The 65916-nt window shown below is 38.0% G+C and overlaps 1 protein-coding gene and 3 long non-coding RNA genes across 9 annotated transcripts; 1 reads left to right on the forward strand and 3 right to left on the reverse strand.

Moving 5' to 3' along the window:
- The first annotated feature begins 17126 nt into the window (after positions 1-17126).
- On the forward strand, positions 17127-18224 carry LOC136265653 (uncharacterized). The gene is made up of 2 exons (XR_010705663.1): positions 17127-17250; positions 18051-18224. It is a non-coding gene; the product is annotated as an uncharacterized lncRNA (long non-coding RNA).
- A 9709-nt stretch (positions 18225-27933) lies between these two features.
- Positions 27934-37683, reverse strand: LOC136265658 (uncharacterized). Of its 5 annotated transcripts, XR_010705671.1 has the most exons (10): positions 37633-37683; positions 34775-34825; positions 34233-34310; positions 32670-34170; positions 31446-31516; positions 31299-31389; positions 29339-29504; positions 29208-29281; positions 28114-28209; positions 27934-28048 (listed from the first exon to the last, which is right to left on the reverse strand). It is a non-coding gene; the product is annotated as an uncharacterized lncRNA (long non-coding RNA). The 5 variants fall into 5 exon arrangements; XR_010705673.1 differs by lacking the exons at positions 32670-34170; positions 34233-34310; positions 34775-34825; positions 37633-37683 and adding an exon at positions 31586-32460 and having other exon boundaries at positions 31446-31535; XR_010705672.1 differs by lacking the exons at positions 32670-34170; positions 34233-34310; positions 34775-34825; positions 37633-37683 and adding an exon at positions 31586-32461 and having other exon boundaries at positions 31299-31535.
- An 867-nt stretch (positions 37684-38550) lies between these two features.
- On the reverse strand, positions 38551-41368 carry LOC136265627 (uncharacterized). 2 transcript variants are annotated; one of them, XM_066060533.1, is made up of 2 exons: positions 41295-41368; positions 38551-40345 (listed from the first exon to the last, which is right to left on the reverse strand). In XM_066060533.1, exon 2 carries the CDS (start codon positions 40295-40297, stop codon positions 38681-38683), a length of 1617 nt encoding a protein of 538 aa, XP_065916605.1. In that variant the 5' UTR covers positions 40298-40345; positions 41295-41368; the 3' UTR covers positions 38551-38680. The 2 variants fall into 2 exon arrangements, with proteins under 2 accessions (XP_065916605.1, XP_065916612.1); XM_066060540.1 differs by having other exon boundaries at positions 38551-40333; positions 41295-41348.
- A 5576-nt stretch (positions 41369-46944) lies between these two features.
- Positions 46945-47262, reverse strand: LOC136265679 (uncharacterized). The gene is made up of 3 exons (XR_010705680.1): positions 47157-47262; positions 47046-47106; positions 46945-46982 (listed from the first exon to the last, which is right to left on the reverse strand). It is a non-coding gene; the product is annotated as an uncharacterized lncRNA (long non-coding RNA).
- Between the last annotated feature and the right edge of the window lie 18654 nt (positions 47263-65916).

Below are 65916 nucleotides of genomic sequence, written 5' to 3' on the forward strand. Positions count from 1 at the left end.
TGGGAAGTGGTGACTTAATTTCCATACGTGTGCTCATAGGATTATAACGTCGCCTATGCTAATTGCTGATTTATTTTGCGGTATTTTAGAAGGCAGGTTATATAGAGCCGGCACCAGAGTGACTTAATTTCCATACATGTGCTCATAGGATTATAACGTCGCCTATGCTAATTGTTGATTTATTTTGCAGTATTTTAGAAGGCACCCTATCTTAAATTTAAGACACCTCTAACTACAGTAGTGTTTATTTACAGTCAGTGAACTCGGTGCAAATTCGGCCATAAACGTCAACGCTAGGTGAACATGATTAGTGTAGTAACCTAAATGAACTTGCTAGCTATCACGCGTGCTATTCTTGTAAGTGTTTGTTGTTCAGTTGTTATTTAATGATGGGTCTGAAGTAGCTAACACAGCCCACAATACAACTTTGTTTGTGCATTTCAAGGGAATATAATAAGAGGTTTGGGACACATTCTCACCTGCTGGGAAATGGCCTTTACTCAATCTGTTCACTGATGATTTTAATGGTGCCTGAAAGCCATACTGTGACCCTACTGAGTTTGCAACACCGACAAGTACCTGCCTACTTGTACCAAACTACATTCTTTGGTTTTGCCACTTCATGTCCCAAGCTATGATGTAGTACACACAATAATTGTTGAAGCTGTTGTGATACCCAAAGGTGGCTTGTATGAAACTACAGTAGCTATTAGCTTTATGCATTGATTTTTTTGGTCTTGCTCAGTGACAAAAATGTGTGATATCTTAAAACAAAAACAGCCTTGTGGCTGTAAAAAAAGAGTACTGCCAAGTAAAGTAGGATCAATCATACAAGCTTATTCAACATGACTGGTAAGAACAAGGACTGATATCAAGTTGCGACTTAAAAGCGGCCAAATGACAATTTAATAACAGTTGCATGTGTATTTGCTCTAGTTTTATTACATAGCTATAGTTAGATACAAAGAGAATGGGTAATACTGCATTCACTTGGCCGCAACTTGATATCAGTCCTTGTTCTTACCAGTTGTTTGACAGATTGATCATGGTAATATTTCAATCTATAGCTACTTGGCCACAACTTGATATCAGTCCTTGTTCTTACCAGTCATGTTGAGTAAGCTTGTTTGATTGATCCTACTTTGCTTGGCAGCACCCTTTTTTTACAGCCCCAAGGCTGTTTTAGTTTAGTACTAAGCCAGCTCAGAACACTTTTATGGCTTCCACAATACATTTTCTATTGATTTTACTTTTCAGGTTCTTTGGGTAATTTTAATGGCACCATATCTAATATGAAATAGTATAAATTAAGCAAATGTTGTACCAAGTTTGATGCTTTTATCAAAAAATGAACGGGTTTTTTCTCTTAGCCGTTCTACTATTAAACAGTTTAAATAGGGTTAATGACCATACAGTATTTATAAGCAGTACAAAACAGCCTTTGGGCACCTGGTACAGTGGCAAGACACCAGCTCTCAAGTAACAGGTCAGTGGTTTGATTCTCACTGTAAGCATTTTTCTGTTTTTAGACTACTTTTAGGAACACACTTTTAAATGCTTGGACTGCTCTATTAGGGTATTTGAGTGTTCTATTAAAGTATATCAATCTTTTTAATGGCTTTCAGCCCACTTCAAGAAGGATAATTTTGGCAAGATATATCCAAGGGCGGACTAACTTGTAAGCCCCCACCCCCCATCCCTTCGCCTACTGTCATAAGCATTACATTTTTACAGTATTACGGTATGCCAGTGCATGAATTTTTTTTTCATCTCTATGCAGCTGTTTTCATTTGGACCTACTCAAAATGATTTACAGTTACCACCAACTGATGATGGAAACTCACCTCCAGTAGTGCTCTCCAGTAATTTCACCTTCTACTATCAGGCCAGCAGCACTGCTTATGTATGCATACAGTATTATACCTGTAGTTATAAACTGTATTCATTTACAATACTGCAAGTTTACGTATGACAAACTGCTTTTGATTCCAAAATTCTATGAAGTATATTTATCACAAGGTATATAAGTAGGTTATTGCTTCTTCAATCCTCAAACAGTTCATTGCCAGTTAGTCTAGTATTTGACATGGCTGTAGGACTGTTAAATTACAGCATTGTATAATAACTGTTTTTAAATGGTGTTCATAAAAGATCACATTATATATGTACATTTGTTTGTGTGAACAACACATGTTGTTGTGTTTGTCTTCTGCTGTAACTAACCGAAAAGAAATGCACATGGTTTGCAATATGTAATAGTAGTTACAAGGAATTTGCTAATAATAATTATATACAACCAAAGCTCAAGGGCCACAGGCCTAAGGGTTATATTATATTAGCAAACTTGAAGTCATGTTATAAGTGACACTGTATCCATCCCAAAACAGCTAAGCTGTGAAAAAAGAGTGTGCCCCCTACCCCTCAAAGAAAAGACCAAGATGAAAAAATTTGTGAAATTAATAGGTGGCGATGTTAATGCCAATCATTTTTAATGATGATGTCACAGCTTGGCTGTTTTGGTACAGATACCACCTTATTTTGTTCTTGCCAAACCTCCCCACAAAGCTGGCCATGGGCTTTTTTCGTTACTACAGGAGTGAGTAAGAGTGCAGATTTTATTGGTGTTTATAATTGAAAACATATAGAACCATCACATAATCGTCCTGCAAGTAGATTACTGTCTACATAACTGACTTGTTTATACAGTAGCTGAACCCTCTACAGGGTGACAGGGTGGCTATTTTGTAGTCAAACTCTCAATAGAGTGACTTGTATATAACATTGCTGAATTTTCAAAATAGTGACTTGTTTGTACAGTAGCTAAGCTCTGTAGGGTGAAATGTTATTTAGCTGAACTCTCTACAGGGTGATTTATTTGTAGCTGAACTCTGATGCATATGGTGACTTCATAGTAGTTGATCTCTTTACAAGGTGACTCATAACATATGTATAGGGTGACTTTTTGTGGCTGAAATCTCTACAGGATGACTTGTAACATTGCTAAATTCTCTACATAGTGGCATGATCGCAGCGGTTGGCTTGTAACGTAGCTGAACTCTCTACAGGGTGGCTTGTTTGTATTTGAACTCAATACAGGATGACTTGAAAATTAAATGCACACTCCTCAAGATGACAAGTTCATACAGTGTAGGTGACTTATTATGTACTCATCTGAATGCTCTAATAGGGTGACTGCACTATTTAAGTATCTTGATCACACCTACTGTACTGCATGATACATGATATAAATATAATACGTTCATAATAATTATATTGAAGTGTTTATGTTGAGCAATATTACATTGAAAAGAAGTATTTTGATTAAATCATTTGCACTGTAGGTTAATGCAAACGGAGTTGTTATCCTCGATAGTATGTCATTAACTCTAACTGAGAAGCTCATTGCACCATACTGGGCTGATGTTGACACCAGAGGAACTGGAAATATTTACTATCGTCAGACCACTGATCCTAGTATCCTTTCTGTAGTAACCAGTGAAATAAGAGCAGCTTTTCCAGTATCAAACAGCATTACTAACTTGTTCATTGCAACATGGGATGCTGTTGGATACTTTAATCAGGAGACAGCAAAGGTCAGATTGATTTTAAAATACTGTGTCATGACAAATATTATTGTATAGTCAAAATCAAACATAATGATGAGATTAAACTTTGTGCAAAGTGATCATGATTATAAGCTTAGTTACTCCTTGATGTCTAGTGGACTGCTGAATATACGTAAATAGGTTGATGTATACATGTATAGTTGTGGCCACAGTAATTGCTATTGCAATCATCATTGGTTGCTTTGAAATCATATCTAAACATATTGAGAATGTTTGTAACGAATATGTGAAAGATCATGCCAAACAATACGGGTATAGCAAGCCAGGCCCAACTGTCACCACAACATGAGCAATCATGCTCATGCTTAGCACAAGTCAGCAATGACCAGCAGATAGTAAATAGTGATAAATTTTGGGTAAGTATAAACAGTGGACCCAGGGACCAGGGATCCAAAGACCCGTGGGGACCCTACATTTTTGACATACTGTACTTCACAATGTTATTTTTGTACTAGATACTTTTGTAAGTCACAGTGGCTAGTGTCAAATACATCTAGCGTAGATCACTCTTTCTCTGTCCAGTCATCATGACATGTAATTCCTTGCACAACGCTTAGAAATTTTAAGTAGACTAATCATTTTTGATGCCTTCCGCTTGTTTCTAACTAGTGTTGCACTGATATGAGATTTTGCCGATATTCCGATAACCAATATTAGATAGTATTTTCAAAACCAATGAACATAGCCAATCTGATATAGTACAACATGTTTATTTTGTAGTAATTTTTAATAGTGAAGGACTACTTTAGCTTGTTTATAGTGGCAGTATTGGTACAACAGCTGACTGTACACTGAAGCAGTAATAACAACATTGCAATACAGGAAAATGCAACTCATTACATTTGTAGACATCATTTGGTGTACATGAGCATGTATTCTTGAATAAATTCATATATCTATATCTGCTGTTTTTTTCATCTTGGTGCCGATCCGATACCAATATACAAAAAACACAGCCGATATATGGTTTTTCCGATAACCAATCCAATTATCGGTACAACACTATTTCTAACATATCGTTGCCTTTGTGTGCTACATGGCACAGAGTCTGTTTATTGAGCTCCTAGTGTACCCATTTTCATGTGCACTGAACTTTATTTACTGGTGACACAATAGGCTAGTGTGCTCTTTATGCAGCAAGAGTGGCCTACTGCAGGCGATTGTCAGGGGCGCTTGTTAATTCTAATTGACAAGCGCCCCTGACAATTGACACTTTCTGTCCGTTGCAGTGTGAACAATTGCAACGGACAGAAAGTGGATTGGCCATGTGAGATTAGCCACTGTGACAAGCAGAGGTGACTAGTAAAAGTACAGAATGTGTATAAACATTGCAAAATATGTAAAATTCCATGAAAAGTTGGGTCTCCGTGGGTCCTTGGGTTCCCGGGTCCTTTGATCTTGGGTGCACCGTCTATACCTACCCACAATTTTTACTCTTATATAGGATATTCTAGAACATTCCTTATAAACAATGTATGGTATAAATAGCTGAGCTGTTGTAGTGTTGAGTTAGCTAGTGTACAAGTAAGGAATAAGAAGTGCAGTACTACGAAATGTAATCTGGCAAGAGTAGATAACTAAAGAAGAAAGATGTGAACCAGGTCAAACGCTGTCGAGATCGTGACATTTGGTACTGAAACCCAGGAAGGAGTTACTTTGGAAAGACTCGCTCAAAGTTCTTTTGAACCCCAAATGCAGAATCTGTGATACCATGGAATATTGATAACGGTACCTGAAAAGCCAAGTTGTCTGTATTGTCAGACCGTTGTTCTTGTATAAGTTACATTAGTCCAGATAAAACAACTCTGATGGCAGCACTGAGTACACCGAAAAGCAACAGAGCTAGAGCAAAAAATTCTTTGTCCAGAGAAGAACAAGAAGCTAATGAGCTACTGCAGCAAGAATGGGACAGCAGCAGTGAGTAGCAAATTCTGAAGTTTTTCTTAATGGTTGGAAAAGCAATACTAAATTAATTTGGAAACAAAACTGTCTAGACTTGAGACTGCTGATGACAAATTAATGGATGAATTTGATGATTCTGAAGCTGCCAGTGAGTTCCAAATTGCCTTAGATGAGGATAGTGAGTTAATGGATAATGTTATTAACAAAGTGTCACAACTGAAGACACTCAAGGAGGAAATTAAAAGAAAGTGAAAACAATTTGAAACTAGTAAGACTCAAAGTCTAGAAAGAAGACTTACTAGAGGTACAAGAACAAAATTAATGTCATCATTGCAGTCTAGCCACTCACATCAATCTGGGGAACTGCGTGACATTTGGTCACCATTATCAGTAGTAACAGATAAGCCACCACAACTAGAAATACAGCCATTTGAAAGAGATGTCCTTAAGTGGAAAGAATTTTGGGACATGTTTGAAGCCTCAGTCCACAGAGTAGAAAAGTATGCAAATTTTGATAAATTTACATGTTTGAAATCAAAGCTTACTGGAGATACTTTACAAGCTATTGCAGGATAGCAATTGTCAAATGGCAATTACCCAGTCGTTGTACATTTTGAAAAAGAGATTTGGAAACAAGCAGCTAGTTATTGATGCCTATTACCACAACCTATCCCATTTACCTCCTGCCTCTAACCAAGTGAGTAGTTTGCGACAATGTTATAATACTATAGAGAGAAACCCGAGAAGCTTAGAAGCAATCAGAGAAGGTACAAGTCATCAATACTTCATAGCTTTGATTAGTGAAAAGTTCCCACAGAAGGTGCTATATCAATTATACATGTTACAAGAAGATGGAGAAGAATGGACAGTAAATAAGTTGCGTCAACTACTTGGAAAGCATATTGTGGCAATGGAGATGGCTAGTGCAGAGTTTTCACAAACAAGTTCACAAGAAGAGTACAACCCTCAACCCAATCAAAATGGAAACCCCAAAAGAATCTTTTCTTCTAGTACTTTAAGCCAACAGCCAGTGGACTAATAGCAGGAAATGACTGGTATAAGAGTGCTCCAAAACCTACTCAATCAAAGTGTGTACTCTGTAATCAATCACATTGGCCAGATGAGTGTTCCAATCACCCTACACTACAAGAAAGACAAGAAAAGCTAAAAGGGCTATGTTACATTTGCTTGAAGAAAGGTCACATGTCTAGAAATTGTAAAAGAAATAAAGTCTGTGCTCATTGTGGTGAAAGGAACCAACACCACAGAAACCTATGTCCTACTCGATTCACTAATAGCAATTCTTCATCTGGATTTTCTAGTATCGATAATGAGGCAAAAACCCAAAATTAATGTTTTAATACAGACAGCTACAAAAGAAGTATAGGACATGCATGGTAAGTAGGGCCTACATCAGTTCACTTAATCCTTGATTCAGTTAGCCAGAGAACATACATCACTGATAAGTTGGCAAAGGAATTGAAGTTAGAAGCCAGCCCTCCTAAGTTGTCACATTTGGTGTCAATAAAGCAACATCAATTCAGTTCAGGACAAGTAAATTACAGCTATGTTTGAAAGATGGCTCTGTCATGTCAATGGATGTAATGGTTGTTTCTAACATTACCGGGAAGGTGACTAGTGTTCCATTGTCCTCAGATGAGACAAAATTCCTGAAGGATGAATCACTCACTGACAAACTAGTCGTGAAGTCATCCCAATTAATATGCTGCAGCTGATTGGAAATTATCATTATTTTGATCTTCTACAACCTGGAAAGATGGACCTAGGTAATGGTTTGTTTTTATTCCAATCAAAACTTGGTTGGATTTTTGATGGGAAAGTTACAGCAAATACAGAGGGAGTAGCAAGTGAATCAAATTTGTTTGTTTGTACTGCTGCAGGAGTGCCTGTTGCAAAGATGACAATAGGAGATGGAAGGAAGAGAAAGGAGCAACAGACCAAGCCTTCCCAAAAAAGGCTAAGAATCTTCAAGTAGTTTACTGCAGACAAAAGTTTACTAAGGTCAGATGATTCACAGTCAGTTCAAAGAAAGTGTGTGGATAGTGCCATGCAGTTCTTCAATAGTTTTGGATTCAGCTTCTGCAGAAAATAGTTTATCTCAGAGTTTAGAAACTGCTATTAATGACAAACACAATCACAAGATACCATTGATGGGGTGTGCCTGGAGAACAGTTTAATACAGAATCCTGACAGTCAAGAGGAAATCAAAAAGACTCAAAGAGACGTCAAAGAAAATCAAGGAGAAATCAATGAAAATGAAGTAGTCAATTTGGTTACCATTCCTGGTAGAAACAATGTAAGACAGACAGTCAAGAGAGTAAGAGAAATAATATAATTATATTTTAATGATAACTGTGAGGGTGAACATGTTGGCTTTGAGAGCTTTGGCCAGTTGTGGGTGCGTGCCTGGTTTACCAAATATGCGAATGTACAAAAGATCATGCCAAACAATATGATCAGGCCCAACTGTCACCACAACATGAACAATCATGCTTAGCACAAGTCAGCAGTGACTCAGCAGATAGTACGTAAATAGTGACAAATTTTATATTCTAGAACATTCTTTGTAAAGATTGTATGGTATAAAAGCTGTTGTAGTGTTGAGTTAGTGTACAAGTAAGAAATAATTATAAGAAGTGCAGTACTACAAAATGGCAAAAGTAGATAACTAAAGAAGAAAGACGTGAACCAGGTCAAACGCTGTAGAGTTTGCAACACTGTTTGATCTGTGGTCCCACAATTGACTTCTTTTGCATGGTAGGCAGTAAAAGAATTGAAGTGAACTATGTGAGGTGTTGCAGTGGTGTTAACTACTGACACTTGTGCAGTGTTGCACAAGACCACAATCAGTGCAATATACTGTATATTGCATTAATTGTGGTCAGTGCATTATAATGCACTCAGCATGGTATGCAAAACCACAGAGTGTACTATATATACATTATGCACTCTTTATACAGTCTATAGCAGTGCCATATAAAAATTAAAAAATTGAAAATTAGACCCTCTGAGATTGAATCTGAGAGTGATTTTAGTAGTTCATCAGAATACTATTAGCTTGACTGTTGTGTATTAGGGTGACTGCTGCAGTTGATTCACTGGAATTTCAGGTAGCTAAGCATTTGTATAGTTTAGCTGTTTGGTATAACACCTGTATAATAAACACACTTTTTCAAATATAGTTTTTAAATTAGAAGGGCACTTCAGGTGATGATTTCTCTTGTCAAGCACTTTTCATCTAATTATCCTTACTAGCTAGCTTGTACTTTTCTTACTTTTATTTGGGAAAATGTGAAATGTACTTATAATACACAAGTTTAAGGAAAAATTAAAATTTTAAGTTCGATCAGGGATCATAGAAAAAAAGTAGGGAAACAAGGGAGGTCGCCTACACCTGCAGATATACTAGTGAACATTTAATCCCTAATTCAGTCTATATATACCCCAAGACCAAGACTGAATTAGGGATTAAATGTTCACTAGTATATCTGCAGGTGTAGGCAACCTCCCTTGTTTCCCTACTTTTTTTCCATGATCCCTAATCGAACTTGAATTTTAAATTTTTCCGTAAACTTGTTTGTTTACTTTTTTGTAACATTATTATGACTGGTGAACCCACACATACCGCATCAAAAGAAAGGATGGCACCAAATAAATGTTTTTCGTCTGAATGCGCGCCCCAGCTATCAAATACTGCTTTGAAAGTGCAGTGGCCATTACGCTTCGCTTTCAGCTACTGTATGTTCAGCCTGTTACACAGCGCTACAGACGAAAAACAGTAGAAGAAGTGCCTCTGCAACAATTCCGGACACCACGAAATACAATGATTCGTGTGCCCTCAACTATCAATTACTGTCTCGAAAGTGCAGCGGCCATTGCACTTCGCTTTCAGCTATGTTCAACCCGTTACACAGCGTTACAAGCGAAGAACAGTGTTAGAATTGTCTATGCAATCAGTCCAGTTACCACGGTAAATACGGACAATTCCCGTTTACAGACGTACAGTAGGAAAGCCACGCATCGCACTAGTGCGAATCGATACCTTGGGTTGTCAGCGAAAAGAAATGGGACACAAAGGAGGACAAAGGTAAGTCCATGATGCATGCATAGTACGTACTGCAGTATGCCAAAAGGCACGTCTCGGGATGAAGCGACGTTGAACAGAAAAAAAAATCAAGCCCATAGCCTTAGTCGTTATCGAGTTTCGCTTGCCTGAAGGCAGTTAGTCAGTATAAAATTCTATTGAATAATTTTTTTAAATTTCGTAACAATTTATTGGAAGCCTTTAGGATCATACTGAAAGCACTTTTGGGCTTGGTTATATGTTATACCTAACCAATACTGCCAAGGTGCTAGGATGGAGTTGTGAAGCTGGTTTTTGGGTGAATTTTTTGACTAGGAAACCCCAAATCTCCATGATCCCTAATATACAGTACTACCATACTGTATGATAATTGCGACCGAATTTTAGAAAATTACTCTTATGGGTGCATTCGACACATTAAATATTTAATTCTGAAACATAGCATTATAAGTTAAATTCCTACCCATTTAGGGTAGAATAAACCATAGAAACCTTGAATTACAAGAAAAAATTAGAAATGTTAGAAAAGTGTTTTCTGCTATTAACAGCACCATGCTAGTGTCAAAAATTCTAATTGTTTCAGGCACGACCATAATGATGATTTTCCAAAATTCGGTCACAATTGTACTTCATGTGTGCAAATGATGTGCTGAGCTGACTATAGTATGTTCATATTACATAGTTACGTACTATAGAATACCACACGTATTTATTTCATTGCAGACCAACACTTTCCAGTGTGTGCTAGCCTACAATCCATCTGAGTCATTTGTGATATTCCTATATGATGTAATTCAATGGACTACTGGTGATTTTGATGGTGGGGTTGATGGACTTGGTGGAACTGAAGCTCTAGCAGGAATTAGTGCTGGTGATGGTCGTAATTTTGTAATTATTCCTGGATCACGAACACCTGATATTATCAATGTCAATCAAAACAGCAATGTAGACAATCCTGGGGCTTGGATTTTCAGAGTTGATGGAGGTACTGTATGAATGTTAACTGCTGTATATTCCTGTAGCTACGTATATGTTGGGCTTAACCTTACTGCATGTACTGTACGTATATGCTATGATGAACAATAGCAGCATCAAACTGTAACGTTTACAGTATTATTTTCTATGATAAATTATTTTAATTTGTAGCTCCCAATCCTCCAGTGATTTTATCAGTCACTACAATTGATAGCCAATCAGTTCATGTAATCTGGAGAGCACCAATACAACCTAATGGAGTATTGATCAGTTACACTATCACATATCATACTGATGATAACTCTAGTAATGACTTCATTATTCCATTTAATGGAGATACAGTAAGTGAACTTCATATAATATTTGTAGTATACAATTATACTATTTTCATTATATAGACACAATCTTACAATCTTACTGGACTGGCTCCATATCAGTTAGTCACGGTGACCATTACTGCTACTAATGATGGAGGGAGTACAAGTTATTCTAGTAGTGCATTGTTTACAAGGACAAATGAAGCAGGTTAATTCGCTCTACTGTAGTCTCATGGTATATACAGTACGTAGCTTGAATATGTTGCTAACTACCAAATTTCAGCAAGCTGGTTGTCTGTTATGGATTCTTGGTGAATCAGATATATGCACAGTACATAATACTACACACGGTGTTAATGTGTGTAATTGTGTACACTGAAAATTATGCCAGATAGTTCACACATCCTTTCAATATTCATTTTGGTGAATGCCTTTTTAAAAACTTGATCTTGTTCCAAACTTGTATACATACAGTATGCATTAAGCCCAAGGAATATGCAACTAATTGAGTTGAATTATCTATTATAATATTTGTACATACTTTCTAACTTCACTACATCTTATTACATATAACAGCTCCAGGAGTGATACAGTTTAATGTAAACAATTTACCAACTATCACTGAAGTGCAAGTGACATGGACACCACCTGAACAACCCAATGGTCTCATCACATCCTACCAAGTACTATATTCTGTATATGAATCAACCACTACTGTACAAAGTGGAGTACTAAGTAGCAATGTCAGGAACTCTACCATATATAATTTAAGTGAGGACACTTTTATAAAGTGTATCTGTGTTTAGTTCATATACACTACACAGCACCAGGCACTCCTTATCAAGTGAGAGTAGTGGCATATAACAGTGCTGGTAGGGGAGTATTGGGTAATAACAGAATATTCTTCAGTGAAGAACTCACTCCAGCTAAGCCACCAGAGAATATTCAAGTTACACAGTTAAACACTACTTCAGTCAACATCACCTGGACTCCACTGACACTTTTTGAAGCTCAAGGATTTCCAAAGTATATAGTGTCATTGACTGTGTCATCAACTACAAGACAACAAAGAAGACAATCAAATCATTTCACATTGACAACAAATAACAGTTTTGTAGTGTTGATAAATCTGAAAAGTGGTAGCTTTTCAATAATAGTTGGGGCAACTACTGGCAATGGATCCGATGCTATCAGTTCTAATTCTATTTCAGGTAATTTGCAATGTATGTTGTTCAGTTATAGGTGTAGCAACTTATTGCAAAAGTATATGATAGGCTGCACTCCTGAACAAATCAGTACTGTATTGAACGCTAGCAAACAAGCCTTAAGACTACTACTGTTTTTAAATTAACTAGATGTCTTCTACTTGCTTTTTTGTGCATTTACTGTGGTTGGAAGCACTGTTCCAATTGCTACTGTGCAAAAAGCTCTTACTGTATGTGTGCTGTACACTTTTTGCATGTCATACATGCAAAAAGTTGCATTTCTATAGTTTCAATTCTTGATGATGAAGATGGTGATGATGCTCTTGGAACACCTACTGCAGCATTGATTGGAGGAAGTGTAGCAGCAACTGTGTTTGTTACAGTGGTGATAACCACAGTAGTGTTATGCTGCTATCGCCAAAGGTATGTGAAATGACAAACAGTATACGTGACTGGATCTGTGAAAACCAGTCTTATCACTAAAGACAGGAAGTTTGATTTTCACGCAAACACAAAGCTTGATGGATGCACTATCAAATTTCACTGTCACAGTTTACAAGAGTAAAGTGGTCTACTTTTTTCAAGCACAGTGGCGAGCTGTACGAGTGGTCTGGGGTATTGATGGCACTGTGGCCAACCAGGAAATGACTGTGTGTGGCTGTACAGCTCCGTGGTATTGGACAATGACCTGCATGTGCTGTAAATTTCCTTTCATTTTAGCCAGTTTTGAGCCCTGAATGGCCCATAACTTGCCTAATTCATCCCAACATGTTCCTTTTCAATTATTAAACACCGTCTTTCCCACCCTTCCAGGCCCCCTGCCTCCCACTCCTTTTGGAGCTCACCTGATACAGTCAACCTCAGTTTAAAAACTATCTAAAATGGCAGTAAACGTAGCTGTTGACTACTTCTGTGGATGATCTGGAAGGTAAGAAATTGTTATAAAACGTGTGAAAATTTGGTATGCATAGCTACCAGCATTGTCCAGCTACAACACTCTAAATATTTAAATCCGGCGTAAGTCTCGTGACGGCGGTCTTGTTGCGGTCTGCAAAACCGCAACCAGTGTGTTATAACTTATAATGCACTCCCTGTGGTCTGCAGCAGTGCTATATACAAATTATGGCACTGGCAGCGTCTTTGAACTGCCCACGCAGAGTGGTACATATCTTGTTACACACTGCCTTAATGAGACATATGCACTAGCACCAGTGCGTACATTTCGTTAAGGCAGTGTATATATCTTGTTAACTCGAGACATTACACACCTAATAGGATTGCACACTATAGCCAGAAATCATTAGATTTCTTTGATGTTATATTGTTATCTCTCTTCTCTTATATAGGAAATCAAGCAAGCTGTGATTGTGGGATTCAATTTTAATACATCAACAGTAGTGTTTTTTTTTTTTTACTTTTGTAAATGTAGTAATTAAAGTAAATAATTAACACTAGTCTCTTAAAATTTCTATATTAGCAAAAGTAAAATCAAACTACTGTTTGATATATTAAAATTGAATCCCACAATCACAGATTGTTTGGCAAAATTCAATCCCACAATCACAGCTTACTCGGTTCCCTATATAAGAGAAGGGTATAGCAACTAAAGATTTTGCCAATTAGGTGAGTCTGCATGCTAAAGTAGAACATATTAGCTATACCATGGGCACAAGTTATATACGCATGAGCACGGGGGCCACACACACATATATATATATTATACTTTATTTACTTGGCTAAATGCTGTGACATTTATTACCTCATTTCTAAAGATCAATGCAGCATACTTAATTGCTATACTCAATGCTCAAAAATGCGTTGTCTTCAAAATTGATTGTGGCACTACCCAAATGTAGCTACTTTTGAAGGTGAGGCATTTAACCTAGGAAATACACTATATTATGCGTGGAAGCCTGATCTTGTCAAGTATTGGAGTATACAGTATTACAATGTAGCATGTAGAAACTATACAGTTTGCATTCATGCTCTCCAAACAAACATTGGTGTAATGTATGGTGCCATACTGTGTTTATATGTCTTTTAAAGGTCTAAAAGAGGTTCACCATCTCCTAAGGAACCAGTCACTATTGTTAACATATCTGTTGATCTGGAAGGACAGAATGGTCAGGTCCTAAGCTCAGAATTGAAAGATGGAGATTTTGCCATGCAGACTATTTCTGAGCCTGTTACATTTAGCAATCAGTACACTTCCACACTTGCAGAAGTGGAAAATACATCACCATGAGCAGCAGTAGTAGTACTAACATTAACTTATTTGCACATTCAGTCTAAAACTAATGCATGAATTTTGTGTTAAATTGCGTTTTACTTCATGTACATGTATGTACGGTACGTTCTGCACATACAATAATATTGTGGTATATGACTTAGGCATTAAGGATCTGTTGATTCATACCTTCACAATTTTGAACTGTTCTTTCTAGTAATTCTTTTTATTTTCACCCATTATTCCCAACATTATTCCTGGAAGTAAGGCAGCCTGTCTTAAAGCAGCAGGTATAGTGGAGAAGCAAAAAATTAATAGAGCAGTCACATAACAACACTTTTTAGTGGTTGTAATAATATGGTAATTGATTGCTAATTAGTGTATCTCATTATTAATTCCTTACCGTTTTTGGGGTTCTTTCCAGAACTTTTCCATGTATGGCATTAGTACATTCTAATCAACTATTCTAATCACTATCCCGGCTCCTTTTCTTTACTACCCGTTATCTATAGGTTCCTATTAACCTATTAAACATGCAGTGTTTAATTTATGCTGAAGATAACAAACTATCTAAATAGTTAGAAAAGGCTATGTTAAAGTGTAACTAAGTTAATTATTGTGATTTATTGAAGCCAGTTAGATATATATGTAGCTTGATGCATGAAGCAGTATACATACATTTGAAGGTCTATATATGTGACCTGGTCTAACAAAATGGGACTTATAGCCCACCATAATTTCAAAGTTTGAAATTTTATAACTTTTTATGTGGACACAATAACTATTTAAATATTTTATCGCTTATGTAGAAATTTATGGAGATATTACTGAAACTTACAGAATTGTTATAGCTTACACAGAAATGGAGATACACATTATTAGGAAAACACATGTATTTTCTGGCTATAAGCCCCATTTTGTCAGCCTCGGTCACATATATAACTTAATGTCTCCTGAGAGACACTTGTAATTCACAATTGAATCTGAGGCCATGTAAACTGCAGCTGGATGGTTGTTAAAGTTATTTAGCTGAAGCATGTATTAATCTTATATGGTTCAGGGAATAAATTTTGATGGTATTGTGTGTTTTCAATTATAAAGCAAGTGATTAAACTTGGGATTTTAAATATCTAACCATTTGATATTGAAGTTGAATGTATTCTTGGTAACCAGTGCATGTGGTATTATTATGACGTTTTTAAAATCAGTGTCACAACTTTACGAAAGATATTTCTCTCTTGCATCAATCCTCATGCAGAGAATAATTTTGGAACACTTGAATTGTGGTGTTAAGATTGGATATGGCAGAGGGTGGCTATGCAGTGACTGCTCACAAATAATACTGCTCTTATACTCAACAATGATTTTATGAGAGTTAAACAAAACACAACTGGTATATACTTGTAATTAGATAAATGACTAAGCTGCAGTGTACATGCAATAGAATACCTCCAGTTTGTAGCTTGCAGTATAAGGCAGCATTCACTTCAATAGTGCATGTTTTCTACCATGTTTGCAGTGCCGGATCCAGACTTATGGAAGGGAGGGGGTCAAAATGAATTTGCACTACATTGTCTGGTTTGGCATAGTGAGACCAAAAAGAAAAGGGCACAGCCTGTTGACAATAGCTGCCCACCTCACCAACTATGCATTTATCACTGATAAAATGCATAAAAATCCTTACATAGTTCGCTACACACTGCTCTAATACTGTGACTGCTTTATTAGAGTGCATGACTGCTCTATTAGTAGGCATTCCAGTCAGTGGCGGAGGAAGTAGTTAATATGAGGGGGGGCTGGGCTGACCCAGACTTATTTCTATAGTTTGGTAAGGTGAGACCAAAAAATAAATAAATAAATAAATTAAAAAAATAAAAAAATAAAAAAAAGATCGCAACCAACTGACAAGAGCTTTCCACCTCACCAACTACCATTTCTAGCTGATAAACTACATAAAAATCCTTTCATAGCTCGCTACACACTGACTACTTTATTAGAGTGACTGCTCTATTAGAGTATCTCGATCTTTATCACCGTTTTCAGCCCCACTCCAAGAAAGATAATTTCGGTGTGATATCATTCTGAGGGGGGGCTAAGCCCCCCCCCCCCCCCCCCCCCCTTTCCGCCGCCTATGATTCCAGTATCCGAGATTTTTTAATAAAAAAATTCTCCGTATATTCCCTAATAGAACTCTGGCTGTCTGGCACAAAATGACAACTCGTGTTTAACTTGGTATTGCTCCGTCGTCCGAGCTCCAATGAGGATGAAAATCGCTGTGGGGTTTGTCCACACGCCGATCATCATGAAACATATCAGAACAATTCAATATATTTTAATGTCATTTAGCTATAGTATAAAATGTACTGTTTGTTCAATTAGAATTATTTTTAAAAAACTGATTCTACAGAAACCTGTTAATTTTAGCAACTTTTATATGCTCACCTGTATAGCACGTATATCATATAGGGGGTGAGTGGGTGGGAGGGTGCGGAGGGAGGGGTGGTAAGTCGCCCACGCACAAGAAGTGGCCGACAGTGAAAAAACAGTCTATAAGTATCATGCAACTGTTTAAATATATACGTTCTTTGATATTGTATATACATTAGTTTGCCAGTGATAGTTATAAACAGCGAACAGAATGTAATGAATCACCCGCCCACGCACAAATTTGCACCTTCGTTAAAATGGCCTTGCTCAAAGACGATTAAATGTTTAGGACGTAGTTTTCTGTATAAATACTTTGGTTTGTTTATCATGCTGTAATAATGAGCTGCTGTGTTATGCTATAATAATATTAATGCTTATATTATTATTTTAATGATGTTTCTATTACTTTAGTGCACGGTGGGAGGTGGAAGCGTCCATGATGACGATTGGGCACTGTGCAAATAAGGTGAGTGTATGCTTTGTACTAAGAAACCCACGTAGCTGTGCAGGGCTCATCTTCTGTATAGTCTTTTTGTTTTTGTTTTTTCGAGGGGTAGTCAACGCCCATGCAAAACACCGAAATGGTGTACCGGAGGGGTTGCCAACGCCCACGCAAAGCACCCAAATGGTGTGTACGAGAGTCCCAATCTTTATGTATTCTAAAAGCATTTAGTGAGATTGCTAACTAGTAACTACCTGTACAGTTGTTGATCTACATCTTGTTTTAGGTATTCGTGATCGATCATTGTCTACTTTGTTAAACTCACTTTCTCCATTATTTTTACGTGATTTTGGATTTAGGATTTGGTTTCTAAAATATTTGTGTATTTCTGATTGGATTTCTCACATAGTGTACAAGAGTCCCAAGGCATTGGCTACCCCTCGCTTTTTACCAAAAGTCACTAGTTGACAAAGGTAGTCTGACCATCTAATAATGATATTAGAATATAAATTAAATTCTTGATCACAGATACACATTTCCCTTGTTGCTATATGTGGTGGACCACAAAATTAACTAATGTAAACAACCCTTACAATACCTTGTAGTATTTTATTTTTATGTGAATGTGTAGTGTAGTGTAGTGTAGTGTAGTGTAGTGTAGTGTAGTGTAGTGTAGTGTAGTGTGTGGGTGGGTGTGTGTGTGTGTGTGTGCGCGTGCGTGTGTGTGTGTGTGTGCGCGTGCGTGTGTGTGTGTGTGTGCGTGTGTGTGCGTGATAAAGATTTTTAAAAATTCACCAATTAAAATGTGACCGTTTTTTCCACAGGTTTACATTCTGGAGATCTGCAAACAGCTAAGGTTTACATTCTGGAGATCTGCAAACAGCTAACTTGAAAGTTTTATATTGACAATTTTTTTAAAAAATTAATATTTATTTGATTACATGTACAATGGCTATTGACCATTGAAAAGTTGATGAATTAAACATTCACGAAAGGAATGCTTTTCCATTGCAACTCGCCCACGCAATATAGCGCGCGCTTCACTAGTAATTAGTGCTCAGCCGGGGTATGTGACTATTGGATTGAGATGGTGATTTTTATAAAATTATTTGTATCATGTATAACGTTCGTCACGAACGGTATAACTAGCTGAAGTATTCAAGCAAGGAGTGATCTAGCCTTGTATGACGGGGATTAGTTAAAAAGTTCGCGCCTGGATTGTTGGGGTGAGCCAATATTTTCATTGCCAATGGTTTTATGTGTAATGTTAACCCCCCTACTTTGTACCATGAAAAAGGCCGTATTAAGCTGTTGCGTTTTACGTGAAAGTAGATGTCATCTTGGCCATTCCTGCTAGAACGGGGGAAAGGTTTAAAAGTTATCTGACGCTCCATGACAGAGCCTTGAAAACCTGCTTGCAGTGTAGAAGCGTGTATCTTGTAAACGAAAATTTTTTTTAAAAAGTCGCTTAATTGTTTGATATGAATCTTAGTTTTATCGTGCGCGTTACATAGAGTAAAGTATCAATTATCGGACAATATGATGTTCGGACAGCTGCCACCCACTTCCTGGAAATCCTGCAGCTTAGGTTATTGTACCAAAAGGTAGGCTACAATAAGCAATAATTATCCTCCAACAATCAGCTTTGTGTGATTAAAAGCTTAAGAGTTACAGCCAATAGTATGCTTAGTCCGATAAAATCTATGCTCGGATAAAACTATCAGTTGTCGGACTTTGATTTTTACTATCAGTAAACAATGTCCAATTTATTTCAAATTTGTATGCAATATACCTGTACTCATTAGCTATTAATGGCCAAAAAATGGTTTCGTTATCTTTAGCATAGAGGGAGTACGAGCCCCCCAATTTTTAGCGGTATTGTCGGACTCCCTCCGCTTTAATTTAATCATGCCCACCAACAGAGTTTGTATGATTTTGTAACAAATGCACCATTGCTAAACCACAGAAAAAGGTAAATAAATATCTCTCAAGAGTAGAGGTGTGCTTTAAAGTTGATATTCAGGATATTTCCATTGGAACGCAGTATTTTTGACTCCTAAATGAAGGAGATGCGCGCAAGGTGGAAAAATGAAGTTATGCAAAACCACCTTCTGACCACCTACATATGCTAGTCTTGGTGTCCTATCACAAATACTGTCACGAAAATTGAAAGGCTTTTCTTTCTCTATCTTATATGGGTGAAACAAAAAGGACGAAAATGTTGCTTTGTGCATCCATAAAAGGTAGAAATGGAATATCTTTTCATTTCTAGGTGGTATTCGCGACTGAGGCACCAAGACTAACAAATGTGGTTGGTCAGAAAGTTGTGCCTCGTAATTTCATTTTTCCACCTAGCGTGCATCTCCTTAATTTAGGAGCCAAAAATACTGCTTTCCAATAGAAATATCCTGAATATCAACTTTAAAACACACCTCTACTCTTGAAAGATATTTATTTACCTTCTTCTGTGGTTTAGCACTGGTGCATTTGTTGCAAAAAGCATGAACTCTGTTGGTGGGCATGGCTAAATTAAAGCGGAGGGCGTCCGACAATACCGATAAAAATTGGGGGGCTCGTACTCCCTCTATGCTAAAGATAACGAAACCATTTTTTGGTCATTAATAGCTAATGAGTACAGGTATATTGCATACAAATTTGAAATAAATTGGACATTGTTTACTGGTAGTAAAAATCAAAGTCCGACAACTGATAGTTTTATCCGAGCATAGATTTTATCGGACTAAGCATACTATTGGCTGTAACTCTTAAACTTTTAATCATGCAAAGCTGATTATTGGAGGATAATTATTGCTTATTGTAGCCTACCTTTTGGTACAATAACCAAAGCTGCTGGATTCCCAGGAAGTGAATGGCAGCTGTCCGAACATCATATTGTCCGATAATTGATACTTTACTCTATAAGTAAGTTTTGTGTTGTTTTGTAATCTTTTCAAGCCATGCAATGTATGAAGAATACTTTAAAACTTTAAAAAATGTACTGTTGGGTAGAAGGTAGTCATTGGTGCTTACTTTAAAGTACGTAGTTACTTTGCTCAGGTTAGCGATTTTCAGCTCCAGAGCAATTTTCTGATGACTGTGTCATCAGCTCAAAAGTTTAAACCACTTCAAAGTCGGCATAACAATGCCATATTCGAAACCACAACTCCACCTTAGGTATTGTTGCATCATTGTGGCACCTCCACTTTAGTTGTTTACCTTTATATGTTGTTAACTTGATGTTTTTACTTACTTGAGATAGCCACTTGCCTATGGGTATACGCCATTGTATTGAGAAGTGTGCAGTAGGTGAAACATATTTGCTCACCACAAAGCATACAAAGATTGCTGAGATCCGATAAGACCTGAAGTTACTCTCATTACATGTACAAACTTGCAGCTAGAAGCAACTGCAGTTTCAAGATAGTCCAGATTGCTAGGTGGCTTCCTGATTCAATTGTGCCATTTTTCCCTTTAAAATGTATGGGAAGTCCTGGAGAAAAAATGCACCTTTTTTCAGTTTTTAAGCACTGTGCATGCCAAAGTAGCTAATTCCAACCCAACAAACTATATATTTCTGAGATCGGCAATCAATACTCTATCTATTGAGCATATAAAAAGCCCATTTTTCCAAAATTTAAATATCGGGCTGGAATGCCTACTATTAGAGTATCTCAATCTTCGGAATACTAAAACTTTTTAGAGAGGAGTCAAGAGCTCCCCTTCACCCCTCCCCCCCTCTATCCGCCACTGCTTGTCTGTTTGCATGTCTTTCTGGAGTCTGAGACTGAGAGAGGGAAAAGAATGGGACTAGGCCAAGGTTCCCTTTTGTATTAGTAATACACTAATGTCAACATACTTAGGTATTCAGAATTTATACTGGCATATGTTTAGAGTGAGAAACCTAACAGAGCAGTCAGAAACTCTAATAGAACAGTCATGCTGCTATGGACCACCCCAACAAAGCAGAAGATAGCGACTAAGTGCACACAAATTCACATCTTATTATGATTGTTGGAAATATCTATTATATGTACATTATGCAACTGTACAGGTGTATTTCGATTGCTACATTTTTAATTAAAACCTAAAATTCATTTTGTTAGCTGTATTGGAGCATTGTATTGTATACAATTACTATTCAATAGCACAATATACCATTGTTATGAACATGATACTTGTGCCTACTTCAAATATGACTATGGACCATGCAATTACGTACTGTACATGTACTAAGACATACAGTGTGTTTGATTACACACAGTAGTCTCTGTTTAGCTGCAAATGCATAAAATTTGGTAACATAGTTACATGTGACAGTTTTGTAGTTTCAAATTCCTATTCATTTAACACTTTAACTATGCAGCTCTTGCCACAATGTTGCAATTTTTTTGTCGATTCCCTCTATGATTTTGCTACACTTGCATGGACACTAATTATACACCCTGTAAACACATAGTCTTAATAGTTTTTAAGTTATTGAGGCCTTTATGTGTAGAGCAGCTAGCTGAAGGGTTTCTTTTCTTGGTTGGCTTTATTTTAGTTTTCCAATTTCTGTAATTTTTACTGTTGTAATTTTACAACTAATAGAATGAGTATTGACCTTAAACACATTCTATTGTATCACTTTAACTATCTACATAACCAATAGAATTTCGTGGTGAAGTTTTGTCCTGAGAACTCTTGAGATATGAGTCAATGTTGTTTGGGAGATTTATACCTGAACAATACAGGTAGGTAGGCAAAAGCATTGAGTGTAATGCTGGCATACTGTAGCTAATACATGTAATTTTTGTGCATTGGGTATCAGACAAGCTGAAACTCTGAACATTTTGTATGGTGCAGATTGGAATACTCTAAAAAAAACAGACAAACACAGTGAAACTTTAGATTTACAAATACTTGAAGCAGGGTCGGATCTAGGGGAGGGGCTATGGGGGCTGAAGCCCCCCTCACTTTTAGACTTTACTAGATCAATATGCTGAAGATTATAAAGAAATTTTGTCTTAGCATTGTTATAATGATCACTAATAGTATAATACTGATTAAATCCACCATCTAATCATGACATTATCACTGGATTTGTGCTAACGGTTATACAACAAGGACCTGGATCACTGGGATCAACATTAGAGGTGCACAAGATCAGCAGTTACCTAACTACTCTAATATAACATACATAATAGTTGGTTCTGCTATGAAATTTATCCATACTTGAAGATGTGTCTATACATACAGTGTAGCACAAAGGTCTATTTAAAAGGCCTTCACTAATAACTATACTTGTGGCAATATACTTAATGATTCAAATATATACACATGTCACTGAAAATGCTCTCAGATTCAATCTTGTGTCATTCAAATTTGGGAGAGATACTCTAATAAAGTAATCATGTAATATAAAGTATTATTAACCGCTAATAAAGCAGTCACTTTCATTGTACATGTAGCTGCAGTGAAAATCCCCTTTCAAAATTCCTGCATGCATATATACTGCTATACACGGTACATAGGACTATAATTAGTTAATGTTTATTTAGAGGGAGTGAAACATGGCAACCTACGGGGAGGATCTGGAAGTATACTCCAGAAAAGTTGCAAAATTGAACTCTGATGTTGAATGTGAAATCTTGTTGACTGTTGCATGAGAGTGACTGCTTTATTAAAGTATGTATCTTGATTAAATAAATAAAATAATTCAATATCATTGTCAGGACTGGTTGACCCATGTTCTGGCTACACCCGCCTGTGAACATGTTCCTTGCTTAAAACTTGAAAGAACTACTCAAAGATTACAGTCTTTCAGACTAATAATCAATAAACTATGCACATTTTACATAACAAGTTTAAGGAAAAATTAGGAATTTTCAGTTCTATTGGGGATCATAGAAACAAAAAAGTAGGGAAACACCTGCAGATATACTAGTGAACATTTAATCCCTAATTCAGTCTATAGCTACCCCAAGACCAAGACTGAATTAGGGATTAAATGTTTACTAGTGTGTAGGTGACTCCCTTGTTTCCCTACTTTTCTTTTCTATGATCCCTAATTGAACTAAAAATTCCTAATTTTTCTTAAACTTGTTTGTTTACTTTTTTTGTAACATTATTATTACTGGTGAACCCACACATACCGCATCAAAAGAAAGGATGGCGCCAGAATTAATGCTTCCATCTGAACATGTGCCCCAGCTATCAAATACTGCTTCAAAAGTGCAGTGGCCATTACGCTTCGCTTACAGCTATGTTCAGCCCGTTACACAGTGCTACAGACGAAAAACAGTAGAAGAAGTACCTCTGCGACAATCCAGTCACCACGAAAATATGATTCACACACCTCCAACTATCAATTACTGCCTCGAAAGTGCAGCAGCCATTACGCTTCGTTTTTAGCTATTTTCAGCCCGTTACACAGCATTACAAATGAAGAAAAGCATTAGAATTGTCTCTGCAATCAATCCAGTCACTACGGAAATACCAATGATTCCCGTTTACAAACATACTGTAGGGAAGCCATGCATCGCGCTACCGTGAATTGACACCTTGGGCTGTCAGCAAAAAGAAAAGGGGACACAAAGGAGGACAAAGGTAAGTCCATGATGCGTGCATTGTACGTACTACGATATGCCAAAAGGAACGTCTCGGGACGAAGCGATGTCGAACAGTGAAAAAACCAAGCCCATAGCCGTTATCAAGTTACGCTTGCTTGAAGGCAAGAAGGAAGGTAGGCAGGCAGGCAGGCAGGCAGGCAGGCAGGCAGGCAGGCAGGCAGGCAGGCAGGCAGGCAGGCAGGCAGGCAGGCAGGCAGGCAGGCAGGCAGGCAGGCAGGCAGGCAGGCAGGCAGGCAGGCAGGCAGGCAGGCAGGCAGGCAGGCAGGCAGGCAGGCAGGCAGGCAGGCAGGCAGGCAGGCAGGCAGGCAGGCAGGCAGGCAGGCAGGCAGGCAGGCAGGCAGGCAGGCAGGCAGGCAGGCAGGCAGGCAGTAGAAAATTCCATTGAATAATTTTTTTAAAAACTTTTGTAACAATTTATTGGAAGCCTATAGGATCATACTGAAAGCACTTTTGGGCTCGGTTATACCTAACCAATACTACCAAGGTGCCAGGATGGAGTTGTGAAGGTGGTTTTTGAGTGAATTTGTTGGCTAGGAAAACCCAAATCTCCATGATCCCTAATATACAGTACTACAATACTGTATGATTATGCGATTAATGTCTTACATGTATATTTAAAGAATTTTCTCATTGTAGGTCTTGAAAGCAGCAGTCCAGCTGACTTGGAGTTAAAAGCATACAGCAGTTATTCTAAAGGTACGCTATTAATGATGCATGATGTAGTGTAAATGTGTGTTATTGCATAATAAATGTATGTTATACAATGCGTGTATTGTTATGCTTGTAGCACGTTGTATAGCGTTATTACTTATACTGTAATGAAGTAATATAATGCACTACATTGCTATACCCAAAAAAGACTAAGCTGTGAAAAACAATGTGGCCCCCTAATAGCCAGCACAGAAAAGTTGCAAAAGTAAAGGTGAAGCCAAGAAATTCCTGCAATAATGCTACTAATGACTGTGACACTGCTGCTATTTATCAGGTAGATTGGTGGGTGGGTCAGTTGGTTGGTCGGCTGGTTGGTCATTCAGTCAGTGGATTGGTAGGTAGGTGAATAGGTGGGTAGGTATTCATGTATATACAGTGTATATTGTTTAACAGTAAATAGTACATACATAAGTACAGTACAGTGTATGTTTACTGTATGTTGTACAGGATATAATCTTACTTACACATGTACAACATTTTTGCAGATGTTGGAGAGTTACCCGTCGTCAATAGTGATGATAAAGCTTCTTTTGCTGATAAAGACACACTTCAAAATAGCATACTGTACTAGTACTGCAGATAAGAAGCTACTGTACTACACATTTATATTACACCATACATATTATGTTGGATTTATCACTCTGGGCTTAGTGTATAGGACTTACAACCATTTTTTTTTTTGCTGTTCCATGACAAAGTATGCATATGCATAATAATAACATGCACCAAACAGATTTGGGGTAGTTACTTCAGAAAAGTAACTAGTTACAGTACTAGTTACTCAATACTTTCATCCCATGTAACTTAGTTACAGTTACTTCTTGAAAGGTAACTAAGTACTCTAGTTACTAGTTACTTTCGTAGTATAAATTATGCCTTGTTTTTAGCTTTTGTAACATGAATTTTGGTCAGATATGCATCAGTAAGGGATGCAATGCACTTAAAATAACAATTCTGTGGCTATTTCAGGTCAGTTTTAATTATTGCGATGCCTGTAACTCAAGCTGAATCATAGAGAACAGTACACTGAATCTGTCTACTTAATGTGGCTGTAGCAAGTTTGGAACAAAAATTGAAGGGTTCTTGCTTTTAAGCATAATTACCTATATTTACAATGTAACTACTGTACATGTATAGTAACTAGTTACTATTGCAACTAAATTACTTTTCAGACAATTACTCCTAGTTACAAGTTTAGGCATTAGGTTATAAAATTGAGCATTATGCTTTTAAGCAGTGCTCAAAAAATAACCCATTATGCTTTTGAGAATTTCCCATTATTCCCAAAAATTATACCACCATAATTGGCTAATAATGCAAGTTTATTGCTGTATCAGACTATTTTCATTGATGTTTAAGTTTCAAATGTGACCCTATTTTGGAAAACCATACATTTGGGCACATAGTCCAATTTTCTTTTTTATAGCTACAATGAAGCACTGAGTAGTTATCTATCTTGTGTGAAAATTTTGTGTTGATACATTGAATCATTCCAAAGATATGGCTAATTTACTATCTAATACATAACAAACTAAATTTTCACTATCAGTTTATAGAAGTGTATACTGATCAGGTGTGACAAATTGATGACAAATCACTTTGTTGACAAAGATCTCCTTTCTCACAATCTAAAATGGATGAAAAGAGATCCTTGAGAGTTTAATCATGTGTTCTTTGTGCTTTTCCTCAATTAAATCACTTGTATTATTGTCTAAAGACAAGAAAATGTTTGATTTTGGGAATGAACAAATCACCCAATTTGTAAGTTAATTGCTGTCCCACGCATTGTGAAACTACTACATGGTCTGATATAATTGAGTATATCTCCTAGAATAAAGAAGCTATGGGTGTGAAATTTCACAGCAAGGAGGCTTAATAGTTGTTCTATCAGAATATGCAAAAAAAAAGTTAATTTTAAAAAAATTGCTGAAATTTTCAATTGAGCATTCCCACAAATTTTGCATGTGCCCAAATGTATGGTTTTCCAAAATAGGGTCACAAATAGTCTTGAATTCTTTAGCTGGTTCAGCCTGGTTGCTTTACTAGAGTATTTCATTTTAATGTGACTGCTTTATTGGAGTAAATAATACTCACCGTCCATGTCACATTAACTATTTTGTAGTTAATGGAGGAAGAGATAGAGGAGGTGGGTGGGAGGGAAAGATAACAACAACTTGCTATCAAATGTGCTGGAATGCAGACTGGCCACCCTTATAAACTTCTTCAGAGTGTGCGTCTATAATTATCAGAGTTGGGGTCGTTACACTAAAAATGTAACTAGTTACATATTACTCGTTACTTTTACGCGATATAGCGCACTACAGTCACATATGAATTCCCGATATGCGATGGGAAGCAGGCGTTTGTAGCCATAACAACCAGGATCTCGTGACCCCGCCGCGGGAACTTTGAACACGTGTAATAACCTACCTTAATGGAACCAGCAGCAGCAAACGATATTGCGCTTTTACAACCTCTGGAGCTAACCGAAGGACTACAACAGGTACTTCATCCACTAGAGCCAGATGATTTGTTTAACGAGGTTAGTATAATCAAACTGCATCATGCTTAATACAGTTGAATAATGTCCCACTAGGGAAATTTATAATTAAAGTTGGCCATTTTACAGAGGTGGCCACCAAGACAAAGTTCCACTGTAAAACCTTAATGTCTGAAGAAATGTCTACACCACATGGCTTTGGCTTCTAGAATGCAGCACCATTCTCCTGAGATGTAGACTTGTCATGCAGTTTTTTGGTATTCTAACTCTTGTATTTCAGCATGCATTCCTTTTCCTGCCAATAAAGAAGCCTCAACTATTGGTACTATATTACAACTTATCCAACTGATGCCACCTTGATTCTGCCTAACGCCTGACACCCATACACTCTCAGAGCTCTGGGATGCATATAGCATTCAATACTTATAAGATTAGTTTTTAAGACCAAGAGACATAACATGTATTCAACCAATTTCAGTTATACATTTAATAAATAAGAAATACTGTAGTGTACCAGAAACACCAGCCACTCATAATTACATACATAGGTAGACACATAACTGAACAAGCTGTTTGTGGAAAGTGGTCTGTGTGCAGACAACAAGGTACTTAGCTGTCTAATCCAGTCACTACTAGGCTACAAGTTTGGACTTTTATAAGGCTACGTACTGTGTAGCCTAAATATTTTGAAGGGCAAAATTTTCGAGGTTGAGCAATGTTACCTAATTTAAACTGTTTGAAGATTGCAAACAATTTCAAAAATATTTAAGACTGTAATTTTCACTGTTAACCCCCCAAACCTCGAAATCAGCAAAAATTTTCTTCCTTGAAATATTTAAGCTATACAGTATAGACATTAAGTATTACCTGAGGTTCACTGTATCTTAGGTTAACATCTACATGTAAATTAAATAGTTTATCAAGACACTCAATGTATAAAATAATGTTGATACGTGTAAATTCAAGGTTAGAACTTTCACGTATATTACTTGTGGTTTCCAGCCTGTAGAACCAAGGAAAAAAATTGAGTGTAATGTTTGTTTGCGAACTTTCACCCGAAAGACAAACCTTAATCATCATCTGCAAGTAGCACATGATCACGAGCAGCATCATTCACCCTGGAGATTTCAATGTCCATGCTGTGAAGTCAATCCATTCCAGACACTAACCCAATTAATTTCACATAACAATGAGCATCATAACATAGAATTTGGTATGTAAAATGCACATCAACAACAAGTTGTAATTCATGTACAGGCATTCAGTACCATGAGTTCAGTAATAAGGAGGAGTTTTTGATATGGAAAGAAAATGAAGAGGCATGCACTCATACCTTCTACATTTTACATGACAAACCATACATGTTAACAACATTTGATGCTGAGGGTATGAAGTAACATGAGTTAGTTCTTTATAACTAAATTTTATATTATCTAGGTGAACCAGTAGAGCGTTACTACTATGTCTGCTGTAGAGATGGCAACTACAAGGAATCGAAGCAAGAACGGAAGACAGATAAGACAAGACCACGCCAAAAGCCTAGTAGAAAATTAAATGATGTTTGCATCTCTTGGATGTATGTAACGAGGCTCAAGTCTGGCAAGATTGATGTAAAATACATATCTGCTCATTCTAACCACAATCCTGGAAAAGAAGAGGATGCGTTTTTACCAGTCCCCACTTCAGCTAAGGAAGAAGTAGCAATGAAACTCAGTTTGGGAATCCCGACAGAGAGGATAATGCATGGTATTTATGAATGCAATGGTATCTTAATCTTTTGATTTTACTTTGCAGACATCAGAGAAAACATTGGGCATCGCAGCAGACGTAAAGAATTTAATGAGAAATCTACATGGAGGCATCTGGTAAAAAGACGGGATGTCCTTAATCTCAAATGTCGGATCAAAGACCAATCTGTCATAAGACACAAAGATGATGCTACTTCAGTTCAACTAGCAGTCACTGCCCTACAGCAAGAGGAGTACAACCCTGTTCTGTACTACAAGCCCCAGCACAGTGAAGATCAGCTATTTCCTCATTTAGCAAAGGATTCCTTTGTATCAGACTGAATTTCAGAAACAGCTATACCAACAGTTTAGCCATAAAATAATGTGCATTGACTTGACTCATGGTACAAATGCATACAAATTTAAGTTGGTCACCTTAATGGTCCCTGATGACTTTGCAGCTGGTACATATACACTGTATACTGGTACATGTAGAGTGTATGTAGCTCCTACTGAAGTGAACTCAATAATACATATATACAACAATATCAACACTCTAGGTCAACCTGTTGGATGGTGTATCACTGATAGGGAAGACTATGATGTCATCAAACTTTTTCTGGAGAAGATCAAATTGCAATCCCCAGAATCTCAAGTGTCAGTGATTATGACTGATGATGGTATGTTGATGCATACCCAATCTAATTAAAAATGAGTCACCCTGGCTACACCCTGCAACATACAAAATAACTATGTACAACAGTGTTATCCATACTCACGAATTGTACATTTCTAATTTGGATTCCTAAGAAATACATAACTTGTGCATAAGTGAAGTGCTATGTGTCTTTCATATATTTGTAAAATAGTGATCATTGTCTCAGCACTATGCTATTGTATCAGAACAATGATTTATTCTGTTGTACAAATGAATGATACGTATATTTCACACAATCAGCTTTGGTTTAGAGTGTATTTAGGCTCTGCCCATAGAACTTTGTGTGTAACAGTAACACTTATAGTTATAACAATGTACAGTATAATGTATATATTGGCTGCAACTACGTACGTAGGCATAGGCCGGTATACTACCATAGTTTTAAATCTTGTCTATGAACATTTACTTAGATAATACTGGCTGGAAAGCAGCTCATGAGGTGTACGGTGCTGGGCTGAAGCATTTGCTTTGTTGGTGGCATGTAGACAAGTATGTTATTAATGTCAGAACAAACTAACTACTGTTGTGTGTATTCATTATGTCATGGCGCAACAACATACGTTCAAAAGTTAGTGCACCAAACCAGCTTGAAGTGTACCAAACATTATGTGTCATGGAGAGTGAGCTTGATGAAGCTGTTTTTACCACACTAATTAAGTCATTTGTTGAGCAATGGGAAACGAAGGAGCCTACATTTGTTACATACTTTCAGGAATATTACTGTAGCAGAACTGGTATGTACATTCTGTATGTGGCATTAAGTCGACACACATACTGTACAGTATTAACAAAATTGTATAATAAAGTTTTACTTGTCGTTGCCACTGACTTGCCATATACCCATACTGCAAGGGTAGTGGACCCAGGGACCCAACTTTTCATGTACTTTGCGATGTTTATATAAATTCTTTACTTTTGCTAGACACCTCTGCTAGTCACAGCGGCTAATCTCACATGGCTAATCCACTTTCTGCCATTGCTGTATTTAATTGAATTAAGAAATAACAAGCACCTCTAAAAATTTCTTGCTAGCAGGCTACTCGTGATGCACAATCAAAGAACACACTGGCCTATTATTCACCAGTTTCAGTGCACATGAAAATGGCTTCAGTGAAGCAATTACTGTAAGGTACAGTATACCAGCAGCTCGATAAACAGACTTCATGCCATGTAGCACACAAAGGAAACGACCTGCCAGAAACAAGCCCTTGATTAATACTACAGTTACTGAAAGCGTGAAGAATGAGTGGCCTATGAGACACTCATACATAATTTCTAGGGATTGTGCAAGGAACCGTCATGATGACAGGAATGGTCTGGGTTATTTGAGACTAGCCACTGTGACTTGTAAAATTATTTAGTACAAGGATAGAATATAAACATTGTGCCAAAAGTATGTAAAATTCCCTAAAATTCCACAAACGTTGGGTCCCTGGGTCCACTGTTTATACCTACCCATACTGCAAGATGTCTTGCTCAATGGAAGTTTAATCCCTTACAGAGAAATAGGCTAAGTGTTTCCGTAAATTTTCACATGCAGATACTGATACAAACATGTACTTGGAAAGGTATGGTACACTACATACATGTATAGCTTATGCCCATCTACATGCAGTCAAACAGAGCTGCATTTAGAGTTGAAGGTGCACATAAAAGGGGAATGTCCATTTCACCTGAAAAAGTTACCGTAAGTTTTGTGTAAATAATAGTGGAACTTTTATTATCTATGCATACACACAGAACGTCTCTGATACACAATCGCACATGCCCAGTCGATCAGGAAACCACTTTCCAGGATACACAATTACCAGAATAGCTTCTAGATGTGAAGACTGTGTTTGTGAAGAGAAGTGCGCCACTTGCCATGGTCTATGTTATCACCTGTACAAGTGTGACCCTCTATGTTATGATTATGTCAATGGCCATTTGTGTAAGCATCTTCATAGAATTCATACCCTCCAGTCTGACAAGAATGATTGTGAAGAGGCCATGGATACTATCTCTGCTGCTGATGACATAACTGCTGCTAATGATTATGAAGTAATCTACAGCAATGAAGAAGAAGAAAAAGTGAAGAAAGATCCATATCATTTACCTTCCAAATCAGTGATAACTAGTAAGCAGTCTAAAGTGGACTGGACTTATGGACTGTACAATGCTGGAGACTCCATCAACTTACAACAACTGTCCTTACTTACTGCTCTTCCCAACAATTTATTACAACATTAATGAATGATGTGTAGCATTAATGAGAAATGTTACATATAGTTTGATACACAACAATTTGTAACTGATTATGGTAATTTCACCTGTCTGCATGACAAATGATGATACATGAGACGGATATTTATCAGCCCAACTCAAGATGATAAACCCTGAGATACTGAACTTTGCTACAATTAAAGCCTTTGCCCCGCAGTGCACATGTAATTTATTTACTAAATTACTAAATATGGAAAAGAGCGGTTGAGATAGTTGTAGTTTAAATTGTTAAAATAATGGTACCTCCAGCATTACAACTAGAAGACAATCCCCATTCAAAAACTGTCTGTAAGTGCACTCGATGAGCCCAGGTTGTAGAATACCATACATCATGGTGTACAATACAACAGTAGGAACGCTGTACAGTACATGTATACGACATGAATGATAAAACTATTTACTGTAGGTTGGTAATAAATCTCACATCTTGTTTTCTAATACACTCTATGCCTTCAGGAACAATATAGCATATGCATTTACCCGATGAGTACGTACTCCAAAAAGTGAAGTAATGTATGTATGAGCACGCAAGCATGCATGGTTACTGTATACATAGTGCTAGTATTATTTTTAAAAAGCCGTTTTTTTCCAATGCTACAATAGCTACAGAAGTGTATAGAGTCTATGGAATTTGCCCTTAAAGGTTCTTTTGCTTCCCTCGTGCACTACAGATTTTGGCTCCACATTGTGCCCATATAAACATTATTTCAATTCACCAGATCATAATATAATTTCTATAAAGAATATAGCAGCTACACATTTCATGTTTTTATTTTTATTCTTCTAGCTCCTGATACTCATAGGCAGATAACACAGTCTCTGTTAACACAGTTACAGCACGTACTAAGCAATGATACTCCTGCTTTACATGGATGCTTACCTCACATAAATGCCACACTGAAGAAGCTAATCTTAACCTGCAATGCAGCATGTACAGTTCACTCCAGTGCATCTAGTGTAAATGCATCATTCAATAACAAGGAGCAGATTGTACCAGGGAAAAAATGGAATTACAATTAAAGTTTACGTCCACAGTAAACAGACCTGGTCGCAAAAGAAAGAATACTTTATAGTAAGCTAAATACTAGTTAATAAAAGCATAATTATGTGCTTTGCATATATGCATAATATGTACACAGCCAATCAGATGCAAAGGGAAAAGAGGATATTATTCAGTCCCTCACAAAGAGAACGCATGCTATCAGCGATCAAGCTACTAAAGAGAAAACAACAGAACTGGGCCAGGTACACTATCACACACTTATTTATTCATACAGTACAGTACAACTAACTATGTATGTTTAGCGATACAATAGCCTGAAATAAATAATAATATATGTGTATATACACTTCAGTCAGACACAAAATCCAACTAGTATTGAGGATACTATTGACATACCCATTCAGTTAAAAAAGCAGCAAACAAGTATACATTTGACAAGCACACTTTATTTATTATTATGCTATACATGCTAGGTAACAAACAAACTAGATGTGGCAAATGTGATGGCTGCATCAGAAATGACTGTGGAAATTGTAAACACTGTCGTGACAAAAAGAAGTTTGGTGGACCAGGAAGACTGAAGAAAGTTTGTTTAAAAAAAGAATGCATCAATATACATAGGATCTTGTCAGACAGCAACACAGCTATAGTGAAGCAGTAGCCTACCACTTCTACAAGTAATTATGACAGTAACTTATAATAACGAGTACTCAATCCTTATCTTGCTTTTCAGATCACACAAGTTTTTCTGTTCCCTTAACAGACAGCAATGAAGTGAGAACAACCACTACAATGGAGATTAGTAAGTGTACACATAAATTAAAATATTATCAAATGACATTTTCCTGCACAGAGGCAAGCACTAGCAGAACTGTTGGACCCAAAGTCTCAGTCAAGGACTATTACCAGGTAAAAGAAATAATAAAGTGACAAAATGCACACTGATACTTACATATAGGGTCTGGCATCTGGTATATACAACAAACCGTTAGGAGCCACTTTTACTGACAATCCCATACCTCTACAATTTCTCCACCTTTTTAATTCCAGCCAAGAAAAGCGAAATTACACTATAGCATAGGTTTTCCTTAAACAGCAAGAGCGACAAATGGAAAGAGTGTTAGGTGATGGAAATTGTCTGTTTAGGGCAATTTCTTTTGCCATTCACTAGGACCAAGACATGCATAGTAAAATTCGTACAGACATTGCCGAATTTATGAAGAGCAACAAACACAAATTCAAACCACACATCATAGGGTCCCAATCTATTGATACACACATCAGCAACATGTCCAAGCTGGGAACATGGGGGACACAAGTTGAACTAATTGCTGCTTCAACACTATAAGACATACCCATTTATGTTGCTAGCAAGAGCACGGACAGACTCTCATATCATTGGAGGAAGTATAGCCCTATAGCAGTAGACAACTTGTTGACAACTGAGACTGGTAAAACACACATAGAACTGATTCACCTTAATAACTGCCATTTTGACCCTGTCATATCCACCACTAGCAGAGTTTCTGAGCCAACAATACCACACAAGGAATACCTAGGAGGATTTTTAGAGTAACTGCATGTGTTTCCTTCCGTTTTGTTTGTTATGTACTGTACTATACTGCACTCTTATAACACAAATATGATATCTAGTCATTATACGTAGTTTGCTCTATAACACAGTCAAGTGCAGCCTTGAAGTCAACAATTTATCATAACAAATGATTACAGCACCATGGTTATGTCGTTGTGCTGTACCACACACACACGCACACTTGAATCACCTAATCAGCCTCCAGAGTTTGCATTGGTAGAAGAGGTTGATCAACACAAAACTTACAATGTGAGTTAAGGCACTTCCTTCCAAAGGCAAAAGATCCAGTGACCACACCTCCAGTAACTCCACCAGACAAGTAGGTTAATTAATACAAATCATACTGTACCATCTTGAGCAATTACATGCATGTATACAAGTACTGTACCATACATACATACAAATATACGTAAACTCTTACATACTTGGACTGCTGCTACTGCTGTCACCATTGATGATCCCACCTAATTAAGTCACTGTCAGTAGAAAGGAATAAGGTGACATTCACACCACACAGATATTTGAAAAGACTGGGTGAACCCCATGACGTGTCAAGAAATACATACAATTCTTCTGATACAAATTTTTTTGCAACTTCTGATTAGGCCACTCCTTTCCTTTTAAGATGCAAAAATAGTACAAATGCAAATTTGTGTTGACTTGATAGCATTGCTCACACATGAGCTAACACTGTTACAAGATCACGTTTACTGAGCCTGTACAGTATGCAAGAATAACCGGAAAATAATGGAAGAATACAGAATAATGGAATATTTAGAGCTGACAGTAACCAGATGCAGGTGGTGGATAGGAAACCTAAACAATTTATTTGGAGTGGCCTTACTATAGGGTGTACAAACAAAAATGACTGTACCACCTTACCATTGGTGCACCATCTAGTGGGAACCCCGGCCCACAACACCTACAGTTTTGTAGTAATCAATGCCTAGCAACCTGCATGAGCAGAGCTACAGAGACTAAATATAAAGCTGCAGTGATTGAAGTAATGGTCAGACATGTACATATTACACTTTCTGACCAAAATTGGTAGCAATTTCTCATACTGCGCATGCTCGGACGGAAGTCCATCCAAAATTCACTCACTGTTGGTAGAAAATTCACCCAGACAAAATGCATATCAAACTTAATGATGCTTCAAGGTAAAGAAAATATTCAACATATGAATAAGTTTTACGAATTTCTGATCAAATATTGTTTTGTTCAGACAAGACAGTACTAAGCAGTGATAAACATACGTATGATGTATGTACACTACACATACACATACGAAGACTGTACGACCACTGGTCTAAACAAAGGTAGATAAATTAATTCACTGTCCTCTGACTAGATGACTTTCTACATGAGTGATCTCAGGGAGAGACTTTACAAAAGTCAGCAAGCCTCTAGGAAGGTAGGTCAACCTCTACAACTATAATGTGGCCTGAATCACTGACCTGGGCCGACACTTGCAAAAGCATATAAAATGTGTTAAGAGCTAGTGTAAGGTAATTTTGCCCATTGATGGCTTGCAAGGCCACTGTTGGGGAAACCCCTTTCCTCCACTACTTATTCAGGGACAAGGGCGTTGCCATTAGCAATACCACCAAGTGGTGCATTTCCAGGCCCATGGCGTAGATGTCAGCAGCAAAGTTCTCACACGTGCAAAGCAAGACGCTACCCAGTGAACCAGCACTGGGACATGCAATCTGTGCACTCCTCAGGTGCTACAAGTCCGTGTAGGTAAATCTCCAGGGGCATGACTAGCGACCTACAGGAGGCTGCACCATATCTCACAGGTGTAGGCATACAAGTCGCACCTGGACGTTCATCCACTGTGAGAGACATGGGAATTAGCTTCCCAGTTAACACAAGGTACCAATTGAGGTTACAGCTGGGTGAGTACTCTGCTTCCCCAGTTGACGCATCACCAGGTCTCCATTTAACAGCTGGAACAATGTGAGTAAAGTTTCTTGTTCAAGGAAGCAACATCTCCAACTGAGAATAATATCAGGAACCTTTCAATTAATTAACAGGCCAGTGCTCTAACCACACACATGTGTGTACACGCATGCATACGTAGTAAGATACTCCTGCAGTAATCATGAAGGTATCAGGGAAAGGCTCCTATATATACTGGAGAGTGTTCACATTTATTTAGTGAACATTTTTACTCCTGGTAGAGTCTCCTATAATCATTTAAACAGCAGTACCCAATGTATTATGTAGGGGTCACCTGTCACATCAGCAAACTTGAATTCTGATATATTTAATCAACCCTGGTGGAGAGTGGTGAATTCAGTTGCTGCACACATATAGTGCTTCCCTGATTACACTGGTCTGATGCACCTATCAATGCCAAGCCCCGTACCCATAAGCTGACTGAGGATTTGACATCTACCTTATGTCTTGTGTCACCCCTCGAGTGCTTAACAACAAGCCAAAAACTATCCAACAGAAATGCTTCTTACGTAAGAGGCGAAGATAAGTACATTAGAATTCCTTGTATTGGCCTAGGGAAGCATTGGTAAGTGCATAAATTACGTAGTGGTAGGAAGACAACCCCCCCCCCCCCCCCCCCACTCTTCTAAAATGGTAACAATTTCACTGTACTTAGGTTGAGCTTGCTCAACAATCCAATGATGCTCCAGACAGTTGTTAAATTTTACTTTAAAGATGTGCTCAGATTCAGTCTTGGTTTATTAAATGACAAACAGTATATGACTACCTATACTAAATATCTGAGAGCCTAAATTTTACGAATAAGCAAAATAGCACATACAACTAGAAAGTGTGGATTCCAAGTCAGCTTGCTTTAAATCACATGCACAACCAACAGAAATTATATTAAACTTTTTTTAAAAATGGCGACACAACCATTAAAAGTAGTACCCTTTGGGATGATCCAACTTAATTTTTCATGGAAGAAAAATCTCTGTTCGATTGTAATTAGTTAGTGCCTCATGGTATCATACACTTAGGGCCACTACGATGTCAATCCCACACTTGATCACACAAATTAAGTGTACAACAGGTTCAGCATCTGTAGTGAGTGTAGTTATTGTGCACATTTGTATGTCAGCAGCTAGTGTAGCTATATAAACCTTCACCCATCACCCCACCAAAATTTCTGATTCCCCTCAATATTTACTTTACCAGCTAGCTACAGGCATTGGAGTATGAATACTGAAGTAAGGCAGAGCCTGTAAGCGTGAAAACAAATGAATCCAGAGTATACACACGAGGAAACATACTCATAACAACTGTTACTCATTTGACCTACTTGTTGATTATCCACGGTTGCAGTTGCAATTGGTTGCATCTATGATCTGAGCGCATTGAGCGAAATTAAACAAGCGCACCAAAGTGGTTTCCATGGTTACAAGCGCCTGTTTCCCGTCGCATATCGGGATTCATTCATTATGATTGGAATGCGCTAGGGGGGTTGGGTCAAAACCTGTATGACTGGTCTGGGTATAGTGACAATCCAGGCAAGTTCGTCCTGCTAGTTAACCCTGTTTAACCTGCTGTTAAACTTGATGGCAAACTGTGGTATATAATTGATTATGCTTTGTGACTACACTACATAGGTGCTCCACACATTCTGTGAAATCGTTATCCAAAAGGTAAACAAGTCTCTAATACACTGTAAAAATTTAGTAGTGAATTGCTCTGCCACAATACTCACTACTTTTTGTAGCGAACATCACTACTTGGTGATCAATGTAGTGAACGTCACTACAAAATTAGTAGTGAACGTCACTACTTTGTGATCAATGTAGTGAACGTCACTACAAAATTAGTAGTGAACGTCACTACTTGGTGATCAATGTAGTGAACGTCACTACAAAATTAGTAGTGAACGTCACTACAAAATTAGTAGTGAACGTCACTACACAAAAATAGTGAGTATTGTGGCAGACATTGGTAGTGACATTCACTACATTTAGTAGTGACGTTCACTAGTTTGTTTTTACTGTGTAACAGGTGCCTAAATCAACCAATAATTAATAACACAATTATTCGGGATACGACTAAATATACGCTCTCTCCCTCGAGCACTGTGCTCTCTTGGGAGGACATGCATGTATTGTATTCATATCCCTCATAAGCTTGTTATAAAATAGCGAATAATGTGATAATTAAAGTACTAATTAAGTGGTGGTCTGTTTAACTCTACCTTGAAAAGAAATCTCCTGGCTGTGCCACTAATAATCTACATCAACTTTCATTACAACATACTTTAAGGTACATGAACATAGCCTAAACATTATAAAGATCACACAATCTCTGCAAAGTTTAGCTTAAGAGTAAATAGCAATACACACGTTTTATTGTTCAAATGAGCTGCTGTCACTATTTGCTTCAGTATCTTCAAATGAACTACAGGTGCTACTATAGCTGTCTCTACTAAAACTTGTAAAACAAGTTTTTGCGTTATCCTTAATCTTCACAGATGTTCCAGACTGATCTTTTCCCTCAATCAGCATTACCAGCTGTTGGCGACTTTTACTCCAGTTTGGAATTCCAATCAAAATAACTGCAGCCTTGTAAAACACTTCTAAACGTGGTTCATTTCCATAGCATAACATAGCTGCAGCTGGTTCATTGAAGTGTGGATTTTGACACCAGGTAATACTCTCACGTTTATATTTGCAAAGATTTTGACCAAACAGTTCACCTAAAGATTGCTTATCATCATATTCGTCATAATAAAAATCTCCGTGCTTAAAATCATCAGGCTTTCTTAGTGCATATCCCCCCCGAGAATTCAGTAATGGTTTGATATGAACATGCAGACCTAGGAGCTTGGCACTGTTGAATATAATGTAATCTGCACCTTTTAATTTCAGATGAATTGGTGAGCTGGATATAACTTGAAGTATCTTTTTCCTATCATCGCCTGTGATTCTAACTTCTTCTAATTTCCTTTCTTGATCTATATTTGATTTGCTAATAAATTTTTTAATAGGACAATTCTGTAGCTTGCTTATGATCTCTGCCTTGCCTACAGAAAAGTTGATGTTAACAAACAAATCTGTCCACTGCAAATCAAATGTGTAAGAATAATGTGTGTTGAAGCCTAGTACACCTCCATCACGCATAAACATGGGATTGCTGAGGACTGCTTGAAGTGTCCTGAAAAAAGGGTTACTCGTTATGTTGATTGTGGATCTACTGAGATCAGCACCATAGTAGAGATTGTATGTAAGGGTGACTCGATATCCTTCAGTAACTGGAAGAACTTCATGTTCAATATCACTGAAGAATGCAGCCCAACATAAACTATCCAATGGATCAGAGGCAGTAGAAGACCAATCATACTTTATTTCTTTCTTCTGGTGACGTACAACAAGCTCTCCACCACTAAACTGAGTTGGCAAACAAACCACAAGACTACCAAACATCTGTCCTGACCGAGGTGTGTCAACATGAGACTTAAAAAAGCCACCAGGTACATAGATGTTCAACTTGTACAGTTCTGCTTGCAAACTAACAGCTGCACAATTTGGATTGATTAGTCCAATATCTCCAAGAATTGGAGTGTCACAGAGTTGAAATGTTGTTGCAAAATCCTTTGGGTCTAATTTAAAGGCATTACGATAGTTTTTGTCAATCACACTATCTCCTTTGTATCCAAAGCTAGCAACAGTGCACGCATTAAGTAACTTACTCATGGCTGTTTGGTCTGAACCAGGAAATTGTATGGAACACCACATCACTTCAGCTTCCTTAGCTACTGCAGTAGTTGAAAGGACATTATGTGGTACTGTAGTCTTATAAACTACTGACACTGTCCTATCAGGAAGTAATTTCAATTTTCCATCACAGCTGAATCTGCCAGAGATGCTATCAGCCATGTGACCAAGATTTGATATTAATGACTTCTCAGCTATCTTTTTCAGTGGCTCTGGATCCTCAAACCTTTGCCTTTTAATATACCACATCTCTATTTTTAAGACCTTCAGGCTGCACAGCGAATGCTAAAGTTGGACCTGTTTGAACAGGAATATGATGTTAACAATACACTTGTGTACTATTTCATAACATAATCAGCAAATTCCATATCAAACATGTTAGAACAAGACAACTCTTGCTGAGTGGCCATCTCTTAATGACCAAGGACCAATCAAGTATAGCTATGTTTCAGACACATACTTCATAACCTCAAGCCAACTCATTATAGTGGCCATGCAGGTCCCAAACAAGGTGTACTTCATGACCTTATTAAAAGACCATCTACTGTAATTATTGTGGTATATTAACAAGAGTACATAATAAAAATAGTGAAGGAGAGCGTCTAACTAGGACACTTTCAGCCAAAATCACAGTGTAGTATAGAGCATCAATACATTGACAGAACAAAAGCTTTACCTTACTCAACACCTGATCAACAGCACTCAACACCTGATCAACAGCACTCAACACCTGATCAACAGCACTCAACACCTGATCAACAGCACTCAACACCTATCAACAGATCTCTATAATCAGTAAAAGTGTTAATTTGTTCAAAGATCATCGTCTATTCAATAATACCCAGTGATTTTGTAAAGGCTGCATTGGCAGTTAGACACTCTCCCTCCCTATTTTTATTATGTACTCTTGATATTAAGTAATGTATATACTCAAGGAAATTTATAGTCTATTTTATGACCTCATAGAATAGACCATAAATGTCTCTACTATAATTTTGTTCCAAACTTGCCTCAAAAGTCATCAGACTAATCATACCATAAGTCAGTTAGCTCATAACAGAGTTTGTCATACAAAATGTAGTGGTTATATGAAGCTTTCTCCACGCATGTATATACTGTGTGCCAAGGGCGTATAGAGGGGGGATTCAGGAAACCAGCAAAAAAAAGACAATTTATAAATAATCTGCCTCAGTAAGTATGCAATTATTAGTACTATCTAACTAGAGGTACAAATACAATATGCTACCTTTCAGAATCAGTCTTTCACTGTGAGTCTCACTAGCATCAATACAAGTCAATTGCGCTATAATTAGAGTATTGTTATAATCGATTGTGGGTTTTTAAGTTTACCATGGAAATGCCTTCTAACAAGTCACAGGTGATGATAGATGGCTTTTTTCAAACAAAGAGAAGGTGCATATATAACTATTATAGTAATGTACTATTTGTTTTATTGATTATTGCTGAGTATAGTTTAGTGCTAATATTACACAATTCTTTTAACCGTATAGCTGTCCATATTCTTACTGATGGAAACCCCATTATAAGAATCCTGGATACGCACCTGTGTGTTATATGTATGTATCAAAGTCTCATAAGGAACTAAAGGAAGTGTCTACTTAGATGTCTTATTTAAAGTAAATGCGTGTCTGCTACTTGGCTATAATCAGGGCTTACACAGTGGCGGATACAGTGGGGTTGTAGTGGTTTCAGCTGAAACCCCCTCTGAAAATAGTGTTTTTACAGATCGTGTGGGTGATAAAATCACCAAGAGTAATACATAGTGCATTATATTGGGACTTCTTCTACTGACTAAACTTCATACTTTGTCTTTGAAATCACTGAAAATTCCATTACGGTGTTAAGCGCCTCAAAATAATTATCGTTTTAACGAGTACAAGTGCTGTTTTTTCTTCAGAATTTTCTGCAAAGTCCTGGATTAGTAAGATCAATTCAACTGTGAAATAATGTTGTGTAGTGACTTTTACTGATTCATTGCTAGCTAGTTTACGCCATACACTGTAAACTCTGAAATATGGTCATTTTGTATGACTCCTGTGTATAGTGCTGTACACCAGTGTCCAATTAACTGGTGTTGTCTAGGTCAGCCAATAACTGGTGAAGAAACCTTTAAACCAGTTATTACCCACCCACTTGGTAAACCATAACCTGCTGACAAGTGTTAACATCATAATATAACCTCAAAGAACATGTAAATATGTGATTGTAATAACTGTTATTGCTAGACAAGCTGTTGATGGTCACTTTGGTACCACCCTAAACCTTCCAGTAGGCTTGTTGACTCACATTATGTCTGCCAATATACAAACAAACCAATTAACTGGTTATTGCCAATTATTGGTAGGCAATTAATGGGTGACAAAAATTTTGTAGGTGTACAGCACTACTCCTGTGGCAATTTTGTACAGACTCAATGAGTCAAACACTGATCCTGGAATGCATCCATGTAAGCTATGCATTATAAAGGATGGGATTATGGGCTTGATATTGGTGCTACATAAGTAGATTCAACTAACACCAGAGCCTGCAGGACATTACCCTTGGGCAATTGTCTGCCTACATACTAGCCATCATGTCTGTCTTCTTATTGTTTCATGCTCAAGTACTTCCTGAAAATGACACATCAGTTAGTTTTCCTCTGCATTTGGGGATAACCCTTTTCAACTTCCTCAGAGACAAAAGAGCACTAAGTAATACTCTAAATAATACTCACTGCCCATGTCACATTAACTATTTTGTAGTTAATGAAAGAAGAGATTGAGGAGGTGGGTGGGACGGAAAGATAACAACTCGCTAACTGTTTATTGAAAATGTGCTGGAATGGCCCCCCTTATAGACCTCTTTGAAGTGCGTGCTAAAATTATTGTAATGGGCTGGGGGGGGGGGGTGCATGATTGGTCTGGGTATAGTGACAATCCAGGCAAGCTTGTCACAGTGGCGGATCTAGGATTTTTAAAAGGGGGTTTCTGAAAGTTGGTATAGTTGAATAAGGCACCTGATGACATTTCTCCAGACAATTTTGAGATTTTAGAAGCTCTGAGAGTGAATTTTAGGCTACTTTTAGTTAGTAATTACAATAAATCCGATGCTTTAAACTGCAAATACTATAGGCCAAAGATTGTGACTATAAGCTGTAGTTTTGATTGCTCTATTAGAGTAGTTACTTGACTGCTTTATTAGAGTATCTCGATCGGTTTCAATGCAGTGAGAGATGAAAAGTGGTGTTGCTGAGGGTTTAATAGCTATAAATGGTGTTAGTTAAGTGCAGCTGCTTGCATGCTACTGAAATACAGTGGTACATAGTTGTTTGATATGACAAATTGTCAGTGCAACAATGTTTATGTATTTAGACTGCTAATTTTAAAAGGGGGTTTCTGTCGAAACCCCAGAAACCATCTGGATCCGCCACTGTGTCCTGCTAGTTAACCCTGTTTAACTTGCTGTTAAACTTGTAATAAACACCCCTCAGGAATGATGTAATAATCACCGTTTTGCTTTACATCATTGCTCCAGAGTTGTTTATCCACTGAAGAATCCTAGCACTGCATGTCTTACCTATACCAGTTATAATTTTATGTACAGCAGAGGAGTTGGCATTTATGGTCCCTCCTTTGGTTAACAAGAATGTAGCTTTTCCTAGCAACCAACCTTTATATTTTGAAAGGACATGATGTCCTGCCAAATCCAACTATGGTTGGTAAATGGGTAAAATTCCATCTGTAACATTGGCGGATCTAGAAATTTTTATTGGGGGTTTCAGGTTCAGAAAGTTTTCAATAACTGTGATACCAGACTGTCCAGCTGGGATGAATGTATGTTAACTCATGATAGCTCAGTAACCTGAACAATCCTAGTAATGTATGTCTTAGTAATTTAGATGATGGCCCCTGTATTCTGTAATTTTGTTAGTAACCCACAAAGTATGCAATTTGTTTGTCAAAAGTGGCTAGCCTGTGTACAGGTCTCTACTACAATAAAACCTTGCATACTTTGTAAATATCAAAGCATTCTCTGAATGCCATTGTCTAAAGCAGTTTTGTGGCTGTGACAAAACACTCAGGTTAAAGTGCTGTGTGTTTGTCCAGTCAACTACACGTTTGTCCAACCAACTGCAAGTTTGTCAGGGAAGTTGCCCTGAACTTAAAAGTTCTTATCATAAGCCCTGGTCAAGACTCACGGTAGTGAGTCGCACAGCCAAGAAACTACTAAGCGCATGCCCAATTAAAAGACGCGCGGCCACTACTGTGAGTTATTTGTGTGTAGGGACGGTTTTGCAATACCGTATTTCTATAAATATAAGCTGCGAGAAATTTTCACGAGTGAAATTTTCGTGTTAAACATTTTTCACCAGTGTCCTCTAGTGACGAAAATTTTTTAGCAATGAATTATGTAGCTTTATTTATTCGTTAAAATTATACTGTCCTTTTTGTATTTAGGAGAAGCAGAACAACCAGCAGTGAAACTTAAGTGTGGCATCTCCATTCCATGGAGGCTGCACCCTGAGAGTTGTCCGCCGGTCACAAACTCAAGCCGAGTGGACTGGAGTGGAATTGCTGTAGCTAGAAGCTCATTCCATGCAATTTACATATTCGCATATATTTATACTTCATTTAATGGGTCCTGTAGTAGCTGTCTATCATATGGCATGGCATCATTGCCAAAGCTATCGCTGGCGGCGAAATCCCCAGGCGAGGACCCAGTGGCAGCTCTCCCCTGGGATGTAGGAGGCCATTCTTGTCTTATTAAAATACTGCAGCAAAGACATACTCTTGAAAGGCCAACGGCCAAGCTTCGACAGAAAGCAGTTACTGAATTTATTCAACTTCTCTAATATTACGTTAGTAAAAAAATTTCGCGTAATTAATTTTCGTCGGATGCTAGCTTTGACGAAATATTTTTAACGGTTTATAAATATAGAAATACGGTATTAGCCCTGGATTATGCTCAATGGATTTGTATTGCGTTACGTGTAAAAACAATCTTTAGGAGTCACCATCATCATCTTGCAACCTCGCTAAAATATAAAAATAGGCGTATTTACACATATTTCACTTTATTTCTCTACCGTATGTTGTTACACTTACCATCATGTTATACCAGTCAACATAGCCGTGTTTGTATAGTCCATATAGCACTGACATTATCTAATTCTGGTTTGTCCATACGTGTATTTTCTTCAATCAAACCTCTAATCCCTATAATAACTTTTAAAGACACGATGTGGACACAAGCCCTATTGTCTGATAAACAAGCTGTGAAAGCGTGCAGAACCGTAAGTTCTCTAGGGAAGGCGTTTTAAGCAGAAATCTTTAAAACTCCTATTTAGTGCCATGCCTCATGCGAGCGTTGATAATTGGCAGAAGTCTTATAAATAAGGTGTGAAAGCGTGAAGAACATACAGTACTAGAAAGATGTTTCAAACATAATTCTTGTGCCACACCACACATGGTGTATTAAACTTGCTTAACATTTGTGACTTGTCAACTCGCTTGTCAAGCTTCTGGTAGAGCTCAAACCAGCTTGTTAGCTACATAGCATTACCCACCCTAACCACTCCCATTGTGGCTTTCATCATGTATGTCACTTAATATACATGTTACATAACAAAATACATCACATTAATCGTTCGTGATATTAACAATAAAATTCTGACTATAAAATGCGATAGTGACGTAACCTATGAATTAGTTTATTTCCATCACAACTGTATACCTCATCCTGGAAAATCAAGAGATCATAAACAATAACGCTAAGATCTTACCAGGCCAGATAAATCTCATTGTTGACCTTGATATTACTTTGGTCCCACCACAACAGTATAATCCGGAAACATCTGAGATCACAAATGATAACAGAGCGACGGTTATTTGGTATTCGGTCCGTCCACCTTGTCAACAATCCTGCCACGAGATAATACTGGAATTTGAGCTACTAGAAGTTTCACCTGATGGATCTCAGTGAATTGGCACTGCTTACACATACGTCTAAAATACCCATTGCATCAACATGGTGAATCAGTGTGATCTGATCCTTGATCTAATCACTTTCGTTAACCTCCAGCACCAAATGAACTTGCTTAATATCTGACAACACAAGAGACCAATCCCCCAACAAGCAGGTACTGAAGTAAGAAGATAATGTATAAAAAACTAACATGCCAGGCTGGTGGATCCTCCTGGCTTAACTACAGAGTGACAAGCAGGCATCAAATACAATCCACCTACAATCTGAGTACAATGGAACCTCTCTTATCCAGCCAGTCTGGCACCTACTACTGTATCAGGAATGTCCTAAACTGTGCTAAAGCAAAGTAATGTTATTGCTATCAGTTGTGCTGTGCAGTTTAGTGTGCAGAATTGAAGTCACTACAGAGCATTCATGGTCCCTCCCCTAGCTTTAAAAAAATACATTATCACCTAGCAACCAAGTGGTAGTTATCATTAGTAGAATAAACAAGCCACCAAACAGCTTTCAACTGCAAACTTCATTGTGGTCAATAAACTAGAAGCCACATGACTAATTTAGGCTGTGCAGGCAATGGAGGTGCCCAAATAGAGGTTTCTGGATAATAGAGGTGTCTGAAATATAGAGGTGTCTGAAATATAGAGGTGTCTGGATAATAGGTTTCCAGCTGAGGGAGAATTGCAACAACATAATTCCTCTGTATGTTAACTAACCTGAATTTACAACACTCTTTTTCATCTGAGTTCCTGTATGGTTCCAAGTTATGCAAGACCACATCCAATTTCTACTGGGTGAACTGCTACAACCAGGTGGCTTACAAAAACCAACAAGTGGGTATTAAATACAATATCCCTAAATCTGGGTACTGGAAAATATCACTATGCACCAAATGTAAACTGACCAGGGTATTAAAAGTTTGGTCGCACAATAACAGTATGTACGCCTGATCCTGGAAATTCAGAAAACATACCTGAGATAATAAACAACTACATTCCTTGTTATGTAGACTGACCTGGAAATTCATAACACCCTTGATATGTCACTACAGTCCATGTATACTTGACAACTGAGAACTACAAAAAGAACACAATATATGGTACAATTCCTCTATATATTAACTGACCTGAAATTCATCACACTCAGTTTCTGCCTGGTCACAAGTTATGTGACCATATCCAACTGCTACTGCTAGTGGGTGAACTGCATGCTATGACCAGATAACCTGTAAAAACTGAAAGGTGGGCATTTAATACATATAGCTTTATTACATATAGCTTTTACACCTAAAAAAATCTGTCACTTTTTACACAAACAACACATTTGGGGATTTAAAAGACTACACAGAGACCTGATTAGTCAGGTTTCACTGTATATCAATTCAGCCATTTAGACCAGTATGCAGTATGAATGAGTACATACAAACATTACACACGTTATATTCGCTAGTTACTTCTTCAACCTGCAACCAAAGTTCTTGGACTTCTGCCGATGTAAGTGGCAGGTGGCAGTTGGTCCGTACACCTTGTTGACAATCTCGCCATGAGGTACGTAATACCAGCATTTGCTGTTACTTAGTCTTAGTAGCATTAGAAGTTTTCAGCTCTGCACAGGTCCAAAAACCCTCACAGTTAATCAGTGTGGCGATTGCGGGCGATGTGTCACTTTACACACTGAGGCGAACTTCACTCCTCGTTTCGTTAGCCTCCAATACCAGCATATAGAGTATATCATTGAGTACTCAGCATTCTAGACTCTTACTTCTTTCTTTAAGCGCTGCTCAAGCGTTGTAGTTTCTCACAAGGGGTAGTTTCTCAAAGACATGGAATCAGCATGGACTGCAATTTTCTTAAACATTCAATTAAAAACCACGTATCGCGTGTGTCCGCTTGAGGTGATCAGGGACTTTCCACGAAATTTCCCCCACGTGATAGTTGTCAAGCTGGATTCTGGTGGTATGCCATGGTTCTACAATACGGTACGTTTACTTTAATATAGTATGAGGCTAATAAGCTGTCAAGAATTATTTGTGCACTGCTAAATTAATTAAGTTACTGATTTTTGTGTGATAAGTGCGCTTGAGGAAGGATCTGGGGGAGAAGACTAATGTTTTGACAGCAGTTGATGATGGCTGGGCAAAGATCTGCGAGAACTACTGACAGTACTGTGATGGTAGGGCAAAATGCCCACCCCTATAGCTCTGTCTAGGGGCATTAACTAGCATTACCTACAGCTATTTTGCTGATACATCCGGAGACCTGCAGAGTAAAAGTGAAAGTGGTAGTAAGGCTCATCCTATTTATATTCTGCTGAACAGGCAGGGAGTTTGGGAGTATGCTCCCTGAGGAAAGTGTAAGTACTACAACTTTTTAGTTTTAATTGTTTCATCAAGTATAAAAATTCAGTCAAAAAGTGATGATCAAGGCTCTGGTCCTATACACTGGTTGCATCTACACTGTGCTGTGATACCCTTGAGGGGTTAATACCAGCATTGTCCATGGCAATACTATTCCATCTCCCCGAGTCTTGGTGATTGATTTCCCCATTCCTTTCTCTGCTGCTCCAATCCTGACCCCCAGTCCCCCAGATAGCCAAGGTACATACTATGTACAACTCAAGTTATCCATAGTATCTTTAGTTACTATAGTAACTTTATATTGATGGTAGTGCCCTAGATAGCCAAGATACATACTATGTACAACTCAAGTTGTCCATAGTATCTTTAGTTACTAAGTAACTTTATATTGATGGTAGTCCCCCAGATAACCATGGTGCGTACTATGTACAACTCAAGTTATCCATAGTATCTTTAGTTACTAAGTAACTTAATATTGGTGGTAGTCTCCCAGATAGCCAAGGTATATACTATGTACAACTCAAGTTATCCATAGTATCTTTAGTTACTAAGTAACTTAATATTGGTGGTAGTCCCCCAGATAGCCATGGTGCGTACTATGTACAACTCAAGTTATCCATAGTATCTTTAGTTACTAAGTAACTTTATATTGATGGTAGTCCCCCAGATAACCATGGTGCGTACTATGTACAACTCAAGTTATCCATTGTATCTTTAGTTACTAAGTAACTTTATATTGATGGTAGTCCCCCAGATAACCATGGTGCGTACTATGTACAACTCAAGTTATCCATAGTATCTTTAGTTACTAAGTAACTTTATATTGATGGTAGTCCCCCAGATAGCCATTGTGCATACTATGTAAAACTCAAATTATCCATAATATCTTTTAGTTACTAAGAAACTTTATATTGGTGGTAGCCCTCCAGATAGCCAAGGCACATACTATTGATAACTCAAGTTGTCCATAATACTCTATCATTAGTTACTGTCACCCTGTACTTAAGAAAGCTCATGTTATACTTTGGATACCCAGTGGCAGTATCAGACTAACCTCAATCCTGAAGCTGTGAACACAATACAAAAAGTGGTTATAATATTATGATAATAACAATTAAGAGTCCATAATGTACTCTTATTAAAGACTCTTGATAATAGTGACAAAATGTGGCTGTGTATATACTGTGAACTATTAGGCACTTGGAAGTTTACTTTTGAACATAAGGTGTCTGAAGCATTTACCATACGCAGATATGGGATATTCTAACAGTAATTGTCACATGCAGTAAAGATAGATTTACTTTAATAGAACAGTCATACTACACTGTAAAGTCATACTTCTGAACGGTGTTATGAAACAGTCATTAGTATGTATGGCTTTTTATAACACTTTCAGACAAGATGACAGGTGCATCTTTGACTCTCCAAGATAATATTCTGTATTAATTTTAATTGCTCATTTTCAAAGATCATCTAAAAGTTACCTTTTTACCAATTTGTAGAGTATATCACTGACAAAAATGAGTGATATCCATCCCAAAACACCTTCGCTATAAAAAAAGGTGCGTCCAAGAAACTACCAGTACCTGGAATCTTATGTAAAAAACAGCTCAGAAAAGTACCTAGTAACTTAAAGAGCTGATATCTGGAGCGGCCAAGAATACAACTAACTACAATTACTAAAGTTTTAACCCATGCAACAACACCTGGCTGTAAAGCAGATACATGTACAATTATACATTGAAGTAAAAGTAACTGGCAACTGAAACAGCTGATATCTGAAGTGGCCAAGAATGAATGTTCATATACAACTAATTCAAAATTTAAACATTGAACCTTTATCATTCAGCTGTGTTCTATATTCACTCTTGCTGCATTCTTAAGTAATTTCTTTTAATTCTATATATAATAATTGGCTGGTAATTTGGCCACCTTTTTTTGTTCTATATACTGACTATTAAAAAAGGCAGTCAAATTACCAGCCAATTATAGAATTAAAAGAAATTACTTAAGGATGCAGCAAGAGTGAATATAGAACACAGCTGAATGATAAAGGTTCAATGTTTAAATTTTGAATTAGTTGTATATGAACATTCATTCTTGGCCACTTCAGATATCAGCTGTTTCAGTTGCCAGTTACTTTTACTTCAATGTATAATTGTACATGTATCTGCTTTACAGCCAGGTGTTGTTGCATGGATTAAAACTTTAGTAATTGTAGTTGTATTCTTGGCCGCTCCAGATATCAGCTCTTCAAGTTACCAGATACTTTTCTGAGCTGTTTTTTTAATATAGGATTCCAGGTACTGGTAGTTTCTTGGATGCACCTTTTTTTTACAGCGAGTGTGTTTTTGGGATGGATATGATTTACATCCAGCAGTCTATCTAAGTTATCATGCAAGCCATATCAAGTTATTCTACAAATTGCAGAAAACTTTAAGACACCTCTGCACACCACTGACTGTGACACTGTCATTGTAGCTAACTACAAATTAAAGAGGAGAAATGATAACCATGCACATACCAGCTGTTATGTATCCATTTTTACACCGTAGTACTTAGTACTGGTAGTACTGTTACTTTATTTACTTATTTTACAGTGTGTGTATTCAAATTAGCATGCGTGATGCAATTTCAGTTAAACGGAATTAAGGTTACGGTATAGTCACGGGCAATCATTCAAAATTTTGAATGCCTATCGATTCTTTTTGAGAAGTCCATAAAACCAGTCTAGCAGCGTGAAAAGTTTTAAATGAAGGTGAAGCCCTTCATATTAATGTTTTTATGTAGCTACAGTGTAGTTTGAGGCAGGTGGAACACTGCAATTTGTTGTAGTAACACAAGTAAGCCAACCCCGTACATAGCTCAGCTCCAGCTGTCACTACCATGTTTTTCCACCGCAAAATACAGCAAAAGCTGTAGGCTCTATTGGCATTTCTGGGGCATAGTGATACTGTATATTAAATCTAATCCAAAACAGCCAAGCTGTAAAAAAAGAGTGCGGCCCTGAGAAAGGCTATGGTGAAAAAAGATGTGAAATCCAAGGTGGCGGCCAAGAAATGGCTGTGATGGTAGGTTAATGGTAAAAATTTTAATAACGACAATTCAAGTGAATTTTGTGCCAAGACCAAGCGGCACCAAATTCACTGAATTGTTGTTATTAAAATTTTTACCATTAACCTACCATCACAGCCATTTCTTGGCCGCCACCTTGGATTTCACATCTTTTTTCACCATAGCCTTTCTCAGGGCCGCACTCTTTTTTTACAGCTTGGCTGTTTTGGATTAGATTTCACTTCTTTTTGCATTTGTATACCCCAAAGCCGGCCTATGGCCGGCTTTAGGGCTTTTTAACCTGTCATTTTTTTCTTTACTACATGAAGAAGAAAAGATGAAGCAGGGTGATTTCTTTGTAGCTGACCTCTCTGCAAGGTGATCCTTCTAGCTGATCCCTCTACCGGATAACTTGTTTGTAGCTGAACTCTCTACAAGGTGATTTGTTTGTAGCTGAACTTTCTACAAGGTAACTTCTTCTAGCTGATCTTTCTACAGGGTGATTTGTTTGTAGCTGAATTCTCTACAGGGCGATTTGTTTGCAGCTAAACTGCTGAACTCTCTACAATGTAACTTCTTCTAGCTAAACTCTCTACGGGTGGCTTGTTTCTAGCTGATCTCTCTACAGGGTGACTTGTTTGTAGCTGAACTCTCTACAAGGTGATTTGTTTGTAGCTGAACTCTCTACAAGGTAACTTCTTCTAGCTGATCTTTCTACAGGGTGATTTGTTTGTAGCTGAATTCTCTACAGGGCGATTTGTTTGCAGCTAAACTGCTGAACTCTCTACAATGTAACTTCTTCTAGCTAAACTCTCTACGGGTGGCTTGTTTCTAGCTGATCTCTCTACAGGGTGACTTGTTTCTAGCTGAACTCTCTACAGGGCGATTTGTTTGCAGCTGAACTCTCTACAAGGTAGCTTCTTTGTAGCTGAACTCTCTACAATGTAACTTCTTCTAGCTGAATTCTCTACGGGTGGCTTGTTTCTAGCTGATCTCTCTACAGGGTGACTTGTTTCTAGCTGAACTCTCTACAGGGTGATTTGTTTGTAGCTGAACTCTCTACAAGGTAACTTCTTCTAGCTGACCTTTCTACAGGGTGATTTGTTTGTAGCTGAATTCTCTACATGGTAGTTTCTTTGTAGCTGAACTCTCTACAATGTAACTTCTTCTAGCTGAACTCTCTACAGGATGACTTGTTTCTAGCTCATCTCTCTACAGGGTGACTTGTTTGTAGCTGAACTGTCTACAGGGTGATTTGTTTGTAGCTGAACTCTCTACAAGGTAACTTCTTCTAGCTGAACTCTCTACAGGATGACTTGTTTCTAGCTGATCTCTCTACAGGGTGACTTGTTTGTAGTTGAACTCTCTACAGGGTGATTTGTTTGTAGCTGAACTCTCTACAAGGTAACTTTTTCTAGCTGAACTCTCTACATGGTGACTTGTTTCTAGCTGAACTCTCTACAATGTAACTTCTTCTAGCTGAACTCTCTACGGGTGGCTTGTTTCTAGCTGATCTCTCTACAGGGTGACTTGTTTCTAGCTGAACTCTCTACAGGGTGATTTGTTTGTAGCTGAACTCTCTACAAGGTAACTTCTTCTAGCTGACCTTTCTACAGGGTGATTTGTTTGTAGCTGAACTCTCTACAAGGTAACTTCTTCTAGCTGATCTTTCTACAGGGTGATTTGTTTGTAGCTGAACTCTCTACAGGGCGATTTATTTGCAGCTGAACTCTCTACATGGTAGTTTCTTTGTAGCTGAACTCTGTACAACGTAACTTCTTCTAGCTGAACTCTCTACAGGATGACTTGTTTCTAGCTGATCTCTCTACAGGGTGACTTGTTTGTAACTGAACTTTCTACAGGGTGATTTGTTTGTAGCTGAACTCTCTACAAGGTAACTTCTTCTAGCTGATCTTTCTACAGGGTGATTTGTTTGTAGTTGAATTCTCTACAGGTGATTTGTTTGCAGCTGAACTCTTTTACATGGTGGTTTCTTTGTAGCTGAACTCTCTACAAAGTGACTTCTTCTAGCTGATCTATCTACAGGATGACTTGTTTCTAACTGAACTCTCTACAGTGTGATCTGTTAATAGCAGAACTTTCTACTAGGTGATTTGTTTGCAGCTAAACTCTTTGCATGATTGTTTCTTTGTAACTGAACTCTCTACAAGGTGACTTCTTCTAGCTGATCTCTCTACAGGATGACTTGTTTCTAACTGAACTCTCTACAGTGTGATCTGTTCGTAGCAGAACTTTTTACTGGGTGATTTGTTTGTAGCTAAACTCTTTGCATGATTGTTTCTTTGTAACTGAACTCTCTACAAGGTAACTTCTTCTAGCTGATCTATCCAAAGGGTAATTTGTTTGTAGCTGAATTCTCTACAGGGTGATTTGTTTGTAGCTGAACTCTCTACAAGGTGATTTGTTTGTAGCTGAACTCTACAAGGTAACTTATTCTAGCTGATCTTTCTACAGGGTGATTTGTTTGTAGCTGAATTCTCTACAGGGCGATTTGTTTGCAGCTAAACTCTCTACATGGTAGTTTCTTTGTAGCTGAACTCTCTACAATGTAACTTCTTCTAGCTGAACTCTCTACATGGTGACTTGTTTGTAGCTGAACTCTCTACAGGGTGATTTGTTTGTAGCTGAACTCTCTACAAGGTAACTTCTTCTAGCTGACCTTTCTACAGGGTGATTTGTTTGTAGCTAAATTCTCTACAGGGCGATTTGTTTGCAGCTGAACTCTCTACAAGGTAGCTTCTTTGTAGCTGAACTCTCTACAATGTAACTTCTTCTAGCTGAACTCTCTACGGGTGGCTTGTTTCTAACAGAACTCTCAACAGGGTGATCTGTTCATAGCTGAACTTTCTACTGGGTGATTTGTTTGCAGCTGAACTCTCTACAGGGTGATTTGTTTGTAGCTGAACTCTCTACAAGGTGATTTGTTTGTAGCTGAACTCTACAAGGTAACTTATTCTAGCTGATCTTTCTACAGGGTGATTTGTTTGTAGCTGAATTCTCTACAGGGTGATTTGTTTGTAGCTGAACTCTCTACAAGGTGATTTGTTTGTAGCTGAACTCTACAAGGTAACTTATTCTAGCTGATCTTTCTACAGGGTGATTTGTTTGTAGCTGAATTCTCTACAGGGCGATTTGTTTGCAGCTAAACTCTCTACATGGTAGTTTCTTTGTAGCTGAACTCTCTACAATGTAACTTCTTCTAGCTGAACTCTCTACATGGTGACTTGTTTGTAGCTGAACTCTCTACAGGGTGATTTGTTTGTAGCTGAACTCTCTACAAGGTAACTTCTTCTAGCTGACCTTTCTACAGGGTGATTTGTTTGTAGCTAAATTCTCTACAGGGCGATTTGTTTGCAGCTGAACTCTCTACAAGGTAGCTTCTTTGTAGCTGAACTCTCTACAATGTAACTTCTTCTAGCTGAACTCTCTACAGGATGACTTGTTTCTAACAGAACTCTCAACAGGGTGATCTGTTCATAGCTGAACTTTCTACTGGGTGATTTGTTTGCAGCTGAACTCTCTACATGGTGGTTTCTTTGTAGCTGAACTCTCTACAAAGTGACTTCTTCTAGCTGATCTATCTACAGGATGACTTGTTTCTAACTGAACTCTCTACAGTGTGATCTGTTAATAGCAGAACTTTCTACTAGGTGATTTGTTTGCAGCTAAACTCTTTGCATGATTGTTTCTTTGTAACTGAACTCTCTACAAGGTGACTTCTTCTAGCTGATCTCTCTACAGGATGACTTGTTTCTAACTGAACTCTCTACAGTGTGATCTGTTCGTAGCAGAACTTTTTACTGGGTGATTTGTTTGTAGCTAAACTCTTTGCATGATTGTTTCTTTGTAACTGAACTCTCTACAAGGTAACTTCTTCTAGCTGATCTCTCTACAGGGCAATTTGTTTGTAGCTGAATTCTCTACAGGGTGATTTATTTGAGCTGAACTCTCTACATGATGGCTTATTTGTAGCTGAACTGTCTATTTGGTACCTTCTTCTAGCTGATCTGACTACAGGGTGACTTGTTTGTAGCTGAATTTCCTACAGAATAACTTACAATGTAATATAACTCAGTAAATTATAAATGCAGCTGAATGCTTTATTAGGGTGACTGTTCTATTAGAGTATCTCGATCTCCCATTTGCTGCACCTAGTTGCCTTTCGAATCATAACTCAGTGATTTGTAATCCGATTCTTCTGTACTACTGCAAGGACTTTCTATGATGATTATTCCAGCTACATACTGATTTTCAGCTCGTTGCTCTAAGCGGTTTGCCTGGTAGATACGAAAACTAATAGTTTTTTTATTCATAAAAATCCATCGCGTAATTTTGACACAGGTTGGGTTTCGTGTCATATCTCCATGGTCTTTATCTCGATTCCTTTCAAACCACAAAAAGGCACTCCTACGATGGTTGCTCCATCTACATATCAATTTTCAACTGATTCCTCCAAGGCGTTTACCCTGTAGGCGTGACAGACCTTCGACCTTATTTTACGCAAATAATCGGTCATAACTCCGTGAATATTCATCGGATTCCTACCAAAGTTGGTACGGAGATCCGCCTTAATGAGCCCTTTAAGTGTGCCAAATTTCAGCCAAATCCGAGCACGCATTCGTGTTTTATGGCGAATTTTGCGAAGTGTGCGAAATGAAGAAGATGAAGAAGAAGAAGAAGAAAAAAAAAACGAAGAAATTAAAACGACATTTTGTTCGCTCGTATCTCGGAAATGGCTAGAGCGATTTTCTTCAAATTTGGTATGTAGACTCCCCTAGCTGGGCGGCATGTCTCCAGCAAATTTGGTTCCAATCGGATAAGGGATCACAGAGCTACATAGGTGTGAAAATTGCGTTTTCTTTCTTCCTGTTAATATACTCACGGTGTGGCGCGCCGGCTTCTTGGGCCGCACGACACACTATCGTGTGTCTTGATTTATTAGGTCCTGTGGAAGCATTTTTGGCGTGTTTCTTCCAGATACAAGCCTTCAAACTAATCAAAGAGCTTGTTTCACTCGAAAAAACTACTAAAAGTTCAATAAAATGTCTATACAACCAGTAACTTAAAAAATCGCTTCCACAGGACCTAGATATTTTAGTTGTTTAGTCACTTGTGTTGAAATTATAAGGATTCAGTAATCTGTTAGTCTGGTTTTTGGGTGGCACATTTTTATAAACATCGCTCTATTGTGGACCACACACCCAAGAACAGTCATTGTTCTGTAGTAAAAACAAACAAGCACAATTAGTTGTATTGCTAACACAACACAGTTGTTGAAATTATTTATCCTGGTTTGGTTTAAAGCAGGTTTTGTAATTTGTTCTGCCCACGCTTTTTAAACTATTCTGTAACCTTAAGTGAAATCTACAGTAGGATAGTCTAAATAATTATTTCCGACTCGGAGTCCCGAAATATTATTAATCGCTACTAGTATCTAGTCTCGCATTGCCAAACCGCTTTTTCTCCCACGGCACATATCAATTGAAAATTATAAGCGCCATGGGAGAAAAAGCACCGCGTTGTAAATTATAATTTACAATTGATAAGCGCTGTGGGAGAAAAAGTGGTCTGGTAACACGAGACTAACTAGTCAGGCGTTTATAATTTACAATTGATAAGTGCCGTGGGAGAAAAAGCAGTCTGGCAATGCGAGACTACATGGACGCTTCTGTCGCTTCAATGGTACCTCACGCATACTCAAGTTTCTTTGTCGATGCATTATGACGTAATATAACTGACAAACCACAATACACTATTTATTTATTAATACTTTACAGGACTGTACAGATCAATAAACAAAATTAAACAATATTTAATAGCTTAAACGATTAAAATTACAGAACTGAAGGTCTGCCAGTGTCTTGCACTGGTAGCCATAATTAATTACTTACAAATTATAATAAGCTATATAACTACAAAAAATAATAATTACAAGGGATAGCTATAAAGAGTACAAGTTAAAGAATAAAGTAGTTTGTAGGAGCTGGAATGTTTAAACATTTGGAACAGGGGCAGTGAAAAAAAAGTACATAGATTATTACTGTCAAATTTGTTAACAAAATGATTCCAAAAATAATTCTTGAGTTTGAATTTGATAGTTTGAAGGGTTTGGGATGGGTCAATTAATAAAGCTGTTCCACAATCTGGATATACGGTAGAAGTAGGAATTCATTATTACACTGTTTTTACAGTAGATGCTGTCATGTGCCTGAGTTTGTATCCTGCTGATCTTGTAGGTCCAGAGATAAATTCTACAAAGTTTAATATGTTGAACTTTTCAGATGGAAATTTTACTGATTTTATAAAAACCATGATGTCGGCTAAATCGTAAATATACATTAGTGGAAGAAGTTTCAGTCTCAAAAGCCTTTCTTTGTAGTTACTGGTGTAGTCGTTATGAACATATTTGGTTGCCCTTCTTTGTACTCTTTCTAACACTTCAATATCAGATAGTAAATAGGGCTTCCACAAGCAAGAACAATACATTAAAGTAGATCTAATCATTGAAACATACAGATTCTTCCTAGTCTGCAAACAATAACTGTCTTAAATATGTGGCAAAGTAATCCAAAAGATTTATAAGCTGTAGAAGTAATGTTTTGATAGTGTAATCTCCATGATAAACTATCAGAAAAATAGATACCAAGATCTGTACAGCTATCAGAGCAAGAAATGGTATTTTTCCATGGATAGCATACAATGAATTAAATTTGTTGTGATAACGTAAAAATATAAATTTTGGAACACTGAAGGCAAGGTTATTGTTATTACTCCAATGAGAAACTGATGAAAAATCTTCTTGAAATCTATGGATATACAACTCAGACTTTATTTTCATAAAGCACTTTGTATCATCAGCAAAACAAACATATTGGATGAATGAATAGCAGAGGGAAGGTCATTAATGTAAATTAGATAGAGTAAGGGGCCAAGTATACTTCCCTGTGGTACACCTGACAATATGGGTAAGCAATGGCGCATTTTCATAACGAAAAATTAGAACATTAGAACGGGGAGGTTGCACATTTATTAGGAAAGTTTGGTATTGATAATGGTTCACTTTTGTGCCGTTCCAGGTTGCAGTAACGACTCTGTGAAGAAGCCGGAGTTGTCATACCATCGACTACCTTTACACAACAAGAACTTACTTCGACACTGGATACATAAAATAGGACGGACAAATCTACCACTCAACGAGAACACCCGGGTATGTAGCAAACACTTTGTCAATTCAGTGAATAGTCGAATACGAATAGATGAATTCCCTTCACTAAAGTGTCCTAGACTTTCGACATCGGTTTCTGTGCCAGCCAAGAGTTGAAATAGGTAGCGTTTAGAGACGATGAAGACTGATGACAGTTCATCTGGTAGTGATGTTGTTGACGATGGCATGCATGAATTTAACTCTGACCAGTGCTGTAGTACCGAGCTTACCACAGTTGGGTTCCCTACCACAGTTGAGATCAAGCGCATGGAGGAGGAAATTGAAGCAATGAAACAACAAATCATTGAATTAAAAAAGGAAAATGCGTCACTAAAATTTACTTTAAGCAACATTGCTGATAATGACAAAAAAAGTTTCATTTTATACAGGGTTTCCTAGTTACGCTGCATTGATGGCTTGCTTCAAGTTTCTTGGTCCAGCAGTTAATGAATTAATATACTGGAACTCAAAAGTTGAGGACAGTGCTGGTGAAAAAAAGAAGGGCCGTCCAAGAACGTTAGCACCTATTGAAGAATTTTTTCTTGTGCTGGTAAGACTCAGGCTGGGGCATCTTGAGCAAGTTCTTGCAGATCGATTTGGCATGTCTTGTTCAACGATATCAAGAATATTTACCACATGGATTAATTTCTTGTATTTGAAGTTAAAAGAAATTCCTCTATGGCCACCAAGAGATGTTGTCCAAAATACTATGCCCAAATGCTTCCGAGACCTGTACCCAACAACTCGAGTTGTCATTGATGCGACGGAAGTGTGCATTGAAAAGCCATCATTACCAGACATCCAGCAGATGACATTTTCTAGTTACAAAAACAACAACACCTTTAAAGGTCTCATAGGAATTTCTACATCTGGAGCGATCACCTTTGTTTCTAGTCTTTTTTCTGGCTGCATATCGGATAAAGAGCTCACAAGACAAAGTGGGATACTGGATTTGCTCCAAAAGGGTGATTCTGTTATGGCAGACAGGGGGTTCGACATCCAAACAGATTTGATACCCCTTGGAGTTAAACTAAACATTCCACCTTTTTTTAAAGGAAAAGCCCAGCTATCAGAGAAGGAGATGACTCAGACCCGCCGCATAGCTTCAGTGCGCATACATGTTGAAAGAGCAATGGAGCGTATAAAGAATTACCATATATTTGACAAAGACATTCCAGCTTCTTTAACTGATCTGGCAGATCAAATGTTTTTTTGTATGTTCCGTGTTGAGTAATCTTTGGCCCCCATTATGTTAGCCCTACATTATGTGAATAGTATTGTACACTGTACGAATGGTTCGAATAACAAAATTTCACAAGTAATAAGAAGGCTTGTACATGGAATATACAATTTCTGGTAAAATTTCATTCTCAAAGTAATCAGTTAGTTGAGGGACACTATTTTTTATCCATTCCGAGTCCGAATAAATCCTTTCTATCAAGATGCCTTCAGTAGTGTACACACAGAAATCACACCACTCACAAAAATCTGATGACACGTACAGCTGAAGCTGAACTTGGTGGTAGTACTGGTGAGTACTTTTAAGGCCAAACACTCCATTATCTGAAATATTGCAATAAAAATTTGGGTCTTTGCATGCTTCTTCTGGTGACACATCTTGCTTAGTGTAGGGACATTTCAGTTCAAGAAGACCTTGAGCAGTGCTGCCTGCACTCTCCACAATAATTCCATCTGGAGATGACCCAAACCAACCCTCTCTAGGGTGGATAATAAAGCCACTCAACCTCACTGTTAATGTAGCATGGCCATGACCTCACATGGTGTTTACATATGCTTAACATGCAGCAGCTTCATTGTCCTGCCCCCATTTAATAGGTGCTGGAAGAGGATTTAGTGGTTTGCTGTACAAGACAGATTTCAATAAAGCAGGAGTTCTAGCCTTTTGTCCTAAAATCTGACCGCATTTGAATCTGACCGCATTTGTAACCAGTTATTCTCTTCTGCCTGACCTCGAACCAAAGGCAACACTGTGACTGTAACCGGGTAGCCTGTTCTATCTTTTGTCGTACTTCACTGCTGACCTGCAGCTCTTCCTTCACAATCCTACACCCCTCTCTCATTTCTTCGGCATCCCATGGACAGGCTATTGTAATAGTTGGCTGTTGTCTGGTTTCTGACACTAAACTAGTCATGGTGTCTACACCAACCTTCCTGCTGTATGTGTGGTCATGAAGAGCTCTCTCTACACTAGGTACAAGAATGCAATTGAATGCACATGGCTGGTTGATGCTGAGAAGGTCAGCTCTCAAAATGTCCAGAGCTTTGGTATCTGTCGCACGCAAGTGTGATGGTCTCGGATCATAGTTGGTAGGAGTACGTGAGCTTTCCCGACGATTCAAGTTTACAGCATTAATACTGATTTTGTGACCTTTCAAATCTGTGACTGGCTTGGCATCTAGCTTTTTCCCCCTTGGCTTGATCCACTCTTGCAAAAGTAAAAAATTCTGCCATTATCACAGAAACTCATAAACAAATAACAGAGAGCACCTATGTGCTTGCAAGTGCCTGCAGGTCCTTTCCCGGCTGGACACCTACACTTAGCACCAGTGATCTCCCACTTGCTATGTGACATCAACAATTCAACTTTGTAAGTGGTGTCCTTTTTCATTTCCGGAAGGCAATATGCCCTTAGCCACAAGGTATCATTTGTATTAAATACCTCCACTTGCTGCAGGTGGCCACAATGAAAAAGGTTCATTGCTGACTGATTAATGGCCTTAAAATCACCACAAAGACGTGAATCGCAAACCTGGCGAGTTACAAAGTAGCCAACAATCTGGGCATTTGTAAATTTGGGCACATTATCTGGTGACCTATAGAACTCTTTGATATCAGTCCATTTATCAGTTTCCGGCGCCCCATAACCTTCATCAGTCACAGTGGAAACATCATCTGGATTTATCACAATGTCTGCCCATCCATACTGTATGTACGCTCTCACCCTGGAGAAAGAAAATAAACAAGGAAGTACACTCAGCACATGTTGCTGTAGACCTTCAGTGCTGGTCATTGTAAAGTTGTACAATACAATACTCATAGATTTACTATCTCTCAACAAACAAGGAAGTACAACCTTATAGTTATAAGTCTATGCAGCCAAACCTTGTGCCAAACACATGTAGCAAACCTGGGGTTGTTTACCACGCTATGTCAGTGTTATGTTTCAATCGTACCTCGCTACTAAATCCGCCTTCTTGCCTTTCAAAGGAGCACCTCTACAGGTTAGCCATCGCTTCAACTCAGGGATTTTCAGCTCACTAGGATCCCGACCTTGTAATGAAGCACCAGGAACATCTTCGCACAATTCCATCGTGTAAACAGTCGTATTGGCTCGCAACAGTTCCACCACAATACCAAAACTTTCCTAATAAACGCGCAACCCCCCGTTCCGTAATTTCTAATGTCCTAATTTTTCGTTATGAAAATGTGCCATTAGACAAACAGTTGTTGATAGAAACACATTGTACCCTATTGTTTAGGTATGATTTAAACCACTTCCAAAGAGTTGCAGTGATCCCAATGTTCCAGAGTTTCACCAATAGTTGATTGTGTGGCACACTGTCAAAAGCCTTTCGAAAGTCTATGTGAACAACATCCACTTCATCCTTGGAAGTTATCAGTTGGTGGTGATATAAAGTAATTGTTGTAGGGTTGTTGCATCCAGGGAGTTGGCTGGAATGTTTAAATCATTAGGATTTGGTTCTAGGGAAGTACTTCTAGTAAAAACAGAGAAAAAGTACTGATTGAAAAGCTCAGCTTTATAATGATCGGTGTTAGCTACATTAGAATTGAAATGTAACTGTGGAGGTAGAGTATGAGACTTAGTAAATTGTTTTATATATCTGTATATTCTTGGATCTTGATTTGTCCAAAAAGTTTTGGATAAAATTTCGTTCGTAATTGGATTTGGCCACCTTGCTTGCATCTTGGAAAGAACACTGGGAACTTTTGAAAATTGTTAGTAGTAGGCTGTTTACTGTATTTACGCTGAAGTGTCTGTAAACACTTAATAAGATGACATAGATGAGGAGTGAACCATACAGGAAATTGACGTACTCTTATTTTCACTTAGGAATAAAAAGGTTCATACCGGAAAGGATATGGTTCTTTAATATGTTCCAGATTTCTTCTACATCTGTTAAATTGCAAATTACACCAAAGTCACAATTCAATAGGTATTCATTAAGACCAACATAGTCACCTTTGGCATAATTAAATGTCTCCTTAGTGACAGGTTTTGGTATAATATTCTTACAGCAGATGGCCAAGGTAATCAAGTGGTGGTATGATGAAATGCACTGGTACTCCAGAGGGTGAACAGTTAAGTCAACTATGTTATCGGCATTATCAGTCAAAATTATATCGAGCACATTACCATATTTATGAGTTGGACAAGTCACTAGTTGTTCAAGGTTAGATTGGAATATGAACCCACAAAAATTGGTAGAACTTGTTGAGCTTCCAGCAAGAGTGGACCAATCAATATCAGGCATATTAAAGTCACCAAATATTTTACATGACTGGGTAGGGATTGTAAATAGTTAATAAGTTCAGTATGATATTCCACTGTGGCATTTGAAGGTACATACAACAGATTATAGTTGGCACCAACGACATGGAAACAGTAACAACCTCCAGATTAGGAGGGCTTGGAAGCTGTTCACTTGGAAACTCATGACTAGCAGCAATCATCACCCCACCACCACAGGAATCTCTATCTGTTCTATAAACTGTATACCTATGTGGCAAAATGTTGGAATCAAGCACAGCATTATAATAGCCATGTTTCAGACAGGCCGATTATTTTGAAATTTGAAGCATATATAAAATTCTGGAAAAATCGAAGGTTTTTTGTCAAGCTCCTACAGTTCTGCATGCAGACTTGTACCCCAGAAGGGAGTCAAGAAGAGGAAGTTGTAGTGGTAGTATCCATGGTAGCAACAGTGGATACAGTTGGAGATGCTGAGCCAGGTGTGAATCCTGTGGTATCAGCTTGGCCAAATAATATACATGTAGCTTTCCCTTCACATACAGTTTGTCTCCCACACCATACCCATACCCACACACATACTTATTTCATTACTGGGTTGTGCCACCACAGAAGGTTGGCTATTAATAATGATTGACCACTAGCATACATACAAATCCTATACAACAACTAACTAATACTTAATCAGATCTTGCATTACAGAAAAAACTGCATGAGCAATGGAGTGGGGGCTAGTAAAATAAAAATAAGCTCAACAAAAAAAAAATTGAGCACCCAGCCCAAGGTAACTCAAGGAAAAACCTGCTGGCCTTTTTTTTTTTTTTGACCGTACAGGAAAAACCCAAAAGGCTCCACTCCAATGCATGTATATGTTAAAGTCAAAAGTTCTCTGTCTGTCCGCTCCGGTTATCTGATGTGAGTTAAGGAATTTCACAGGGGAGGGTGGGTGGGTCCAACCTGTTTCAACACACGTGGTTTAGAGTGAATTATAACACATCACAACACACTTTTACTACTAGGCGTCACGTGCAGACATGACGCAACACTATCAGTAGTAACATGGGAGCTTATTTTCTGTCTAATTCATTGTATTCAAATGCCAGAAAATACACCTCCCACACCATACCATACCCACACACACTACTTATTTCATTACTGGGTTGTGTCACCACAGAAGATTGCTATTAATAATGATTGACCACTAGAGAGACCAAAGAAGGTGTTTACAAGATACAGTTCCAAGCTTTGGGAGACTTGCAGCCTGCTATCCTTCACGTATCCATCCTTGGCAGATTCAGAACACCATCTTCCATGTCTTTTAAACAGCCTATCAGGCACTTTAGCATTAGCTGCTGCTGTAGCACCACCAGATCTCATACTGTGCAGGTCTCATACTGTGCAGGTCTCATACTGTGCAGGTCTCATACTGTGCAGGCCAAAATCGTTGACATTGAATCCAAGGCTGGACAGCAAGCCAAATCTTTCTGCATTATCAACAATCATTTCCAGCATTTTCACTGTTAACGGTTCCTTCTTAACTACTGGCCTAGCATGAGTTCACTTCAGCCCTTCTAGTGCAACCTTAACAAGTGGGTGTGTTGATGGAGAGGTAATTCCTGCACTAGAATGAATCCATGAAAGGGTGTTACAGGCTTCTTCTGCAGCTGACTTCGACTGCATCCTATCACCCAGGTGCTGGAGATACAAGGCTACTTCACGGGGTTTAGTGGGAATCGAGACTAGGTTATGTGAGGTTGCCCACGTCTTCCACCTTCCAAATGCACCCAAATATTCATTGATGGTGCTATCAGCATGACTGTGTAGGATTGTAGTAGGCAGTTTTCTTACCAAAGCCTTTAGCTCCAGGTCCTCCATATCGCTCATCAGCTTCCAGCTGCCTTCCATCAGAACACCTGTGGGACACATGTGTCAGTATTACGTAATATACTTCCCTTGCATGCACGGACCAACTCTGTGTGGGGGATAACATCATGCAGTTACATGCAACACCTTGGTTAAGATACAGGCTACACTTCAGTTATCTCTCTATATAGTGTTCATTTACTTTGTCTGCCTCAGCAGAGTACCATTTACAGGTGAACCATTCCAAGGTACCAGACTGTACCAATCTGTACCAACAGTACTTTTACCTCAGCACTGTAAGCTCTGGGTACTAATTCATTTGTGTCAGCACTACTGCAGCTCTTTCCACAAAGCCACTGTATCAGTCCAATAAATATTTCATCAAGGCCAAGGCCTTTTTAACTGAAGAAGCAATACTAACACTATGGGCATCAATTAGAAAAGACCTTTACATTAGTCAGCACTGTAGTAAGGCTACTATATTTATCAACAATACATGAGCTAAGTCCAATAACCCAGGTGTAGCCAGCACTGTAGGCCTGTTCACTAGTCAGATAAACTCAGCTCTGTAGGCTGCATTAATGCTGTCAGGCATCATTGACCAACTACAATCACTCCAGCACAGCAAAATAATTTTCATTAGCACTGTAGGCTGTGGCCATTCCTTAGCAGAGGCGGATCTAGGATTTCAGAAAGGGGGTGCTAACATGAATGGTTGGTTGGCTAAGAAAAGCAACAACTGGTTAATACAAATACAGTGTGTAGCTAGTGTGCAAAGCACACTCAACATGTGGAGCATGTTCTATCTAGGGGGTCTGGGGGCATGCCCCCACAGAAAAATTTTGCAAATTTAACCTATTCAGTATTAAATTTGGTAA

This window comes from Dysidea avara, chromosome 1 (genome assembly GCF_963678975.1).
Source record: "Dysidea avara chromosome 1, odDysAvar1.4, whole genome shotgun sequence".
Classification (NCBI taxonomy): Eukaryota; Metazoa; Porifera; class Demospongiae; order Dictyoceratida; family Dysideidae; genus Dysidea; species Dysidea avara.

Coding starts and splice junctions, on each gene's coding strand:
- LOC136265627 (XM_066060533.1), bottom strand. CDS start 40,297: ATGTGGTATATTAAAAGGCAAAGGTTTGAGGATCCAGAGCCACTGAAA.